Source organism: Callithrix jacchus, chromosome 14 (assembly GCF_049354715.1).
Source record: "Callithrix jacchus isolate 240 chromosome 14, calJac240_pri, whole genome shotgun sequence".
In the NCBI taxonomy this organism is placed as follows: Eukaryota; Metazoa; Chordata; class Mammalia; order Primates; family Cebidae; genus Callithrix; species Callithrix jacchus.
The window spans coordinates 688,570-760,658 of record NC_133515.1 but is presented as its reverse complement, the minus strand read 5'-3'; the positions used below and the strand labels follow the sequence as shown (position 1 = coordinate 760,658).

At 44.0% G+C, this 72,089-nt stretch overlaps 1 pseudogene; it reads right to left on the bottom strand.

Annotated features, from left to right (window-relative positions):
• Positions 1-48,219: 48,219 nt before the first annotated feature.
• Positions 48,220-48,317, bottom strand: LOC118151255 (small nucleolar RNA U13; annotated as a pseudogene).
• Between the last annotated feature and the right edge of the window lie 23,772 nt (positions 48,318-72,089).

Here is a 72,089-nt window from a genome sequence, read left to right as displayed (position 1 = left end):
AAGCAGAGCTGAAGCCATAACTCTGGTCTTCTTTCTCTTAGGCCAATGCCCCTATCCACTTGTGACATTTTTTGCTTCCCTCCTGATTGGCAAGATTGTAATAATGAAAGGTGACAGCGTTGCTTATGCGCCTTGTATTCTTGTCTATTATAACTATAAACCCAAATATGTTTCCCAGAATAGTTCATCATCTAGTAGAAGGTAGTGTGATTTCTCTCCTGTAAATCATAAAAAAAAACCTCTGGTACCTTCTATTATGTTTGCCATATTATTTTTTAGGCTATAAGGAAGTGGTCTTGTGTAGTTGTGTATAAATACTGCCTGTTGGTCTCTGCTTATTAGTAGATGCTGACTAACATTACAAGGTAATAATTGGTTATATTGTACTAGGAGAATAACAGTTTATAACAATATTACCTGCAATAAACTACATAGTTTATTTTCTATTCAGTGAAGCAATTGTTTGGCTTTTTGGCTGCACAGTTTTTTTCATAGCTAAGTTTGTTTTGTCATAAGGCAATCAGGCGGCACAAAAGTATTAACAACTACAGGAAACCAGCATCTAGCAAAGAAATTTGAAGATCATGTTCACCCTGAATAAACAAGTGGCTTTAAAACATTCTTCCAACTTTTAACTTCAAACAGAAAAGTTGAAAAAGAAGTACGGTAAAGACACATGTGCCCTTTATTTAGATTCACAAATTAACATTTTCTGGGATTGGCTTTGTGTGTCTCTATGTCTCTTTTCCTCTTCACATACACACTCATTTTCTCTCTCTTACACACACGTACATATACATGCACACGCTCACATTTTGTGTAGCTCTGAACTGCCTGAAAGAAATTTTCAGACATCAAGATTGTACAAGAATACTTAAGGCAGTTTTCCCAAAATTAGCACATTCTTTTATATTACTACAATAACAAGACATTTGCTACAGATAATTAATATTATGTAGTATGCAGTCTAAATTTAAATGTCTCCACTTGCTCTCAAATATACTTTATATTAGTCAGGGATCTTATATTGGAATTTTTATCATGTATCTTCTTTTCTTTTTTTTTTTTCATACAGGAAAAAAAATCATTTAATTTGTGTTAAGTAAAAAATGATTTTTTTTTAATTTTTTATTGGATTATAGGTTTTGGGGTACATGAGCAGAGCATGCAAGACAGTTGCATAGGTACACACATGGCAGTGTGCTTTGCTTTTCTTCTCCCCTTCACCCACATTTGGCATTTCTCCCCAGGCTATCCCTCCCCACCTCCCCCTCCCACTGGCCCTCCCCTTTTCCCCCCAATAGACCCCAGTGTTTAGTACTCCCCTTTCTGTGTCCATGTGTTCTCATTTTTCATCACCCACCTATGAGTGAGAATATGCGGTGTTTCATTTTCTGTTCTTGTGTCAGTTTGCTGAGGATGATGTTTTCCAGATTCATCCATGTCCCTACAAATGACACGAACTCATCATTTCTGATTACTGCATAATATTCCATGGTGTATATGTGCCACATTTTTCCAATCCAGTCTATTATCAATGGGCATTTGGGTTGATTCCAGGTCTTTGCTATTGTAAACAGTGCTGCAATGAATATTCGTGTACATGTGTCCTTATAGTAGAACGATTTATAGTCTTTTGGATATATACCCAGTAATGGGATTGCTGGGTCAAATGGAATTTCTATTTCTAAGGCCTTGAGGAATCGCCACACTGTCTTCCACAATGGTTGAACTAATTTACACTCCCACCAACAGTGTAAAAGTGTTCCTTTTTCTCCACATCCTCTCCAGCATCTGTTGTCTCCAGATTTTTTAATGATCGCCGTTCTAACTGGCGTGAGATGGGATCTCAATGTGGTTTTGATTTGCATCTCTCTGATGACCAGTGACGATGAGCATTTTTTCATATGATTGTTGGCCTCATATATGTCTTCTTTCGTAAAGTATCTGTTCATATCCTTTGCCCACTTTTGAATGGGCTTGTTTGTTTTTTTCCTGTAAATCTGCTTGAGTTGTTTGTAAATTCTGGATATCAGCCCTTTGTCAGATGGGTAGACTGCGAAAATTTTTTCCCATTCTGTTGGTTGCCGATCCACTCTAGTGACTGTTTCTTTTGCCGTGCAGAAGCTGTGGAGTTTCATTAGGTCCCATTTGTCTATTTTGGCTTTTGTTGCCAATGCTCTTGGTGTTTTGTTCATGAAGTCCTTGCCTACTCCTATGTCCTGGATAGTTTTGCCTAGATTTCCTTCTAGGGTTTTTATGGTGCCAGGTCTTATGTTTAAGTCTTTAATCCATCTGGAGTTAATTTTAGTGTAAGGTGTCAGGAAGGGGTCCAGTTTCTGCTTTCTGCACATGGCTAGCCAGTTTTCCCAACACCATTTGTTAAACATGGAATCCTTGCCCCATTGCTTGTTTTTGTCAGGTTTATCAAAGATTGTATAGTTGTATGTATGTTGTGTTGCCTCCGGTGCCTCTGTTTTGTTCCATTGGTCTATATCTCTGTTTTGGTACCAGTACCATGCTGTTTTGATTACTGTAGCCTTGTAGTATAGTTTGAAATCCGGTAGTGTGATGCCCCCCGCTGTGTTCTTTTTGCTTAGAATTGACTTGGCTATGCGGGCTCTCTTTTGGTTCCATATGAAGTTCATGGTGGTTTTTTCCAGTTCTGTGAAGAAAGTCAATGGTATCTTGATGGGGATAGCATTGATTCTGTAAATTACTTTGGGCAGTATAGCCATTTTCACGATATTAATTCTTCCTAACCGTGAACATGGAATGTTTCTCCATCTGTTTGTGTCCTCTCTGATTTCGTTGAGCAGTGGTTTGCAGTTCTCCTTGAAGAGGTCCCTTACGTTCCTTGTGAGTTGTATTCCAAGGTATTTTATTCTTTTTGTAGCAATTGCGAATGGCAGTTCGCTCTTGATTTGGCTTTCTTTAAGTCTGTTATTGGTGTAGACGAATGCTTGTGATTTTTGCACATTGATTTTATATCCTGAGACTTTGCTGAAGTTGTTTATCAGTTTCAGGAGTTTTTGGGCTGAGGCGATGGGGTCTTCTAGGTATACTATCATGTCGTCTGCAAATAGAGACAATTTGGCTTCCACCTTTCCTATTTGAATACCCTTTATTTCTTTTTCTTGCCTGATTGCTCTGGCTAGAACTTCCAGTACTATATTGAATAGGAGTGGTGAGAGAGGGCATCCTTGTCTAGTACCAGATTTCAAAGGGAATGCTTCCAGTTTTTGCGCATTCAGTATGATATTGGCTGTTGGTTTGTCATAAATAGCTTTTATTACTTTGAGATACGTTCCATCGATACCGAGTTTATTGAGGGTTTTTAGCATAAAGGGCTGTTGAATTTTGTCAAATGCCTTCTCTGCGTCAATTGAGATAATCATGTGGTTTTTGTTTTTGGTTCTGTTTATGTGGTGAATTACGTTGATAGACTTGCGTATGTTGAACCAGCCTTGCATCCCCGAAATGAATCCTACTTGATCATGATGAATAAGTTTTTTGATTTGCTGTTGCAATCGGCTTGCCAATATTTTATTGAAGATTTTTGCATCTATGTTCATCATGGATACTGGCCTGAAGTTTTCTTTTCTCGTTGGGTCTCTGCCGGGTTTTGGTATCAGGATGATGTTGGTCTCATAAAATGATTTGGGAAGGATTCCCTTTTTTTGGATTGTTTGAAATAGTTTTAGAAGGAATGGTACCAGCTCCTCCTTGTGTGTCTGGTAGAATTCGGCTGTGAACCCATCTGGACCTGGGCTTTTTTTGTGAGGTAGGCTCTTAATTGCTGCCTCAACTTCAGACCTTGTTACTGGTCTATTCATAGTTTCAGCTTCCTCCTGGTTTAGGCTTGGGAGGACACAGGAGTCCAGGAATTTATCCATTTCTTCCAGGTTTACTAGTTTATGCGCATAGAGTTGTTTGTAATATTCTCTGATGATGGTTTGAATTTCTGTGGAATCTGTGGTGATTTCCCCTTTATCATTTTTTATTGCATCTATTTGGTTGTTCTCTCTTTTATTTTTAATCAATCTGGCTAGTGGTCTGTCTATTTTGTTGATCTTTTCAAAAAACCAGCTCTTGGATTTATTGATTTTTTGAAGGGTTTTTCGTGTCTCAATCTCCTTCAGCTCAGCTCTGATCTTAGTAATTTCTTGTCTTCTGCTGGGTTTTGAGTTTTTTTGATCTTGCTCCTCTAGCTCTTTCAATTTTGACGATAGGGTGTCAATTTTGGATCTCTCCATTCTCCTCATATGGGCACTTATTGCTATATACTTTCCTCGAGAGACTGCTTTAAATGTGTCCCAGAGGTTCTGGCACGTTGTGTCTTCATTCTCATTGGTTTCGAAGAACTTCTTTATTTCTGCCTTCATTTCGTTGTTTACCCAGTCAACATTCAAGAGCCAGTTGTTCAGTTTCCATGAAGCTGTGCGGTTCTGGGTCGGTTTCTGAATTCTGAGTTCTAACTTGATTGCACTATGGTCTGAGAGGCTGTTTGTTATGATTTCAGTTGTTTTGCATTTGTTGAGCAGTGCTTTACTTCCAATTATGTGGTCAATTTTAGAGTAGGTGTGATGTGGTGCTGAGAAGAATGTGTATTCTGTGGATTTGGGGTGGAGAGTTCTGTAAATGTTCACCAGGTTTGCTTGCTCCAGGTCTGAGTTCAAGCCCTGGGTATCCTTGTTGATTTTCTGTCTGGTTGATCTGTCTAGTATTGACAGTGGAGTGTTAAAGTCTCCCACTATTATTGTGTGGGAGTCTAAGTCCTTCTGTAAGTCATTAAGAACTTGCCTTATGTATCTGGGTGCTCCTGTGTTGGGTCCATATATGTTTAGGATCGTTAGCTCTTCTTGTTGTATCGATCCTTTTACCATTATGTAATGGCCTTCTTTGTCTCTTTTGATCTTTGTTGATTTAAGGCCTATTTTATCAGAGATGAGAATTGCAACTCCTGCTTTTTTTTGCTTTCCATTAGCTTGGTAAATATTCCTCCATCCCTTTATTTTGAGCCTTTGTGTATCCTTGAATGTGAGATAGGTTTCCTAGATACAGCACACTGATGGATTTTGGATTTTTATCCAATTTGCCAGTCTGTGTCTTTTGATTGGTGCACTTAGTCCATTTACATTTAGGGTTAATATTGTTATGTGTGAATTTGATACTGCCATTTTGATGCTAAGTGGCTGTTTTGCCTGTTAGTTGTTGTAGATTCTTCATTATGTTGAAGCTCTTTAGCATTCAGTGTGATTTTGGAATGGCTGGTACTGGTTGATCCTTTCTATGTGTAGTGCCTCTTTTAGGAGCTCTTGTAAAGCAGGCCTGGTGGTGACAAAATCTCTGAGTACTTGCTTGTTCGCAAAGTATTTTATTCTTCCTTCACTTCTGAAGCTCAGTTTGGCTGGATATGAAATTCTGGGTTGAAAGTTCTTTTCTTTAAGAATGTTGAATATTGGCCCCCACTCTCTTCTGGCTTGTAGTGTTTCTGCCGAGAGATCTGCTGTGAGTCTGATGGGCTTCCCTTTGTGGGTGACCCGACCTTTCTCTCTGGCTGCCCTTAGTATTCTCTCCTTTATTTCAACCCTGTTGAATCTGACGATTATGTGCCTTGGGGTTGCTCTTCTTGCGGAATATCTTTGTGGTGTTCTCTGTATTTCCTGCAATTGAGTGTTGGCTTGTCTTGCTAGGTGGGGGAAATTTTCCTGGATGATGTCCTGAAGAGTATTTTCCATCTGGGATTCATTCTCTTCGTCCCCTTCTGGTACACCTATCAAACGTAGGTTAAGTCTTTTCACATAGTCCCACATTTCTTGGAGACTTTGTTCATTTCTTTTTGCGCTTGTTTCTCTGATCTTGGTTTCTCGTTTTATTTCATTGAGTTGGTCTTCGACTTCAGATATTCTTTCTTCTGCTTGGTCAATTCGGCTATTGAAACTTGCGTTTGCTTCGCGAAGTTCTCGTATTGGGTTTTTCAGCTCCTTTAATTCATTCATATTCCTCTCTAAGGTATCCATTCTTGTTATCATTTCCTCGAATCTTTTTCCAAATCTTTTTTTCAAGGTTCTTAGTTTCTTTGCATTGATTTAATACATGATCTTTTAGCTCACAAAAGTTTCTCATTATCCATCTTCTGAAGTCTAATTCCGTCATTTCGTCACAGTCATTCTCCGTCCAGCTTTGTTCCCTTGCTGGTGAGGAGTCTTGGTCCTTTCTAGGAGGCGATGTGTTCTGGTTTCGGGTGTTTTCCTCCTTTTTGCGCTGGTTTCTTCCCATCTTTGTGGATTTGTCCGCTGGTCGTCTGCGTAGTTGCTGACTTTTCGTTTGGGTCTCTGAGTGGACACCCAGAATGTTGATGATGAAGTATTTCTGTTGCTTGGTTTTCCTTCTACCAGTCTAGCCCCTTCGCTGTACGACTGTTGAGGTCCGCTCCAGACCCTGCTTGTGTGGGGTGCACCTCTAGTAGCCGTGGCACAGCGAGGGATGCTACCAGTTTCTTTTTCTGCTCTCTTTGTCCCAGGATGATGCCTGCCTAATGACAGTCTTTTGGATATAGAGGGGTCAGGGAGCTGCTTGAGGAGACAGTTTGTACTTTATAGGGGTTTAATTGCTGAGCTGTGCACTCTGTTTTTCATTCAGCGCTGTTAGGCTGCTATGTTTGATTCTGCTGCAACACAGCTCATTAAACAACCCTTTTTTTTTTCTCAAATGCTCTGTGTTGAGGGGTTTGGGCTTTATTTTTGGATGTCCGATCAGGTGTCCTGCCCAGCTCAAAGGCAGACTAGCCACTGTTTGGCTGCCGAGGCTCCGCCCTGCTGTTGTGTGATTCGCGCTGTTCCTGCCGGCTCTGCTGTGGTCTCCGCCACGCCCTGTGGCGGAGTCTCTTCGCTGTAGCATGTTGCCTCAGCAACGGCAGGCTGCATCAGCCGTGGGCGTGTATCTCAGTAGGGACGGGTTGCCTCGGCAATGGCTGGCTGCGTCAGCAGTGGGCGTGTATCTCAGTTGTGGCGGGTTGCCTCGGCAACGGCTGGCTGCCTCAGCAGTGGGCGTGTATATCAGTTGGGGCAGGTTGCCTCCATAGTGGTGGACGCCCCTCCCCCACAGAGCGTCTCAGACCGTCTGCCCGGGATAGTTTGAAATCGCGGTTTTGTTCGTCCCACTGGGTATCCCAAACGATCTGTCCCTGCAATCCCCTGGGCTGGGCTACTGTGCAAGTCTCGTTCAGTCTCAAGTCCAGTTCTCTCAAGTCTCAGGTTGCCGGTTCAACAAGGCACCCGGACAAGCGCGCCCTGTGGGGATTGCTGGGTAGGGTCGGCCGCCGCCGCCCCGGCTGCCGGCTTCGCCAGGCAGACCTACTGCCTGGCGTCCCGTGTCTTTTTATACTTGGGAGTTTCCCTGTTCTGTGGGCAACAAAGATCAGTCTGGAAATGCAGTACTGACTCACCGTTTGCGAATTCAACGAGGGCTCCAATCCTGGGTTGTTCTCCTCTTATTTTCATCAGTCTTGAATATTGCTTCCCCTCCACCATTTCCCTCATCTTTTGCAACCTTGACATTTTTGAAGAGTACAGACTAATTGTCTAATAGACTATTTCTCAAACTGGATTCATCTAACTGTTCTTCTGGATTAGACAAAATGTTTAGGCAAATATTATGTTTCCCGTTGCATTCCATCGAGGAGTTTATAATGTCATTTTATCTCAATATTTGTGAAGCTAAGATTCATCTCTTCATTTTAAATTTCTTACTTAATAAACATTAGATGGATAATAGAGATATATGAATGTCCTTTTCCTAACAATATGTTAGTGTATAGTGTTAGGAGTAATTTCATGCCAGAATCTCATATTACCTTGGTGGTATTTGCAAAACAGTGATTTTAAAATTCAGGCATTTTTCTAGCTCTGGGGCCAGTAAATTTTTCCAGTAAAGAGCCACATTCTAAGTATTTTAGGCTTTGTGGGCCACATATGGTCTCTGTTACTTATTCTAGTTCTTCTTAAGCTATGTGAAAATTATTACCTCATGGAGTGCAGGAAAATGGTCTGCAGCAGCATTTGGCCCCTGAGTAGTAGTTTGTCAAAATCCTGTTCTGTGTTATAAAGAATAGCTTTCCTTTTCCTCATAACACGTGTGTGTGTGTGTGTGTTTATGTGTTTGTGTGTGTGTGTTAGAGGGAGAGAATGAGATCCTTAATAACTTTTTTTCTTTATAGAGTTGATCTCTAAGTTTTTTTTTTTTTAATAAATACACTTTGGATTTAACTCTGGTAAATAATAATGTCTTAAGAAAATTTCATCTTCTATGCTTTCTGATACAATAGCCACTAGCTTCATGAGACCATTCAAATTTAAACTAAGTATAATGAAATTATAATTCAAAATTAAATAAATTAATAATTCGAAAAAAATTAGTTTCTCTGTCACATGAGTCACATTTAAGTCACATTCACTCAACACTCACAGCTAGTGGCTACATATTGAACAGTGCAGATGTAGGACATTTTTATGATGTAGAAGTTGTATTGGATAGTAATATATGCAGATTTCAAATGTATTTGCACAGAGTTATGCAAAATAGTCCCTCATAATTAGAGTTAACTTACACTTTTTTTCTTGTCTTTTATTTGCTTTTATGGTTATTTCCCTTCGTAGTAATTTGTCTATTCCTTTTCTTTTAAGGTACCAAAGTATTTATTATATCTATTGGTTTTTTTGTTTTTATCTCACATTTTTCTTTCCTTATGCTTTCTTTTGATTTAGTTTATCAGTTTTTTTTTTAAACTTTTATTTTAGGTTCAGAGGTACGTATGCAGGTTTACTATATAGGTGTCACTGGGGATTTGTGTACAGATTATTTAGTCACTTACGTGGTAGGCCATGTACCTGATAGGTAGTTTTTAAGTCCTGACCATCATCCTTCCCTCCATCCTCAAATAAGTCCCAGTGTCTGTTGTGTCCATTTGTACTCAATGTTGAGCTTTTACTTGTGAGAACATTTAGTATGTGGTTTTCTGTTCCTCTGTTAGTTTATATAAGATAATGGTTTTACCTTCATCCATGTTGCTGCAAAGGACATGACCTCATTTATAAATAAAACATAAAACAGGACATGACCTGTTTTATGGCTCCATTATATTCCGTGGCATATATGTACCACATTTTTTCATTAGTCTAGAATTGATGGGCATTTAAGTTGGTTTCATGTCTTTGTTATTGGGATTTATGCTGCAATGAGCATATGCGTGCATGTATCTTATTCTTTCCTCTATGATCTTCCTTCCCTCCTTCCCTTTCTCTCTTCTTGGCCTCCTCTTTCCTTCCTTCCTCTTTTCTCTCTCTCTTTCTTTCTTTCTTTCTCTTTCTCTCTTATCTTCCTTCCTTCCTTTCTTTCTTTCTTTCTTTCTCTTTCTGTTTCTTTTTCTTTTTTCTTTCTTCCTTCCTCTTTCCCCACCTTCTTCCTTCCTCTCCTCCTTCCTTCCCTCCCTCCCTCCCTCCTTCTCTCTGCTTCTCTCACCCTGGCTGGAGTGCAGTGTCACCATCTTGCCTCATTGCAAGCTCCACATTCCAGGTTCAAATGATTCTCCTTCATTAGTCTCCCAAGTAGCTGGGACCACAAGCGCCTGCCATGAGATCTAGCTGATTTTTGTATTTTTTATTAGAGGCTGGGTTTCTCTGTGTTGCTCAGGTTATCAGGCTGGCCTAGAACTCCTGACATAAGGTCATCTGCCCACCTAGACCTCCCAAAGTGCTGGGATTACAGGTGTTAGCCACCACACCTGGCCTCCATTGCTCCCTTTTGTATCCCCCAACTCACACCTTGCCCATGCCACTCATGCATACCCCCTGCCTTTCCCCACAGTCACTTTTGAGTCCTGCACTAAATAGCCTTCAGTGCAGAAACCAGACATCAGACAGCAATCTGGACCTCTTCCTTGATCAAAGATGAGACCTCCACAAGAGGGAAATGCCTGCTATGGAGCCTGCAGGCTGAACACAGTCACTCTTCAGGCAAACAGCTAGAACAGAACTGAGTAAAATATCCAGCCAAAAAAACCTTCTCATTCAACTCATCCCTAACCCCATTTTACAGATTGAAACACTAAGGTTCAGAGGGGAGGAGACAGAGTAGGCACTGGACAGTAGTCTTTTGGCTCCAAAACCAAGTTCTGTCCACCCAGCCAGGCTCCATCCTTCCTTCTATAAATGCTTATAACAGTATGTGCTGGGCACTCTTCTTAGGCTCTTTTACAAATATCACTCAGTCTGCTTTTCCCATTCTTTTGACAAGTATTTATTGAGCTTCTACTGTGTGCATAAACTGGACTCGATACTATGGATATCTTGGTAAAAATCTCAGGCAAAGTCTACCCCCCTGGGGTTCTAACAAGACAAAGAGAGGGTTGGTGCTGTGGACAAGGCTGTGAAGGTAATGAATGAAATGGTGGGGTCACACAGGAAGGGTGTTCAGGGATTCTCTCTGCATGGAAGGGGCATCTTCTTGGTTTTGAGATGCAAATGCTAAAATACCTGTGAGCAGCAGGCCATGCCCACTCAGTAACAGAGCTGAGCCGCAACCCTCCATAGATGCCAAACCAAACACCAGATCAGGCCACAAAACCACCTAAGGGCTGGCTGGTTGTGCATTTGGAAGAGGGGGTGCTGTTCTTCCTCCAGGTTGACAACATGATAGATTGAAAAATACATGGGATGCTGGGTGCAGTGGCTCAGGCCTGTAATTTTGGCCCTTTGGGAGGCTGAGGCTGGTGGATAACCTAAGGTAGGATTTCAAAACCAGCCTGGCCAACATGGTGAAACCCATCTCTTAAACATACAAAAATTAGCTGGGTGTGGTGGCATTTGTGGGATTACATTGCCTGTAATCCCAACTACTCAGGAGGCTGGGGTGGAAGAATCACTTGAATCCAGGAAGTAGAGGTTGCAGTAAGCTGAGATCTCACCACTGCACTGCAGCCTGGGTGGCAGAGCGAGACTTTGTCTCAAAAAAAAAAAGGAAAGAAAAGTGCATGAGCTCTGGAGGTGGAGAGATGAAATTGAATCCAAGCTTTTACTTCTCAGCTGTGTGCCCTTGGACAAGTTGGCTTCTCAGAGCTTCAGTTTTCTCATCTGTGAAATGGGAACAACATCTGGCTTGCCGGCGGTCTTAGGATGACTGGGGAGTGTCTGGTACGTAGTAGGTGCTCAACGTGTGTGCTTTCCCATGGCCATCTAAGAGTCCTCAGGGCTGCCCTCCTGCCCTTCCCCCACAACTCCTGTGACTGCCTCTTAAATGGGTACTCAAGGTGATAAGGAGGCACAGGTGAGGGAGCCACGCTGGATCCACACCCACCCACGCCCATTGTTAGGAAAACAAGCTTTTAGTGCCTGGCCCTGCTGCTGCTGGCGGCTGAGAGTATAAAACGGGACCCAGAGGCAGCCTCTCCCTTCCTGTAAGGCACACCAAGGCAATGGTGTTTAAAATGAAAAGAGGCAGTGGCATTCCTACAGCAAAAAGGGAGGCAGTGGGGCCCCCTGCTGAGGGTTATCTGGCAAGTGTTTCATTCTACCTTCCTCATGGGACCCACAGCCTCTTCATCAGTGATGTCTTCAGGTTCACTGTCCCCAAGCTGCTTAGGTGAGTCCAGACTTCAGGATCTCGCTAAGGTTTGTGGTCTCTTAATGGCATCCATTCAGCTATCATGCCTCTGCCTATAGATCTGGTGCTCGGGACACTGGAGGGTGGGTGGGAAGGATACTGAAAAAGAAAAATGATTAATGAGAAAGTGACTGTCCCCCACAGGGGCATATAAGTAAGCTCTTACCTGACTGTATAAATTAGCTTTTGTTGTAAAATGCCCCCAAATAAGTGGCTTAAAGTTATAAGCATTCATTTATTTAGTTTATAGTAATGTGGGTCAGTAACGTGGACTGGGCTCAGCTGGGTGGGCCTTCTTTTCTTGGCTGGGTTTTCTCATGTGCGTGTAGTTGTGCCTGAAGCTAGCTCAGACATGTTCATGTGGCTAGTAGGGAAGGTTCTAAGCAATAGGCCAAAAGCTACATTTTCTCTTGAGGCTCACAGCTGGCATAGCTTTACCTCCACTCTACTCTTGGTCAAAGGTGGTTTTGTGGCCAGCCCAGGTCCAAGTTGTGTCTGCTCAGCTGCCATAACAGAGTATCACAGACTGAGTAGCTTCAACAACAGAAATGTATTTTCCTCTTGTTTCTGGTGGCTGTGAGTTCCAGATCAGGTATCTGCAAGTTGGTTCCATCTGAGGCTTCTGCCTCTGGTGTGCAGTTGGCCACTTTCTCCCTGTGTCCTCATATGGTCTTTCCTCTGTAACCACCCAGGTGTTTCCCTGTGTGTCTACATTTTCTCCTCTTATCAGGAGTCCAGAATGGGTGAAGGCCCAGCCTAATGACCTCATTTTAACTTTATTGCCTTTTTAAAGGCCCTATTTCCAAACACAGTCACATTCAGAGGTACCGGGGGTTGGGGCTTCAACATACAAATTTTGTGAGGACACAATTTACCTCATAACAAGGGGAGAGAAAAACACCATCTCTTGATCTTGAGGAGCTGCAGTAAGATTGAAAAGAAGCATGGACAGTGGGGGAAATAACCGAGATCACGATTGCGAAAAAGTCAACCACGCCGACTGATCCTCCACACCTGGCCTGGTTTGGGCAAAGGCAACACACATGGGCACCTACTCTCACCAGCTGTATCTTCTCCCTCCTTCCCCTGCAAGCCTTTTTCTGGAGTTTATTGGTGATCCCAAGTCTCCGGCCTGGAAGGGCTACCTCCTCGCAATGCTGATGTTCCTCTCTACCTCCCTGCAGATGCTGTTTGAGCAGCAGAACACGTACCAGATTAAGGTGCTGCAGATAAGGCTGCAGTCTGCCATCACTGGCCGGTGTAAAGAAAGGTGAGTCCCGGGGGACAAGTGCAGGTCTTCCCAGCCTGGAAAAGGAACAAAACTGAACTGGTTGGAAGTAATGCTATCAGCAGCTGAGAACGCTTTCAGTCCTCACTTATTAGAGTCACTCACGATATATTCTCACTTCCTTTGTTATTTCTCTTTATTTGGATGTATTTATTTTGTTGAGACAGAGTCTCCACCCACCGTGGCTTCCTAGAGTGCTGGGATTATAGGTTTGAGCCACCTCACCCGGCCTCCCTTTCTTCTTAAGTCTGAGTCATATTCTGCTTAGCAGATGGATCACCCTGTGTTTATCTTTTCATCTGATGGTGTACCCGTTGGTTGATTTTGTCTTTTGGCTTTTGTGAATTGTGCTGCTGTGAGCACAGGTATGGAAATCCCTCTCGAAGTTTCTGCTTTCTATTCTTTTGGGATGGATGGCAATAGCTTTGTTAGAGCCAATGGTAATGCTGTGTGTAAGTGTTTTGAGGGACCACCATTCATAAAGTGTTTTGTTGTTGTTGTTGTTGTTGTTGTTGTTGTTGTTGTTGAGATGGAGTCTCACTGTGTCACCCAGGCTGGAGTGCAGTGGCATGATCTGGACTCACTGCAACCTCCTCACAGGTTCAAGCCATTCTCATGTCTCAGCCTCCTGAGTAGCTGAGATTACAGGCATCTGCCACCACACCTGGCTCATTTTTGTATTTTTAGTAGAGACAGGGTTTCACAATATTGGCCAGACTGGTCTCGAACTCCTTGCCTCAGGTGACCCGCCCACCTCGGCCTCCCAGAGTGCTGGGATTGCAGGTGTGAGCTACCTCCCCTGGCTGTTGTGAAGTGTTTTAATCATCCTGTTTTACTGTTCTTCACCTGGGGTTATGATCTCAACCTTGCTTCTCTCTGTTCCTGCTAAGGGACTCCCCGTAGGCAGCCCAGTCCTTGCCTCTGTCCAGGAGACAGCATACCTGGAAGTGAAGTTGGGTCAGTCCTGCCTCAGTGCTGCTTCTGTTTTAGGTAAATATCCTGTGGGTTCAGGAGAGGAAATACCAAGTGCACATATGGAACACCATGGGCATCCCCCAACTCAAGACTGTGGGAGAGATGGGGTGTTGGAGGAGAGGTAAACCTGGAAGCCACTTAGCCCCACTCTGTCCCCTGCCCCAACTTTTTTTTTTGAGATGGTGTCTTGCTCTGTCACCCAGTCTGGAATGCAGTGATGCAATCTTGGCTCACTGCAACCTCCACCTCTCAGGTTCAAGATATTCTCCTGCCTCATCGGCCTGAGTAGCTGGGACTACAGGTGAGTGCTACCACACCTGGCTAATTTTTGAATTTTTAGTAGAGCTGGGGTTTTGCCCTGTTGGCCAGGCTGGTATCCAACTTCTGACCCTAGGCGATCCACCCACCTCGGCCTCCCAAAGTGCTGTGATTCCAGGCGTGAGCCACTGCGCTCAGCCAAGCCCTGCTCCGTTCTAACTCTACTGTCTGTGAAAGGCCTCTGGGAGCTTACAGAAACAATGGCCCCAGTATGATTTCTCCCACTCCCTTGCTCCTGGAGTTCTGGGGACCCACAGTGAGAAGTGATTGTTTTCCTCACTCATCTGGATGTGATGAGCCTGGTCAAAGAAGTTTACTGTTGCTGACTTGCAGCTGATCAGGTCCCCGCCCTGTTGAAATTGCCCCTACTAATTCCTTATGCCTCAGTTTACCCAGCTAACTCAGATCTATAGTTCTGCCCCAGGCTGGGTTAGGCTCCTCGCTGTCACTCCATGTGGGAATCTCCCGTGTGATGCTTTATTTATTTATTTATTTATTTATTGAGACAGGATCTTTATCACCCAGGCTGGAGTGCAGTGGTACAATCTCAGCTCACTGCAACCTCTGCCTCCAGGGTCCAAGTGATTCTCCTTCCTCAGCCTACTGAGTAGGAGGCCACCACGGTCTGCTGATTTTTGTATTTTTAGTAGAGACGGGTTTCTCCATGTTGGTCAGGTGGGTCTCAAACTCTTTTTTTTTTTTTAAATCTTTTATTGGATTATAGGTTTTGGGGTACATGAGCAGAGCATGCAAGACAGTTGCGTAGGTACACACATGGCAGTGTGCTTTGCTTTTCTTCTCCCCTTCACCCACATTTGGTATTTCTCCCCAGGCTATCCCTCCCCACCTCCCCCTCCCACTGGCCCTCCCCTTTTCCCCCCAATAGACCCCAGTGTTTAGTACTCCCCTTTCTGTGTCCATGTGTTCTCATTTTTCATCACCCACCTATGAGTGAGAATATGCGGTGTTTCATTTTCTGTTCTTGTGTCAGTTTGCTGAGAATGATGTTCTCCAGATTCATCCATGTCCCTACAAACGACACGAACTCATCATTTCTGATTGCTGCATAATATTCCATGGTGTATATGTGCCACATTTTTCCAATCCAGTCTATTATCAATGGGCATTTGGGTTGATTCCAGGTCTTTGCTATTGTAAACAGTGCTTCAATGAACATTCGTGTACATGTGTCCTTATAGTAGAACGATTTATAGTCTTTTGGATATATACCCAGTAATGGGATTGCTGGGTCAAATGGAATTTCTATTTCTAAGGCCTTGAGGAATCGCCACACTGTCTTCCACAATGGTTGAACTAATTTACACTCCCACCAACAGTGTAAAAGTGTTCCTTTTTCTCCACATCCTCTCCAGCATCTGTTGTCTCCAGATTTTTTAATGATCGCCATTCTAACTGGCGTGAGATGGTATCTCAATGTGGTTTTGATTTGCATCTCTCTGATGACCAGTGACGATGAGCATTTTTTCATATGACTGTTGGCCTCATATATGTCTTCTTTCGTAAAGTATCTGTTCATATCCTTTGCCCACTTTTGAATGGGCTTGTTTGTTTTTTTCCTGTAAATCTGTTAGAGTTCATTGTAAATTCTGGATATCAGCCCTTTGTCAGATGGGTAGACTGCGAAAATTTTTTCCCATTCTGTTGGTTGCCGATCCACTCTAGTGACTGTTTCTTTTGCCGTGCAGAAGCTGTGGAGTTTCATTAGGTCCCATTTGTCTATTTTGGCTTTTGTTGCCAATGCTCTTGGTGTTTTGTTCATGAAGTCCTTGCCTACTCCTCTGTCCTGGATAGTTTTGCCTAGATTTCCTTCTAGGGTTTTTATGGTGCCAGGTCTTACGTTTAAGTCTTTAATCCATCTGGAGTTAATTTTGGTGTAAGGTGTCAGGAAGGGATCCAGTTTCTGCTTTCTGCACATGGCTAGCCAGTTTTCCCAACACCATTTGTTAAACATGGAATCCTTGCCCCATTGCTTGTTTTTGTCAGGTTTATCAAAGATTGTATAGTTGTATGTATGTTGTGTTGCCTCCGGTGCCTCTGTTTTGTTCCATTGGTCTATATCTCTGTTTTGGTACCAGTACCATGCTGTTTTGATTACTGTAGCCTTGTAGTATAGTTTGAAATCCGGTAGTGTGATGCCCCCCGCTGTGTTCTTTTTGCTTAGAATTGACTTGGCTATGCGGGCTCTCTTTTGGTTCCATATGAAGTTCATGGTGGTTTTTTCCAGTTCTGTGAAGAAAGTCAATGGTATCTTGATGGGGATAGCGTTGATTCTGTAAATTACTTTGGGCAGTATAGCCATTTTCACGATATTAATTCTTCCTAACCGTGAACATGGAATGTTTCTCCATCTGTTTGTGTCCTCTCTGATTTCGTTGAGCAGTGGTTTGTAGTTCTCCTTGAAGAGGTCCCTTACGTTCCTTGTGAGTTTTATTCCAAGGTATTTTATTCTTTTTGTAGCAATTGCGAATGGCAGTTCGCTCTTGATTTGGCTTTCTTTAAGTCTGTTATTGGTGTAGACGAATGCTTGTGATTTTTGCACATTGATTTTATATCCTGAGACTTTGCTGAAGTTGTTTATCAGTTTCAGAAGTTTTTGGGCAGAGGCAATGCGGTCTTCTAGGTATACTATCATGTCGTCTGCAAATAGAGACAATTTGGCTTCCACCTTTCCTATTTGAATACCCTTTATTTCTTTTTCTTGCCTGATTGCTCTGGCTAGAACTTCCAGTACTATATTGAATAGGAGTGGTGAGAGAGGGCATCCTTGTCTAGTGCCAGATTTCAAAGGGAATGCTTCCAGTTTTTGCCCATTCAGTATGATATTGGCTGTTGGTTTGCCATAAATAGCTTTTATTACTTTGAGATACGTTCCATCGATACCGAGTTTATTGAGGGTTTTTAGCATAAAGGGCTGTTGAATTTTGTCAAATGCCTTCTCTGCGTCAATTGAGATAATCATGTGGTTTTTGTTTTTGGTTCTGTTTATGTGGTGAATTACGTTGATAGACTTGCGTATGTTGAACCAGCCTTGCATCCCCGGGATGAATCCTACTTGATCATGATGAATAAGTTTTTTGATTTGCTGTTGCAATCGGCTTGCCAATATTTTATTGAAGATTTTTGCATCTATGTTCATCATGGATATTGGCCTGAAGTTTTCTTTTCTCGTTGGGTCTCTGCCGGGTTTTGGTATCAGGATGATGTTGGTCTCATAAAATGATTTGGGAAGGATTCCCTCTTTTTGGATTGTTTGAAATAGTTTTAGAAGGAATGGTACCAGCTCCTCCTTGTGTGTCTGGTAGAATTCGGCTATGAACCCGTCTGGACCTGGGCTTTTTTTGTGTGGTAGGCTCTTAATTGCTGCCTCGACTTCCGACCTTATTATTGGTCTATTCGTAGTTTCAGCTTCCTCCTGGTTTAGGCTTGGGAGGACACAGGAGTCCAGGAATTTATCCATTTCTTCCAGGTTTACTAGTTTATGCGCATAGAGTTGTTTGTAATATTCTCTGATGATGGTTTGAATTTCTGTGGAATCTGTGGTGATTTCCCCTTTATCATTTTTTATTGCATCTATTTGGTTGTTCTCTGTTTTATTTTTAATCAACCTGGCTAGTGGTCTGTCTATTTTGTTGATCTTTTCAAAAAACCAGCTCTTGGATTTATTGATTTTTTGAAGGGTTTTTCGTGTCTCAATCTCCTTCAGCTCAGCTCTGATCTTAGTAATTTCTTGTCTTCTGCTGGGTTTTGAGTTTTTTTGATCTTGCTCCTCTAGCTCTTTCAATTTTGACGATAGGGTGTCAATTTTGGATCTCTCCATTCTCCTCATATGGGCACTTATTGCTATATACTTTCCTCGAGAGACTGCTTTAAATGTGTCCCAGAGGTTCTGGCACGTTGTGTCTTCGTTCTCATTGGTTTCGAAGAACTTCTTTATTTCGGCTTTCATTTCGTTGTTTACCCAGTCAACATTCAAGAGCCAGTTGTTCAGTTTCCATGAAGCTGTGTGTTTCTGGGTCGGTTTCTGAATTCTGAGTTCTAACTTGATTGCACTGTGGTCTGAGAGGCTGTCTGTTATGATTTCTGTTGTTTTGCATTTGTTGAGCAGTGCTTTACTTCCAATTATGTGGTCAATTTTAGAGTAGGTGTGATGTGGTGCTGAGAAGAATGTGTATTCTGTGGATTTGGGGTGGAGAGTTCTGTAAATGTCTATGAGGTTTGCTTGCTCCAGGTCTGAGTTCAAGCCCTGGGTATCCTTGTTGATTTTCTGTCTGGTTGATCTGTCTAGTATTGACAGTGGAGTGTTAAAGTCTCCCACTATTATTGTGTGGGAGTCTAAGTCCTTTTGTAAGTCATTAAGAACTTGCCTTATGTATCTGGGTGCTCCTGTGTTGGGTCCATATATGTTTAGGATCGTTAGCTCTTCTTGTTTTATCGATCCTTTTACCATTATGTAATGGCCTTCTTTGTCTCTTCGATCTTTGTTACTTTAAAGTCTATTTTATCAGAGATGAGAATTGCAACTCCTGCTTTTTTTTGCTTTCCATTAGCTTGGTAAATCTTCCTCCATCCCTTTATTTTGAGCCTTTGTGTATCCTTGCATGTGAGATGGGTTACCTGTATACAGCACACTGATGGGTTTTGGATTTTTATCCAATTTGCCAGTCTGTGTCTTTTGATTGGTGCACTTAGTCCATTTACATTTAGGGTTAATATTGTTATGTGTGAATTTGATACTGCCATTTTGATGCTAAGTGGCTGTTTTGCCTGTTAGTTGTTGTAGATTCTTCATTATGTTGAAGCTCTTTAGCATTCAGTGTGATTTTGGAATGGCTGGTACTGGTTGATCCTTTCTATGTGTAGTGCCTCTTTTAGGAGCTCTTGTAAAGCAGGCCTGGTGGTGACAAAATCTCTGAGTACTTGCTTGTTCGCAAAGGATTTTATTCTTCCTTCACTTCTGAAGCTCAGTTTGGCTGGATATGAAATTCTGGGTTGAAAGTTCTTTTCTTTAAGAATGTTGAATATTGGCCCCCACTCTCTTCTGGCTTGTAGTGTTTCTGCCGAGAGATCTGCTGTGAGTCTGATGGGCTTCCCTTTGTGGGTGACCTGACCTTTCTCTCTGGCTGCCCTTAGTATTCTCTCCTTTATTTCAACCCTGTTGAATCTGACGATTATGTGCCTTGGGGTTGCTCTTCTTGCGGAATATCTTTGTGGTGTTCTCTGTATTTCCTGCAATTGAGTGTTGGCTTGTCTTGCTAGGTGGGGGAAATTTTCCTGGATGATGTCCTGAAGAGTATTTTCCAGCTTGGATTCATTCTCTTCGTCCCCTTCTGGTACACCTATCAAACGTAGGTTAGGTCTTTTCACATAGTCCCACATTTCTTGGAGACTTTGTTCATTCCTTTTTGCGCTTTTTTCTCTGATCTTGGTTTCTCGTTTTATTTCATTGAGTTGGTCTTCGACTTCAGATATTCTTTCTTCTGCTTGGTCAATTCGGCTATTGAAACTTGTGTTTGCTTCGCGAAGTTCTCGTATTGTGTTTTTCAGCTCCTTTAATTCATTCATATTCCTCTCTAAGGTATCCATTCTTGTTATCATTTCCTCGAATCTTTTTTCAAATCTTTTTTCAAGGTTCTTAGTTTCTTTGCATTGATTTAATACATGATCTTTTAGCTCACAAAAGTTTCTCATTATCCATCTTCTGAAGTCTAATTCCGTCATTTCGTCACAGTCATTCTCCGTCCAGCTTTGTTCCCTTGCTGGTGAGGAGTTTTGGTCCTTTCTAGGAGGCGAGGTGTTCTGGTTTCGGGTGTTTTCCTCCTTTTTGCGCTGGTTTCTTCCCATCTTTGTGGATTTGTCCACTGGTCGTCTGCGTAGTTGCTGACTTTTCGTTTCGGTCTCTGAGTGGACACCCAGAATGTTGATGATGAAGTATTTCTGTTGCTTGGTTTTCCTTCTACCAGTCTAGCCCCTTCGCTGTACGACTGCTGAGGTCCGCTCCAGACCCTGCTTGTCTGGGGTACACCTCTAGTAGCCGTGGCACAGCGAGGGATGCTACCAGTTTCTTTTTCTGCTCTCTTTGTCCCAGGATGATGCCTGCCTAATGTCAGTCTTTTGGATATAGAGGGGTCAGGGAGCTGCTTGAGGAGACAGTTTGTACTTTATAGGGGTTTAATTGCTGAGCTGTGCACTCTGTTGTTCATTCAGGGCTGTTAGGCTGCTATGTTTGATTCTGCTGCAACAGAGCTCATTAAAAAACCCCCTTTTTTTTTTCTCAAGTGCTCTGTATTGGGGGGTTTGGGCTTTATTTTTGGATGTCCGATCAGGTGTCCTGCCCAGCTAGAAGGCAGACTAGCCACTGTTTGGCTGCCGAGGCTCCGCCCTGCTGTTGTGTGATTCGCCCTGTTCCTGCCGGCTCTGCTGTGGTTTCCGCCACGCCCTCCGGCGGAGTCTCTTTGTTGTAGCGTGTTGCCTCAGCAACGGCAGGCTGCGTCAGCAGTGGGCGTGTATCTCAGTAGGGACGGGTTGCCTCGGCAATGGCTGGCTGCGTCAGCAATGGGCGTGTATCTCCGTTGGGGCGGGTTGCCTCGGCAACGGCTGGCTGCCTCAGCAGTGGGCGTGTATATCAGTTGGGGCAGGTTGCCTCGGTAGTGGTGGACGCCCCTCCCCCACAGAGCGTCTCGGACCGTCTGCTCGGGATAGTATGAAATCGCGTTTTTTTCGTCCCACTGGGTATCCCAATTCCTGCAATCCCCTGGGCTGGGCTACTGTCCAAGTCTCATTCAGTCTCAAGTCCAGCCCTCTCAAGTCTCAGGTTGCCGGTTCAACAGGGCACCCGGACAAGAGCGCCCTGTGGGGATTGCTGGGTAGGGCCGGCCACCACTGCCCCGGCTGCCGGCTTCGCCAGGCAGACCTACTGCCTGGCGTCCCGTGTCTTTTTTATACTTGGGAGTTTCCCCGTTCTGTGGGCAACAAAGATCAGTCTGGAAATACCGCTCTGACTCACCGTTTGCAGATTCAACGAGAAGAGCTCCAATCCTGGGTTGTTCTCACAGCACCATCTTGAGTCCTCCCCCGGGTCTCAAACTCTTGACCTTGTGATCCACCCGCCTCATCCTCCCAATGTGCTGGGATTACCAGCTCACACCGTGCTGTTCCCGTGTGACACTTCAGTGAAGTCTGGTGTGTAGGTGATGGCTGCCTGAATATCTTCTCACCACAGGGCAGGGCTGGGGGCTGTGTTGTCTATAAATTCCTCAGCTTTTTATGCTGGTAAGGAAAAAAGGAAGAGGGGGCCCTCAGGGGACATGCAGCAAGGTTTGGTGTGGACATAGCTCACCAGATTGTACTTGGTTTTCCCATGTAACTTGTAACCGCTCTCATAGAAAGTGGCCTAGAACCCCAGCGAGTGGGGGTTGCTCTCTATCAGCTAGGGGTTGGGGGAAGAGAAGCTGAGGCTGTACAGAGCCAGGAGACAGGACAGGGCAACCAGGGCCAGGTGCGGTGGCTAACGCCTGTAATTCCAGCAGTTTGGGAGGCTAAGGCCGGTGGACCATTTGAGTCAGGAGTTTGAGACCAGCTGGCCAACATGGTGAAACCCCATCTCTACTAAAAATACAAAATTAGCCAGGCATGCTAGTGCATGCCTGTAATCCTGGATACTCAGGAGGGTGATGCAGGAGAATCTCTTGAATATGGGACGCTGAGGTTGCAGTGAGCCGAGATCATGCCATTGCACTCCACCCTGGCAAACAAGAGCAAAACTCTGTTTCAAAAAGAAAAAAGAAAAGGAATTTGCTCTGCAAATATGGCTGCAGGTGCAACCCCTGATGTGTCCTCTCTTCCCTGCTCCTGCTCATGCTCCAACATCACCCCCAACCCCCAGCCATGGATTCAAAGTTCTGCAGTGCAGACAGCATGGATTTGCAGAGCTGTGAGCCTGGGGTCTGTCCTGCAGCAGGAGACACAAAGGAGGGAGCCCTGGGTTTGAGCCAGAGTCAGCCTGTGGTGTCCCCCTGGAGGCCCTAGTCCCGTTGTGTTTTGTGACACTCCCTTATATTCTCACACAAGCCACCCTCATTTTCAGCATAAATACAGATGCTCCTTAACTCATGATGGTGTCATGTCCCCATAAATCTGTCATAAATTTGTAATAGCAGCCAAGTCCAGTAGCTCACATCTGCAATCGCAGCACTTTGGGAGGTCAATGTGGGAAGATTGCTTGATCCCAGGAGTTCAAGACTAGCCTGGGCAACATAGAGAGATTCTATCTCTATGTGGGGGAAAAAAAGTAAAAATATACTAAGTTGAAAATGCATTTATTTATTTTTTGAGACAGTCTCACACTGTCATCCAGGCTTGAGTGCAGTGATGCAATCTTGGCTCACTGCAACCTCTGCCTATCAGGTTCCAATGCTGGGATTACAGGCATGAACCACCATACCTGGCCTATTTATTTTTATTTTTGAAGGTGGAGTCTGGCTCTCTTTCCCGGGCTGCAGTACAGTGATCCCATCTTGGCTCATTGCCTGCAACCTCTGCCTCCCGGGATCAAGTGATTCTCCTGCCTCAGCCTACTAGGTAGCTGGGACTACAAGCACGCTACCACACCCAGCTACTTTTTGTATTTTCAGTAGAGACAGGATTTCACCATGTTGCCCAGCCTGCTCTTGAACTCCTGAGCTTAGGCAATCTGCCCACCGCAGCCTCCCAAAGTGCAGGGATTACATGTGTGAGCCACCATACCAGGCCCGCAAATGCATGTAATACACCTACCCTACCAAGTATTGGAGGTTAGCCCATCCGACTTTGGGTAGAGAACAAGCAAGCAGTAGTAAAAGGAGAACAAAACCCTCTCACCCTTCCCCACCTTGGATCATGACTTTGACGTTTCAGGGGTCCAACCTTCATGAATGTTTGTAGAAATAGGTAATAAACTTGGATTAATGTACCCACGCTTAAGTGTACAATTCAATGGCATTTGGTAGATTCACAATATTGTGGAACCAGTGCCACCATCTGTTTCTAAACTTTCTCAACATCCCAAATAGAATGCTGTCCTCATGAAGCAATAGTTTACCTACTTTTTAATTTTTATGTATGTATGTATGTATGTATTTCTTTATTTTGAGACCGAGTCTTGCTCTGTCTCCCAGGATAGAGTACAATAGCGCAATCTCGGCTCACTGCTACTTCTGCCTCCCAGGTACTAAGCAATTTTCCTGCCTCAGCCTCCGGAGTTGGGATTATAGGCGCATGCCACCATACCCAGCTAATTTTTGTATTTTTAGTAGAGACGGGGTTTCACCGTGTTTCTCATGCTGGTCTTGAATTCCTGACCTCATCGTGATTCACCCACCTCAGCCTCCCAAAGTGTTGGGATTACAGGCGTAAGCCACCATGCCCAGCCTACATTTTTTGTTTTGTCAGAGACGAGGTTCTGCTCTGTTACCCAGGCTGAAGTGGCTTGATTATAGCTCACTGCAGCCTCAATCTCTTGGGCTCAAGTGACCCCTCCTGCCTCAGCCTCCCAAATAGATGGGACTACAAGTGTAAACAATTGCACGTGGCTAATTTTTATCTTTTTTATAAAGAGGGGATGTCACTATGTTCCCAGGCTGGCCTCAAACTCCTGGGTTTTAGCCATCCTCCCACCTCAGCCTCCCTGGGGGGAGGGCAGCCGTATAGTCATTCTAGATTGGTAGATAGTTGTTCGATGGTAGAAACTTTTCGCTTTGAGGAGAATGCCTCTCAAATTATGAAAATTATAAGAATAACTGCTGTTGGTGAGATGAAAGATCCCACAGATGAGACAATGTTTCATGTGGTATATGCATCTGGATAGTCTGAGTATCGTCGAGGTATTCCGGATAGGCCAAGGAAGTGCTGCGGAAAAAAGGTTAGATTTACTCCTACAAACATAATAGTAAAATGAACTTTAGCATAGGCTTGGTCAAGTGTGTAGCCTGAAAACAGTGGAAATCAGTGAATAAAGCCTCCCATAATAGCAAATACTGCTCCCATAGATAATACATAATGAAAGTGTGCTACTACATAGTATGTGTCGTGTAATACAATGTCTAATGATGAGTTGGCTAATACAATTCCTGTCAATCCGCCCACGGTGAAAAGAAAAATAAAGCCCAAGGCCCATAGTATTGCAGGGGATCATTTAATATTACCGCCGTGTAGTGTAGCTAGTCAGCTAAATACTTTTACTCCGGTGGGGATTGCGATGATTATAGTAGCTGATGTGAAATATGTGCGAGTGTCTACATCTATTCCTACTGTGAACATATGGTGGGCCCATACAATAAATCCCAGGAAGCCAATGGATATTATAGCTCAGACCATACCGATGTAGCCAAATGGTTCTTTTTTATTGGAATAATATGTTACAATGTGTGAAATTATTCCAAAACCTGGTAGAATGAGAATATACACTTCAGGGTGACAAAAAACTCAGAATAGATGTTGATATAGAATGGGATCTCCGCCACCAGCAGGGTCGAAGAAAGTAGTATTGAGATTATGATCAGTTAGTAATATAGTAATTCTGGCAGCTAGGACTGGAAGGGAAAGTAGAAGAAGGACCGCTGTAATTAGGACAAATCATACGAATAGTGGGGTTTGATATTGGGTCATGGCTGGGGGTTTTATGTTGATAATTGTTGTAATAAAGTTAATAGCCCCTAGAATGGAGGAGACACCTGCTAAATGCAACGAAAAAATAGTTAGGTCTACAGAAGCTCCTGGGTGTGATATGTTACCTGCTAAGGGTGGGTAAACTGTTCAGCCAGTTCCAGCACCAGCTTCTAGGGTAGAGGATGCGAGTAGGAGAAGGAGTGAAGGGGGTAGAAGTCAGAAGCTCATGTTGTTTATTCGGGGAAATGCTATGTTGGGAGCACCAATTATTAAAGGGACAAGTCAGTTCCCAAAGCCTCCAATTATGATTGGTATTACTATGAAGAAAATTATAATAAATGCGTGAGACGTTACAATAACATTGTAGACGTGATCATCTTCTATTAGGCTTCCTGGTTGGCCTAATTCTGCTTGGATTAGGAGGCTTAGGGCTGTTCCTACTGCTCCTGCTCATGCACCAAATAATAAGTATAGAGTTCCGATGTCTTTGTGATTGGTTGAAAATAATCAGCGATTTATGAACATAGTTAGGGGTAAAATGGCTGAGTAAGCATTAGACTGTAAATCTAAAGACAGAGGAGTAACCCCTCTTTTTACCAGCCCCGAGGTGATATATCATATTGAATTGCAAATTCAAAGAAACAGCTTCAACTCTGCCGGGGCTTCTCCCGCCTTTTTTTCCCTGACGGTGGGAGAAGTAGATTGAAGCCAGTTGATTAGGTTATTTAGCTGTTAACTACATTTTTGTGGGTTAGAGTCCCATCAATCTAGGAAGGGCTTAGCTTAATTAAAGTAATTGATTTGCGTTCAGTTGATGCAAAATAAAGTTCTGCAGTCCTTATAATAGTGCAGAAATTAAGTAAAGTTTACTTACTAAGGGCTTTGAAGGCTCTTGGTCTTATTAACCTAAATTTCTAGTTTATAAGTATTAGTGGGCTTAAAGGTAGTAGTAATGTGGAAAAAGTTATGAGTGGGGGTAGGAGTGGCATTGGTTTTATGTGTTTTAGTTGTCAGTTAATTTTTGTGTTGTTGGATGTGGGGAATATTGTTATTGAGATGGAGTATGTTAGGCGTATATAAAAGTAGAGGTTTATTAGTGTTAATATGGCAATTGTGAGTGGGATAATTAGGTTATTGTTTTTTGTAAGTTCTTGTAAAATAGCTCATTTAGGGGAGAAGCCTGTTAGTGGGGGTAAGCCTCCTAAGGATATTATTATTAGTGGAATTATGGGTATTATTCCTGTTAGTTTATTTCAAGTGTGCGATAGTGATAGGGTTGTTACGTTTGAGTTTAGGTAAAAAATTATGAATGTGGAGATTGTTAGGAAGATATAAATAATAAGGGTTAGAATGGTGATGCTTGGGTTGTAGTATAGCACTGCTATTATTCATCCCATGTGGGTGATTGAGGAGTAGGCTAGAATTCTTCGTAGTTGTGTTTGGTTAAGTCCCCCTCAGCTGCCAACCATAATTGATAGGATTGAGATCATTAGGATAATGTTCATATTTATTGATGGGAAGATTTGAAATATGATTGACAAGGGGGCAAGTTTTTGTCATGTGAGAACAATTATGGCTGGAATTAGGGGGATTCCTTGGGTTACTTCTGGAAGTCAGAAGTGGAGGGGGGCTATTCCTATTTTTATTATTAGGGCAATTAGTATTATTGTGGATAAAATTTGGTTATGGGGTGGGTTGATTGTTCATTGTCCGGAGGTTAAGTTATTAAGAAAAATGGCTACTAGGAGAATTATTGATGCTGTTGCTTGGATTAGGAAGAATTTAGTAGAAGCTTCTGTGGATCGGGGGTTTGTGTTTTTGGCTAAAATTGGTACGATGGCTAATATATTCAGTTCTAGGCCTATTCAGGCTATAAATCAGTGTGAGCTTAGGATTGTAATTGTGGTTCCTGTTAGGATGGTTAAGGAAATAATGAGGTGGGCTGGGGGTTGATATTAGTTCGGGAACGATTTAACCAACATTTTCGGGGTATGGGCCCGATAGCTTATTTAGCTGACCTTACTGTTTAGGATATGGTGTAATAGGTAGCACGGAGAGTTTTGAGTTCTCAGGTATGGGTTCAATTCCTAAAATCCTAGAAATAAGAGGGTTTGAACCTCTATAATTTACTCTACCAAAGTAACTCTTGTCAGACATATTTCTTATGTTTGTGGTGGGATGCCAGATATTAAGATGGACATTGAAATATATCATATGCATAGTGCTAGTGTAAGAGGTAAGAAATTTTTTCATAGGAGGTATATTAGTTGATCATAGTGGAATCGAGGATATGCTGTTCGAATTCATAGGAATAGGGTGGTTAGTAGGAGGGTTTTAGTTATAAAGTTGATTGTGTATGTTTCTGATATGGTTATGTTGAATGATGTTGCTAGGAAGATGGTGGTGGTTAGGGCATTTATTATGATAATATTTATGTATTCTGCTATAAAGAATAGGGCGAATGAGCCTGCGGCATATTCAATATTAAAGCCTGAAACTAGCTCTGATTCACCTTCTGTTAGGTCAAAGGGGGCTCGGTTGGTTTCTGGGATTAAGGGCATGAGCCACTGCACTTGGCCCTCATGCAGTTTATTGAATACTATACTAACAGTAAAAACCAGAAAGGTTGTATCAGTACTGGAAGGACAGTTTCTACTTAATGTGATTGTTTTTTTTTTTTGCCACTGTAAAATCAAAAAATTGTGTGATCATCTGCACTTGCAACTACTGGTAGGCTTAGACACTTGGATTTTAGATCCAGAAACATTCAAACACTTCCTGCTGGGTGGGAGAAGGCTTTAAGGGTCAGAGCTCTTAGCTGATAGCAAGAGAAGCCCATTCAGGCTGAGTTTAAAAACTGAGGCCAGGCACTGTGGCTTATGCCTGTAATCCCAGCACTTAGGGAAGTCGAGGTGGGTGGATCATCTGAGGTCAGGAGTTTGAGACCAGCCTGACCAACATGAGGAAACCCTATCTTACTAAAAATACAAAAATTAGCCATGAATGGTTGCACATGTCTGTAGTCAGAGCTACTTGGGAGGCGGAGGCAAAAAAATTGCTCAAACATGGAAGGCAGGGGTTGCAATGAGCTGAGATTATGCCACTTCACTCCAGCCTGGTGGCAGAGCAAAACTCCATCTCAAGAAAAAAACAAAAGAAAGAAAAGAAAATGAATTCATGGGCAGGTGAGACGTATCGAGGAGACACGAAACTAAAGATGACAGGCAGCCAGCTGGACAGCCACAGCCTCATCAAACCCAAACATGCAGAGGCTGGCCTAGGGGGGTGACACAGAAATTGACAGACATGATGGCTCATGCCTGTAATTTCAGCACTTTAGGAGGCCTAGGTGAGCGGATCACTTGAGACCAGGAATTCAAGACCAGCCTGATCAATATGGTGAAACCCCAACTACGTTCAAAACACAAAATTAGCCAGGCATGGTTGCAGGTGCCTGTAACTCCAGTTACTTGGGAGGCTGAGGCAGGAGAACTGCTTGAGCCTGGGAGACGGAGGTTGCAGTGAGCTGAGATCACACCACTGGACTGAAGTCTGATCAACAGAGTGACTCAGTCTCAAAAAAAAAAAAAAAAGGACACATCAAGACGATTTCTATGCAGAATTGTGAGTGAGTGTCCCTCCTTTTGGGGGTAATGTCAGGAAATTTCCAGAATCTGGGAGTGGGCACCAAGCATGTGGCTGAGAATTCTGGACAGTAGCAACATCCAGATGTACTTAGCAGAGGAATCAGGGATGTGCCTGACTGGGGTATCAACAAAGATGTCAATTCCAGCTGGCTGTTCATGTTGATGCTATATATCCGGTATATAAATTCTCCTGTCAGAAACTCTAGTTAGAAAGGCAAAGAAGAAAAAAAATCGTGCTCCCGTTCCCCGAAGGAAAGGGCAAGAAGGCAGAAAAGTGGAAGGGAACTTCCTGGTGCTGCAGCCTGAATCTCCACTCGTGTTGCTATCTTCCCCACTAGACTCTGTACTTCCAGAAAGGGCTTGAGATGGACACAATGCCAGCCCCTCCCTTCTCTCCAGAAGTATTCCCCAATGCTGACATTCACAGTAATTGCTGATTTCTGTTCCTCTCTCTCTTTTTTTTTTTTTTTGAGGCTGGTTCTTGCTCAGTTACCCAGGCTGGAGTGCAGTGGTATAAACATGGATCACTGCAGCCTTGACCTCTTGGGCTCAAGTGATCATCTCCCCTCAGCCTCCTGAGTAGCCAGGACTATAGGCGTGCATCACCATTCCCGGCTAATAAAAAAAAACTTTTTTTTTTCTGTAGAGACAGGGTCTTACTATGTTGCCAGGCTGATCCCAAACTCCTGGGCACAAGCGAGCCTCCCTTCTCGGCCTCCCAAAGTGTTTGGTGTTACAGGTGTGAGACACCACACCTGGCCTCTTTCTGTTTCTTTAGAGTAGAGCAGCCCTAGTATGCATCTCCAACTCATAACTGTTTCCCAGCATTGTTATGTCTTTTAAGCCTCTTTCAATTTCCAAGTTTGTTAGCTGGGTGAGTGCTCACACCTGTAATCCTGATGTGATAGGATCATTTAAATTCAGAGGTTTGAGACCGACCTGGACAACACAGGGGGACTCCTGTCTCTACAAAACCTAATTTTTTTTTTTAACTCCAGCCAGGCTGCAGTGCAGTGGTGTGATCTCAGCTCATGGCAACCTTCACCTCCTGGGTTCAAGTCATTCTTCTGCCTTATCCTCTCGAGTAGCTGAGATTACAGGCACATGGGACCATGCCCAGCTAATTTTTATACTTTTCATAGAGCCAGGGTTTCACCGTGTTAGCTTGGCTGTCCTCAAACTCCTGACCTCAGGTGATCTGCCCACTTCAGTCTCTCAAAGTGCAATGATTGTGATCACAGGTGTGAACAGTGCCCAGCAAAAACTAAAATTAAAAAAAATATGCAATCTACAAGTTTTTTCTCTATCCCTTTTCCCTTTTTTTCTTTTTTTTTTTTTATTTGAAAGAGAGTCTTGCTCTGTCACCCAGGCCAGAGTGCAATGGCACAATCTCAGCCCACTGCAACCTCCGACTCCCGGGTTCAAGTGATTCTCTTGCTTCATTCAGCCTCCTGAATAGCTGGAATCACAGGTATTTGCTACCACGCCTGGCTAATTTTTGTATTTTTGGTAGAGATGGGGTTTCTCCATGTTGGTCAGGCTGGTCTCAAACTCCTGACCTTGTGATGTGCCCACCTTGGCCTCCCAATGTGCTGGGATTACAGGCCTGAGCCACCTTGCCTGGCCTATCCCTTTTCCTTTCTATGAATTTTGGAAGACTCCACATTGTTGGGTCTTTCTCAAAGTCTGGATTTCCTTGGTGAAAGTGAACCCATTCTCTGTCTTTTGTATTTGTGGCATATTTGCAGCTGGATTCATGGTCACCCCATTAGATTAGAGTTTGATTATGTTGGCAAAATTCAGTGGGTGATATGATTGATCTCTTAGTGATGAATACTATCCTATTGTCTCTCTTATTTTGTTCATTTTTTAAATTATTTTAAAATTTTTAAATAGGGGTCTCATTTAGTCACCCAGGCTGGAGTGCAGTGACTCCACCATAGCTCACTGAAGCCTCAAATTCCTGGGCTCAAGCAATCCACACACCTCAGCCTCCTGAGTAGCTGAGACCACACACCACCACACCCAACTTTTTTTTCTTTTTTGAGATGAAGTCCCGCTCTGTCGCCCAGGCTGGAGTACGGTGGTGGGATCTCAGCTCATTGCAGGCTGCGCTTCCCAGGTTAATGCAATTCTCCTGCCTCAGCATTCTGAGTAGGTGGAATTGTAGGCACCTGTCACCACACCCAGCTAATTTTCATATTTTTAGTAGGGATGGGCTTTCACCATGTAGGTCAGGCTGGTCTGGAACTCCTGACCTCAAGCGATCTGCCTGCCACAGCCTCTCCAAGTGCTGGGATTACAGATGTGTTCCACCGCACCGCACCTGGCCAATGCCCAGCATTTTCTTTTCTTAGACTGAGTGTTGTTTTGTTACCCAGACTGGAGTTTAGTGGCGCAATCTCAGCTCACTGCAATCTCCACCTCCTGGGTTCAAGCGATTCTGCTGCCTCAGCCTCCTGAGTAGCTGGAATTACAGACACCCACCACCACGGCCAGCTAATTTTTTTATTTATAGTAAAGATGGTGTTTCATCATACTGGCCAGGCTGTTCTTGAACTGACCTAGTAATCCACCCACCTCAGCCTCCCAAAGTCCTGGGATTCCAGGTGTGAGCCACCATGCCTGGTACCTAATTCTTATTCACTGGTCATGGATGGGAGCTATGGAACGTTTTTACAGAATACATGCTGGCCCCATCAGAACATCAGGGTTCAGTCTCCTAAGAGATGTTCCTCTGTTTGTGCTACACACCCAAATAATCCATAACAGTCCACTGTTAGAATATTTCCAGAAATTACAGTGGCTACAGTCTAGATGAAAAAACACTGAAGTAGGAGTCAGCAGACCCCGGGACTCTTTTGACTCAGCCACTAACAACTTCATGTGGACTTGGGGGAAAAAAAGCTGGAGCGACCACACCTGTAATCCCAGCATTTTGGGAGGTTGATGTGGGAGGATTGCTTGAGCCCAGGAGTTTGAGAGCAGCCTGGGCAACATAGCAAGACCCCATCTCTACAAAAAAACTTGAAAAAATTTTCCAGGTGTGGCTGTGTCCCCCTGTAGTCCCAGCTACTCAGGGGGCTAAAGCGGGAGGATCACTGGAGTCCCGGAGGTCAAGACTGTAGTGAGCCAAGATCATGCCATTGCACTCAAGCTTGGGTTTCAAAGTGAAACAAAGCTGGAGCTTTTGTTTTCGCATTTGTAAAAGGTAAATGATACTATCTCCTTCATGGAGTTACTATGAGGATAGAAATACAATTATTTCTTTTCCCTCTTTTTTTAGAAATACAATGAGATAGGCATAGTGGCCAGGTGAGGTGGCTCATGCCTGTGAGCCCAGCACTTTGGGAGGCCGAGGGGGGTGAATCACCTGAGGTCAGAAGTTCAAGACCAGCCTGGCCAACATGGTGAAACCCTGACTCCACTAAAACTACAAAAATCAGCCCAGCGTGGTGGCACGTGCCTACAATCTCAGCTATTCAGGAAGCTGAGGCAGGAGAATTGCTTGAACCCAGGAGGTGGAGGTTGTAGTGTGCCGAGATCGTCCCACTGCACTCCAGCCTGGAAGACAGAGCAAGACTCCATCTCAAAACCAAAACAAAACAAAACAAAACCCGGTGTGGTGGCTCATGCCTGTAATCTCAGCACTTTGGGAGGCCGAGGTGAATGGATCACCTGAGGTCAGGAGTTCAAGACCAGCCTGACCAACATGCAGAAACCCTATCTCTACTAAAAATACAAAATTAGCCAAACATGGTGGCGCGTGCCTGTAATCCCAGCTACTTGGGAGGCTGAGGCAGGGGAACTGCTTCAACCTGGGAAGCAGAGGTTGCAGTGAGCCGAGATTGCACGCCAGCATAAACAACAAGAAGGAAACTCCATCTCAAAAGTAAAAATAATAGATAGGCACAGTGCACAAGACAATGTCAGGTGACACCTGTGCCACAACTTAATACCACTTTGAGTCTGGACAGACAACATAGGTCTCTGTGCCTCAGTTTTTCCACCTGTCAGATAGGAATCATATGAGGATACTCTCCTAAGATGATGCTCAAGGCTAAATAATGTTACCCACGAACGAGCCTAGACAAGGACCTCCTGCATTTTAAACACTCTTCCCTTTTGGCTGTTGTCCTTACTGTTATTATTTTACTAACTAAAGTGCTTTCTAGCCTGCAAAAAAAGGATCTGAAGTTTGTGAGCAAGACCGTTACTCTTTACCAACTGATTAATAACCCCAATTTTTCTTTTTCTTTTCTTTCTTGGTTTTTTTTTTTTCTTTTTTTTTTTGGTCTGGGAGAAAGAGGTGGAAAGGCAACTTTCCATATACATTTATATATATATGTACATATATATGTTTGTATGTGCATATATATATACATATAATTTCATTTTAGGTTTTGGGGTACATGTGAAGAACATGCAATATTGTTGCATAGGTACATATGTGGCAATGTGGTTTGCTGCCTTCCTCCCCATCACCTATATCTGGCATTTCTCCCCATGTTATCCCTCCCCAACTCCCCACCCCATGCTGTCCCTCCCCTAGTTTCCCACCACAGACCCCAGGGTATCATGTTTCCCTCCCTGTGCCCATGTGTTCTCATTGTTCAACACCCACCTATAAGTAAGAACATGCAGTGTTTGATTTCCTGTTCTTGTGTCAGTTTGGTAAGAATGATGGTTTCCAGGTTCATCCATGTCCCTACAAAGGACACAAACTCATCGTTTTTTATGGCTGCATAGTATTCCATGTTGTCACAATTTCCCTGTCGAGTCTACCATAGATGGGCATTTGGGTTGTTTCCAAGACTTCATTATTGTAAAGAGTGCAAAAATTAACATTCGTGTGCATGTGTCCTTATAGTAGAACGACTTATAATCCTTTGGATATATACCCAGTAATGGAATTGCTGGGTCAAATGGAATTTCTATTTCTACGTCCTTGAGGTATCGCCAGTCTTCCACAATGGTTGAACTAATTTACACTCCCACCAACAGTGTAAAAGTGTTTCTATTTCTCCACATTTTCTCCGGCATCTGTTGTCTCCAGGTTTTTTAATGATTGCCATTCTAATTGACATGAGATGGTGTCTCAATGTAGTTTTGATTTGCATTTCTCTAATGACCAATGATGATGAAGATTTTTCATATGTTTGTTGGCCTCATGTATGTCTTCTTTTGTAAAGTGTCTGTTCATATCTTTCACTCACTTTTGAATGGGCTTGTTTGTTTCTTGTAAATCTGTTTTAGTTCTTTGTAGATTCTGGTTATTAGCCCTTTATCAGATGGGTAGATTACAAAAATTTTTTCCCATTCTGTTGGTTTTCAGTTCACCCTAATGATGGTTTCTTTTGCTGTGCAGAAGCTGTGGAGTTTGATTAGGTCCCATTTGTCTATTTTGTCTTTTGTTGCCAAAGCTTTTGGTGTTTTAGTCATGAAGTCCTTGCCTATGCCTATATCCTGAATGGTTTTGCGTAGGGTTTCTTCTAGGATTTTTATGGTGTTAGGTCTTATGTTTAAGTCTTTAATCCATCTGGTGTTAATTTCAGTGTAAGGTGTCAGGAAGAGGTCTACTTTCTGCTTTCTGCATGGGACTAGCCAGTTTTCTCAACACCATTCATTAAACAGGGAATCCTTTTCCCATTGCTTATTTTTGTGAGGTTTGTCAAAGATCAGATGGTTGTAGATGTGTGGCCTTGCCTCTGAGGCCTCTGTTCTGTTCCATTGGTCTATATCTCTGTTATGGTACCAGTACCATGCTCTTTTGATTACTGTAGGCTTGTAGTATAGTTTGAAGTCAGGTGGTGTGATGCCTCCAGCTTTGTTCTTTTTGCCTAGATTTGACTTGGCTATGTGGGATCTCTTTTGGTTTTATATGAAGTTTAAGGTGGTTTTTTTCCTGTTCTGCGAAGAAGGCCATTGGTGGCTTGATAGGGATAGTGTTGAATCTATAGATTACTTTGGGCAGTATGGCCATTTTCATGATACTGAATCTTCCTAATGAATACCATGGAATGTTTCTCCATCTGTTTGTGTCCTCTCTTATTTTGTTGAGCAGTGGTTTGTAGGTCTCCTTGAAGAGGTCTTTAAATTTGTTGTTACTTTTATTCCTAGGCATTTTATTCTCTTGGTAGCAATTGTGAATGGCAGTTCATTCTTGATTTGGCTCTCTTTAAGTCTGTTATTGGCGTATAGGAATGCTTGTGATTTTTGTGCATTAATTTTTTATCCTGAGACTTTGCTGAAGTTGCTTATCAGTTTCAGGAGACTGTGGGCTGAGACGATGGGGTCTTCTAGATATACAATCATGTCGTCTGCAAAGAGAGAAAATTTGACTTCCTCCTTTCCTATTTGAATACGGTTAATTTTTTTTTCCTTGCCTAATTGCTCTGGGTAGAACTTCCAGTACTATGTTGAATAGGAGTGATGAGAGAGGACATCCTTGTCTAGTGCCAGATTTCAAAGGGAATGCTTCCAGTTTTTGCCTATTCATTGTGATACTGGCTGTGAGTTTGTCATAAATAGCTTTTATTATTTTGAGATAAGTTCTGTCAATACCTAGTTTATTGAGAGTTTTGCCTTCTCTGCATCTATGAGATAATCCTGTGGTTTTTGTGTTTGGTTCTGTTTATGTGGAGAATTATGTTTATAGACTTGTGTATGGTGAACCAGCCTTACATTCCAGGATGAATTTTCTTTTCTTTTCTTTTTCTTTTTTTTTTTTTTTTTTTTTTTTTTTTTTTGAGACAGAGTCTCACTCCCCCTCCAAGTCTCAAGTTATTCTCCTGCTCGGTCTCATGAGTAACTGAGATTACAGGCACCTACCACTAGGCCTGACTAATTTTTGTATTTTTTTTTTTTCATAGATACGGGGTTTCACCATGTTAGCCAGGCTGGTTTCAAACTCCTGATCTCAGGTAATCCACCCATGTCAGTCCCCCAAAGTGCTGGGATTATGGGCATGTGCCACCACCCCATCGCATAACCCCAGTTTTTTTTTTACCAACTTTGATTACAGAAATTGGCATGACTCCCAGATTCCCATAATGCAAATTTTCCTTCCAATTATAACTGCTAGTTTGTTTTCATTTAAGAAAAACAAAACAAGACAAACAAAAATTGAAATGCTGGTCATTTCTGTGGACAAAAAGATAAGAATGGCCGGATGCGGTGGCTGATGCCTGCAATTCCAGCAATTTGAGAGGCTGAGGTGGGCAGATCACTTGAAGCCAGCAGTTCGAGACCAGCCTGACCAACACGGTGAAGTCCCCTCTCTACTAAAAATATAAAAATGAGCAAGGCAGGGTGGCATGTGCCTGTAGTTCCATCTACTCAGGAGGCTGAGGCAGGAGAATCGCCCAACCCAGGAGGCGGAGGTTGCAATGAACAAAGATCATGCCACTGCACTCCAGCCTGGGAAACAAGATCAGAGCGCCATCTCAAAAAACAAAAACATGTAATGTGACTGCTATTTTCTTGTTATAATCAGAGTTCATGTGGAAAAGCTAAGCAATATGAAAAAATACAGAGTTAAAATTATAAAAAATTACCCCACATTGGATCAGCAAACTTTTTTTTTCTCTTGAGACAGACTAGGTCTTGCTATCACCCAGCCGGGGGGCAGTGGCACAATCACAGATGCCTGCATCCTCGACCTCCTGGGCTCACTCTGTTCTCCTGCCTCCCAAGGAGCTGGGACTACAGGTACATACCCCTACACCAAGCTATTTTTTTTTATTTTTTTGTAGAGGTGAAGTCTCACTGTATTGCCCGGGCTGGTCTTGAACCCTTGACCTCGAGCGATCCTCCCACCTCAGCCTTCCAAAGTGCTTGGATTACAGGCATGACCTTATCTGGAGACTGGGTCTTTACAGAGGTTATCAAGTTAAAATGGGTCATGATGGTGGGGCCCTGATCCCATATAACTGGTGTCCTTACTAAAAGGGAAATTTGTTGCCAGTAAAAGAAAAAGAAAGAGTAAAATATTTTTTTTTGAGACAGTCTTGTTCTGTTACCCAGGCTTGAGTGTAGTGATGTGATCATAGCTCAATGCAGCATCAATCTCCTGGGTTCAAATGATCCTCTCACCTCAGCTTCCTGAGTAGCTGGGACTACAGGTGTGTTCCACCATGCCCAGCTAATTTTCTATATTTTATGTATAGATGGTATCTCACTATGTTTCCCAGGCTAAACTTGAACTTCTAGGCTCAAGCAATCCTGTCTCGGCCTCCCAAAGTGCTGGGATTATAGGTGTGAGCCACTGTGCCTGCCCAAAAATAAATTTTCACACAGAGACAGACATGCTTAGAAGGACAATGACCACTATAAGTCAAGGGATGCCTGCTGTCCCAGAGCCTCCAGAGAGAGCCTGGCCTGCAGACACCAGCTACACTTCCGGCCTCCCAATTGGGAGACAACAAATTTTTATTATATGTATTGATTTATTGAAACAGGGTCTCGCTCTGTCGCCCAGGCTGGAGTGCAGTGGCATGACCTCAGCTCACTGCAGCCTCATTCTCCCTGGTTCAAGAAATCCTCCCACCTCAGCCTCCGGAGTAGCTTGAGATCACAGGAACATGCAACCATGCCTGGCTAATTTTTTTTTCTGAGATAGATTCTTGCTCTGTCCCTCAGTCTGTAATAAATTGGTGTGATCTCAGCTTACTGCAACCTCCACCTTCTGGGATCAAGCATTTCTCCTGCCTCAGCCTCCTGAGTACCTAGGATTACAGATGCGCACCACCACACCCAGCTAATTTTTGTATTTTTCATAGAGAGGGTTTCACCATGTTGGCCACGCTGGTCTCGAACTCCTGACATCATGATTTGCCTACCTCAGCCTCCCAAAGTCATAGAATTACAGGTGTTGGCCACCACTCCCGGCCTTGTATTCTTTCAGTAGAGATGGGGTTTCATGCTATTGGCCTGGCCAGTCTCGAACTCCTTACTTCAAGATATCCTCTCATCCTCCCCAAAGTAAAGGGATTACAGACATGAGCCATCATGCCCTTGGTCATTCATGAATGTGTAATTAGGTTTTGTCCAAAATCAGAGGCTCATGCCTGTAATTCCAGCACTTTGGAAGGCTGAGAAGGGAGGGTCCCTTGATGCCCAAAGTTTGAGGACAGCCTGGCCAACATGGTGAGGTCCCATCTCCACACACACACAAATATTAGTTGAGCATGGTGGCATGCACCTGTAATCCCAACTACTCAGGAGGCTTAGGTGATAGGATTGCTTGAGCATGGGAATAAGAGGCTGCAGTGAGCTATGATTGTACCACTGCACTGTAACCTGGACAACACAGGAAGTCCCTCTCTGTCTCTAAAAAAAAAAGGTGTTGTTTGATTTTGTGTTTCTGTTGTTGTTACTGTTGTTTTTTGAGATGGAGTCTCAAAAACTTGTTTAGTTGAGATGGGGTTTCACCATGTTGGCCAGGCTGGTCTGAAACTCCTGACCTCAGGACATCCACCCACCTTGGCCTCCCCAAGTGCTAGAATTACAGATGTGGGTCACTGAGCCCAGTCGATTTCATGTTTTGGCTGGGTCGGGTCTGGTAGGTGTATGGTTAATAAACCAGGTCTTAATTTTTCTAGGCTACCGGGGGCTTGGGCACGCACTGACAACAATGTCGTGGGTGGTGACATTGGCTTCAAACGTGGATGAAAACAAGATCTGGTCTCCTTTTTTTACCCAGACGGTGTTGGCCAGCTGACCTAGGAGATAAAAGAACTGGTATATGAGGCCATGTGTACATCCTGGGAAAGGTGATGCCAACTGCTGGGACCCCAGCCCCCTGCCACCAACCAGCCCATCCTGCCAGTGGCTCTTCCATGTTTGTTACAGCTTTTGAGAGGTTCACTATTCAAAGTAGGATGAACTGAGGGAAGTCCAGGACTGGGGCACAATTCTGTTAAACATGATAAGGAATCATGTGGGTTTTCAAGAAAACCCACAGCCAGACATGGTGGTTCACACCTGTAATCCCAGCACTTTAGGAAACCTAGGTGAAAGGATCACTGGAGGTCAGGAGTTCGAGGCCATCATGACCAACATAGTGAAATCCCATCTCTACTAAAAATACATAAATTAGCCAGGTGTGGTGGCATATGCTTGTAGTCCAGCTACTCGAGAGACTGAGGGCTGAGAATCCTGGGAAGTGGAGGTTGCAGTGAGTAGAGACCACACCATCGTACTCCATCCTGGGTGACAGAGTGAGACTCCATCTAAAAAATAAATAAATAAATAAAGTGAGAAAACCAGGCATGGGGGTGCATGTCTGTAATCCCAGCACTTTGGGAGGCTGAGCTGGACAGATCACTTGAGGTCAGGATTTCAAGATCAGCCTGGCTAACACGGCGAAATATTGTCTCTGCTAAAAATACAAAAATGAACCGGGCATGGTTGCGTGTGCCTGTGATCCAAGCTACTAAGGAGGCTGAGGCAGGAGAATTGCTTGAACCCGGAGGTGCAAATTGCAGTTAGACGAGATTTCACCACTGCACTCCAGCCTGAGGGACAGAGCAAGACTCCTCTTTAAAAAAAAAAATCAGAGAAGACCGAGATATCCGCAGATAATGCACCGTGTCACTTTCCCTGTGCACTTTTCCTGCCTCTTGGTAGACAGTTCCTAACATCACCATGAGATCCTGGTGAAGGAAGGGTAGATACTGAGGTTGCTACAGTTTGATGAACCTTTTTTCCCCAGAGAGAGGTGGTCATCTTCTGTCAGATTCCTTTGAGTGTTTTGCCAACCCCTGCTGTGGGAGGTTTACCCTCAGGGCACTCCTCCATGAAGCCACCAGGTGACGCCATTGCCGTATAAATGAAACAAACTGACCCGACATTAGAAAATGGTGTTCTACTTTCTTTGAGCTGAGTGGGGTGGGTCAAACCTGTAATCCCAGCACTTAGGGAGGCTGAGGTGAATAGATCACTTGAGTCCAGGAGTTCGAGTCCAGCCTGAAAACATGGTGAAACCCTGTCTGTTTTAAAAATACAAAAATTAGCCAGGCATAGTGATACACACCTGTCATCCTAGCTACTCAGGAGGCTGAGACAGCAGAATCGGTTGGGAAGCAGAGGTTGCAGGGAGCCAAGTTCGTGACTCTGCACTCCAGCCTGGGTAACAGAGTGAGACTCCATCTCCAAAAAAAAAAGTGTTCCTAAGGACTGAGAGGGGAAATTGAGGCATGCAGACTGGAGTTGGGGTGGGGCTTGGTGAGAGAATGGGTTCAAGTAACCTGTGAAGGACTCTCAGAAAGTCAGAGCAACATAAAAATCATTTATTCTACCTCCCACTTTCACATTTTCCAGATATAGAAACCAAAGCTGAGAGGCAGGAGGATATGTATCCCAAAAGCACCACGTTGGTAGGGAGCAGGGTTGCCAGAGAAAACACAGGACATCCAGTCAAGTGAGAGTTTCAAACTCTCAGTGTATGTCTCAAATAATGCACAAGACTTAAACTAAAACTTTATTTACTTTTTGTCTTCAAAGGTAACTGGGCATCTGTATGATGATTTGCTAAGTCTTACAACCCTCGTGAGGGTAAAATGAAGATTAGAAAGATACTTAAACGTAATAAGCAAACATGCAAAATGAGGGCAACTCTTTCCCATTTTGCAGACAAGGGAACTGCACATTAGGGAGGGGACTTGCCCCAAAGCCACCCTCACAATCCTCAGAGTCAGGATTTGAACCCAGTCCTTATTCCAGAGGTCTCAACTTCACTGTTGTGGCCAGGAACAGCTCCCAGTCCCACTCGTGTGTGTGCATGTTCTTTCTTGAATATGACTCTCTCCCCATCGTGTAAGTGGGTGGTTCCCCTCCCTGACATTGATGGACTCCGTCTTCAGCAGGCGCCTCCTGACCCAGCAGACCCCCATGAGCCCAGATCCCTGGGACCCGGTGGCTGTCCTTATCACATTCCTTGACTCCACATCTGAGGATCCAAGTCTGACCCTCTTCAGGATCTGCAGCTGTGTTACAGAAAAGGGGACCCGATCCAGACCACAAGGGAGGGTCCTCGGATCTCCTGTAAGAAGCCATTCAGCATGAGTCTGTAAAGTGAAAGCACAATTGTTTGTTTGTTTGCTTTTTTTGTTGTTTTGTTTTGGTTTTGAGATGGAGTCTTTGTTGCCCAGGCTAGATAGAGAGTAGCGGTGTGATCTTGGCTCAGTACGACCTACGCCTCCCGGGTTCGAGAGATTTTCCTGCTTCAGCCTCCTGAGTAACTGGGATCACAGGTGCATGTCACCACACCTGGCTAATTTTTATATTTCTAGTAGAGATAGCATTTCACCATGTTGGCCAGGCTGATCTAGAACTCTTGACCCCAGGTGATCCACCTGCCTCAGCCTCCCAAAGTGCTGAGATTACAAATGTGAGCCACAGTGTAAGTTTATTCTTTCCTTAAAAAGCAAGTTTTTTAAGAAGATGAAGATGAAATAGCTACTCCATAGAGCAGCCCAGAGGGCGCTGGTGCCCATCTTTAGGGTCATTTCTTCCTGTCATGCTAAATGAGGGCTAGACTATTCATGACTCCCCTTTTATAGATCTTATAGGGAAACTTTCTGATGTTGCCATGGCATTTTTAAACTGTCATGGCGCTGGTGGCAAATGTAGGAGTGAGGATGAGCAGAGGTCACTCTGGTCATCATCTTGGTTTCGGTGGGTCTTGGACTGGCTTCTTTACTGCAGCCTGTTTTACTGACAAGGTCTCTGTGACCTGTATCCTGTGCTGCCTTCCTGTCTCATCCTGTGACTCAGAATGCCTTCACTGCCTGGAAATGAAACCCAGTAGGTCTCAGCCTCCTTTTACGCATCTCCTATTCAAGATGGAGCCGCTGTGGTTCACACCCCTCTGGCAGCTGGGCTCCCTGGGATCTCCTGAGGTTCTGTCCCCTCTGTGCCTAGCTCCTGGGTCCCTCCACCATCGCTGTCTTCCTGAGCCACCTGCCTCTGAGTTTCTTCATCAGCAAGAAGAGGAATCACTTTCAGGTTCAGCTTTTGGGGGAAAAGATGGACCAGGAAGGAAGTAGGGAGGAAGACACAGGCCCTGGTGTGGGCGATGGGGAGGGCAGAGCTGAGTGGGATCTGGCGGGTCTGGCTTTGTTCTTGTCTCTGCGAGTTGCCCATTGTGCAGACCTGCCCCTCTCCTTCCCCATCACATTAGACGGCGGCTCTTCCCTCCAGTGTTCAGATCCCAGGCCCTGGGTCAGATTAATGCCTTTTTCTCCTGCACCCCATCAGTCAGCAGATTTGCTTGGAGTCATCTTGAAAATGCATCCAGCAGCAAGGCCCTGGCTCACTCCTTACTTCTGCCCCAGCCTTTCTCTACTTCCAGCCACAGGAGACCTGTGTGAGCTGAATCCATTGTACCCTCCTCTGCTCAGACCCACAATGCCCCTATTTTCCTCAGTCTGAGCCAAAAGCCCCACTGTGGCCCACCTGGCCCGCCCTGAACTGCCTCATTGCCTCCAGCCTCACCTTCCACCCATCTCCCTCCCTTTCCCACCTACCCCCTTCCCCATCCTCACACCTGCCTGATGTTCACACATCTATCCAGGCATCTGCTTTAGCTGTTCCCTCCACCTGGACCACCCTCATTCCAGAAGACCTTGACCCCTCCAGCACCCCCTGCAGTCAGGGCCACCTCCCTCACCATCGTCCAGCAAGGACATGGCCCACCCATCTCTCTCCTCCAAGCAGCTCCCTTCCTTGGCCTATTCTGGGTTTGTTTTTGCTTTTCCCCAGCACTTCCCACTTCCTAAAGGGCCCTGCAGAAAGCTCCTCGCAGGGGCCAATGGCATTGCTCTCCTTAGACTGCAAGCTCCACAGCAGCACGGGCCACTCCCTGTGGCAGACTCAGTATCTAGTTAGTGCTCGGCATGCAGAAGGTGCTGGACCAGTGTTCAAGAACTACCGAAGAAGGGAGGGAGGAGGGAAGAAGGGAGGGATGGGAAGAAAGGAGGGAGGGGAGGGGTGAAAGGAAGGGAAGGAAAGATAGGAAAGGGGAGGACAGATGGAGGGAAGGAAAGAGTTGAAAGAGGAAGAGAAGGAATGAGGAAGGGAAGGAAGAAGGAAGGAGAGGGGAAAAAAGAGAGGGCAGAAAGAAAGGCAGGAAAGCAGAAGAAAGAAGTAGGGAAGAAAAGCAAGAAAGGTGGGGGAGAGGGAGGGAAGGGGGATGGAGGAAAGGAACTTATTTCCTCTCTAGGCCCAGCTGTCCCAATGTCCATCTGTCACTTGGACTGTTTCTCCAGCCTCCGACATGGCCGCCTCCGGGCACGGTGGCTCACGCCTGTAATCCCAGCACTTTGGGAGATCGAGGCAGGCAGATCTCCTGAGGTAAGATGTTCAAAACCAGCCTGGCCAAAATGGCAAAATGATCTCTCTATTAAAAACACAAAGATTAGCTGAGCATGGTGGCAGGCAACTATAATCCCAGCTACTCTAGAATCTCAGGCAGGAGAATCATTTGAACACGGGAGGCAGAAGTTACAGTGAGTTGAGATCGCACCACTGCACTCCAGCCTGGTAACAGAGCAAGACTCCCTCAAAAAACAAAAAAAAACCTTCTCCAGGCAGCTGCCTTCTGATAATGCCCCCCTTACCTGGTGAAGCACGGGAGATGCCGGACTCCTGCCTGACCCTAAAGTGCCGAGTGACCCTGCCCACGTACTCCTCTGGCCACACTGAGTGTCCTGAGTCATGCTGCTCCCTGTGCCTGGGTTTTCTCTGCCCCCTCTCTCAAACCCTTCCCTCCCTCTTCCTGGCCCCATCTCCTCATCCTCTGCCTGCCCAGCACCTACCTCCTGGTCATTTAAGGTGTAGCCCAGTCTGTAATCCCAGCACATTATGAGGCCAGGGCCAGAGGATCACTTCAGCCCAAGAGCTTAAGGCCAACATGGGAAACATAGTGAGACCCCCTGACTTTACCAACAATTTGAAAGAAAGAAAGAAAGATGTAGCTCAGGCATTACACCACCTCCAGGTAGACTTCCTGATGGCACCATACCCAGGTGGGCTCAGGGGCAGCCTCTGTTCTCTGGGCATCAGAAGCTGCCTCCCCAGGGCAGTGGTCCCAGGTCAGTTCCTGCAGGAGTTCAGGCACGGGATGATGGTAGATGGATCAGGACTGAGGGTCAGAGATGCAGAGAGGAAGACAGCTTTGGTATGCAGTTGTGGGATCAGTGGGATTCACTGCAGGGTTACTGTCAGGGTGCAGGGGAAAATTCTGGACCAGCCGTGTGTTCATCTCTCTTTTCCCTCCAACCCCAGGAGAGCAAATGAGGCAGAAGGACTTGTGGGCCCAGCTCACCAGCTCCATCCTCAGGAACTCGAGGATCATCAAGTTTCATGGCTGTGAGGGAGCCTTTCTGGACAGAGTCCTGGTCATCCGAGGCCAGGAGCTGGGTGCCTTGTGGACCTCTGGCCTCTTCTCCGTGTTGCTGGTGTCCTTCCAAGCGTCTACCTTTCTGGTAATGTCACTAATCTCTATGCCGAGCATGGGGAAGGAGTGTGGGGCTCAGGAGGTGAGGCAGGTGGAGCCTCCCAGATCCTACCACCCTGTCCATCAAAACCCACACATTCTGAATCCTGTTTTCTCAGGGTTCCTGCTGTCTTCTGTGTGAATGAATGAATCACATCATTCTGGTGAAAGTGGCAGCGGCCGGTGAGGTCTGCTTTTCTTAGAGTTCCAGGCTTCCACTGATGTGGGGAGGAGGGTTCAGGTGCAGACAGGCTGCAGAGGTAGAATCCGAGGTCTGAGTGGCTTTCCTGCTGCTGGCCAGCAAATCTCCACAGCCACCCTGTCACTGACGTGATCCTTGCCCTGCCATTCTGTCATTTATTTCCTATGTCTTTCAGAACACTCTTTCTAAAGCACAGTTTTCAGAAGAATTTAAACATTTTGATGCATAGGTCGGGCACAGTGACTCACGCCTGCCATCCCATCTCTTTGGGAGACTGAGGTGGCTTGAACCCGGTTGGTGGAGATTGCAGTGAGCTGAGATTGTGCCACTTCACTTCAGCCTGGGCGATGGAGCAAGACTTTGTGTCAAAAACAAATCAAATCTAAACAAAAGGGAACCAATACCTAGGGCCCTCCCATGCTGCTCTCCCCAGGAGTCCCCAGGCTCAGCCCTCACGTCTATCACCTTCACCACCACAAGAGCACCCTTGCTCATGAGAATGCACTCTAACCTGCACCTGATTTCTCTTTACTTTTTTATTTTTGATGACAGAGTCTTGCTCTGTTCCCCAGGCTGGAGTGCAGTGATGAAATGTTGGCTCACTGCAACCTCCATTTCCCAAGTTCAAGCAATCCTCCCACCTCACCCTCCTGAGTTGCTAAGATTACAGGCAGGTGCCACCACACCTGGGTCTTTTTTTTTTTGTACTTTTAGTAGAGATGGCATTTCACCATGTTGGCCAGGCTGGTCTTGAATTCCTAACTTCAAGGGATCCATCCACCTCAGCCTCCCAAAGTGCTGAGATTACAGGTGTGAGCCACTGCACCTGGCCGTACCCACTTTAGTATTTATTCTTCACAACGCTCTCACCTGATGTGCTGTTTGTGTTTATGGTTTCTTCATGGATTGCCTGTCTCTTTCCTCCTCATTAGAACGATGGATCCATTAAGACAGCAGCAACTTTGTTTTGCTCATTGCTGTTTCCCCAGAGCCCGGAACTCTGCCAGGTATATAATAACCAGGCAGTAGTTATTCATAGAATGAATGAATGGAAGAATGAATAAGTGGCCGGGTACTGTGTCTCATGCCTGTAATCCCAGCACTTTGGGAGGCTGAGGTGGGTGGATTGCCTAAGGTCAGGAGTTTGAGACCTGCCTGGACAACATGGTGAAACCCCATCACTACGGAAAAAAAAAAAAGGTAGCTAGGAATGGTGATGCACGCCTGTACTCCCAGCTACTCAGGAGGCTGAGGCAGGAAAATTGCCTGCACCCAGGAGGTGGAGGTTGCAGTGAGTCAAGATTATGTCATTGCACTGTAGCCTGGCAGAAAGAGAGAGACTGTCTCAGAAATAAATGAAAATAATTTTAAAAAACAGAATGAAAGACCAGAAGGCCTAGATAGAAGAAATAAGTTACAGTAATCCATAGCGCACAAGGGAAACTATAGTGAATGAGAATTTATTTGAATATTTCAAGATAGCCAGAAGAGAAGGATTTGATAAATATTTGAGGTGATGACTGTCTGTTACCCTGATTTGATCATTACATACTGTCTACAGCTGGGGTCCCCAACCCTCCTGGCCATGGATCAGTACCAGTCTGTAGCCTTTTTTTTTTTTCTTTTTTTTGAGACAGAGTCTCACTCTGTGCAGCAGTGTGATCTCAGGTAAATGTCACCTCCACCTCCGAGGTTCAAGCAATTCTCTTGCCTCAGCCTCCTGAGTAGCTGGGATTACAGGCATGTACCACCACACCTGGCTAATTTTTGTATTTTTAGTAGAGACAGGGTTTCACCATGTTGGCCAGGCTGGTCCCAAACTCCTTACTTCAGGTGATTCGCCCTCCTCATTCTCCCAAAGTGCTGGGATTACAAGTGTGAGCCATTGCACCTGGGCTTCTTTTGGTTGTTGTTGTTGTTTTGACACGAAGGTTTGCTTTTGTTGCCCAGGCTGGAATGCGATGGCGTGATCTTGTCTCTCTGCAACCTCTGTCTCCCAGATTCAAGTGACTTTCCTGCCTCAGACTCTCAAGTAGCTGGGATTACAGGTATGAGCCACCATGCCTGGCTCCTTTCTCTCTACTAGAAATACAAAAATTTGTATTTCTAGTAGAGACAGGGTGTCTCTACATTGGTCAGGTTGGTCTCGAACTCTCGACCTCAGGTAATCCACCTGCCTCAGTCTCCCAAAGTGCTGGGATTACAGGTGTGAGCCACCGCGCCTGGCTTCCTTGTTAGAAGCTGGGCAGACAGCACAGCAGGTGAGCAGCGGGTGGGCGAGGGAGGTTTCATCTGTGTTCACAGCCACTCCTTATTGCTGGCATCACCACCTGAGCTCCACTTCCTGTCAGATCGGTGGCATTGTTAGAGTCTCATAGGAGCGCAAACCCTACTGTAAGTAGTACATTCGAGAGAGCTGGACAGTGAGATTCTTATGAGAATCCCATGCCTGTTGATCTGTCACTTGTCTCCCATCACCCCCAGAAGGGACCATCTAGTTTCAGGAAAACAAGCTCAGGGCTCCCACTAATTCTACGTTATGGTGAGTTGTGTAAGTATTTTATTATATATTACAATGTAATAATAATAGGAGTAGGCCAGGCACAGTGGCTCATGCCAGCTATCCTAGCACTTTGGAAGTCTGAGGCAGGTGAATCACCTGAGGTCGAGAGTTCAAGACCAGCCTGGCCAACATGGTGAAACACCATCTCTGCTAAAGGTACAAAAACTGGCAATGGTGGCAGGAACCAGTAATCCCAGCTACTTGGGAGGCTGAGGCAGGAGAATTGCTTGAACCCAGGAGCAGAGGTTGCACTGAACCACAATGGTAGCATTTTGAGAGGCTGAAGTGGGCGGATCACCTGAAGTCAGCAGTTCGGGACCAGCCTGGCCCACTGGTGAAACCCGCATGTAATAAAAATACAAAAATTAGCCGAGTGTGGTGGTAGAAGCCTATAAGCTGAGTTACTCGTGAGGCTGAGGCAAAAGCATTGCTTGAACTCAGGAGATGGAGGTTGCAGTGAGCTGAGACCTTGTCCCTGCACTCCAGCCTGGGCAATAGAGCAAGGTTCTGTCTTTAAAAAAAAAAAAAAAAAAAAAAAAAAGGCAAGCCAGTTACAATGGCTTATAAAACTTTGAGAGACCAAGGTGGGAAGATCACTTGAGGCTAGGAGTCCCAGGTAAACTGGGCAACATAGCAGGACCTCATCTCTACAAAACATTTTTAAAAAATTAGGCACAGTGACATGTGCCTGTAGTCTCAGCTATTCAGGAGGCTGAGGCAAGAAAATTGCTGGAGCCCAGAAGGTGGAGGCTGCAGTGAGCCGTGCTTGTGCCAGTGCACTCCAGCCTGGGTGACAGAGTGAGACCCTGTCTCTCAAAAATAAAAAAGAATTCAGAGTAAAGTATAAATTGTAAGTTCAAGCATGCCATGTCCCAAATTTTATTCAGAAGTGTTGATGTGTGCCCCAAGAACTCTGCATTCATTTCCCAGTGCTGCCTTAACAAAGTACCCTAAACTGTGTGGCTTCAACCACAGAGATTTATTCTCACAGTTCTGGAGGCCAGGTGTCTAAAATCAAGGGATTATTGATTGATTGTTTTTTTCTGTGAAGGCTGTGAGGGAGGGTCTGTCCCAGGTCTCGCTCATGGATTCTCAGAGCATCCGGAGTTCCTCGGCTTGTAGGTGGTCTTCTGTCTCTGTCTTGACATTGTCTTCCCTTTGTAGGTTTATTTGTCCACACATCCCCTTTTTATAAGAACACAGGCACACGGGATTAGGATTCACCTTCGTTACCTCAGGTTAGCTCAATCACATGTGAAGAGACTGTTTCCAAATGAGGTCACATCCACAGATCCTGCGGCATAGGGCTTCAGTGTCTTTCAGGGAGACACAGGACAACACCTAACGCTATAGATTTGCAAATATTTTTAGTTTGAGTCTCTGGGTTTTATTTTTTCTTTTTTGCATCAGATGGGTGAGGTGATGATATCGTAACAAGTTTTGAGGAAGGCACATATCATAAAACAACCTGAAAACTTAATCGTCATGTTTAGGTTTTGGTTTTTTAATTTTAGTTTTTCTTGAGGCAGGGTCTTGCCACATTACTCAGGCTGGAGGGCAGTGGTGCAATCATGGCTCACTGCAGCCTCGACCTCCTGGGCTCCAGTGATCTTCTCACCTCAGCCTCCCAAAGTGCTAGGATTATAGGAATGAGCCACCACTCCCAGCTGTTCCCTATTTTTTTGTTTGTACGTTGTTCATTTTACTCAAAAACACACCTTTGCAGCTGGGCATCCTGGCTCATGCCTGTAATCTTCAGCACGTTAAGAGGCCCCGAGGCAGGTGGACCACTTGAGGTCAGGAGTTCAAGACCAGCCTGGCCAACATGGTATAACGCTTTCTCTACTGAAAATACAAAAATGAGCTGGAGGTGGTGGTGTGTACCTGTAACCCCGTTGACTAGGGAAGCTTAGGCAGGAGAACCACTTGAACCCTAAAGGCGGAGGTTGCAGTGAGGCAACTTCATACTACTGCACTCCGGACTGAGTGGCAGAGCGAGACTCTCACTCAAGATAAAAACAAAAAACAAAATATACATACATATATACACACACACAGACACTTAATACACACACACACTCACACACACACACACCTTGGCAATCTTTTTATATATCCACATTCGCTGGTTCAATTTAAATTCTATGGTAGATTTCATTTAAATTAATACAATCTAAATACTATTCTATTATGTTCTATAACTAAAAAGAATAGGCCATGCATTTAAATGATTCAAAGTTCAAAAACTATGAAAGACTATAGATCTGAGTTTCCCATATGGCAGCCAGTGGCTTATGTGTTTATTGAAATCTAAGTGAGGCCAGATATGGTGGCTCATGCCTGTAATCCCAGTGCTTTGGGAGGCCGAGTCTGGTGGCTCACCTGAGGTCAGGAGTTGGAGAGCAGCCTGACCAACATAGTGAAACCCCATCTCTACTAAAAACACAAAAAGTAGCCGGATGTGGTGGTGAGCCCCTGTAATCCCATTTACTTGGGAAGCTGAGACAGGAGAACTGCTTGAACCTGGGGGACAGAGGTTGCGGTTAGCCAAGATCACGCAACTTTACTCCAGCCTGGGCAACGGAGCGAGACTCCATCTCAAAAAAGAAAAAAAATCTAAATAAATTAACATTAAAGAAAACGAAGGATTTGGTTCTTTGTTTGCGTGGGCCACATTTCAGGTGCTTCACAGCTGCAGATGGCCCAGAAATATGGTCCTTATTGCAAAAAAGTTCTATTGGTTGGTGTTGGTGCAGCCTTAAAGCCACTCTCTCACGCCTCCTCAAAGCCAATCGCTGTTAGGGTTTTTTGGTGATTCCTTTCCAAGATAATCTATGCACACAATCAGCACGTGGAGTTAATATATCCACCTAAAAAAATCAGAGTCTCCCGTGTAGTGCAAATGATCGTGTAACAGTCCATGGAATGAAATGTATTCATGTAGTTTCTTAATGAAGTACTCTTGAGTTTTTCCCAGGTTTTCTGCTATAATTATTCTGTGGTGAACACAATTCTCTCTCCAGAGTAAATTCATAACAGTGGAATTCCCTGGCCACAAAGTTTATATGTTTTTCTCATTTCTTTTCTCTTTTCTTCCTTTCTTTTTTCTTTTCTTTTCTCTTCTTTCCTTTCCCTCCTCTCTCTATTCCTCTCTTTTTCTCTTCGTACCTCTTTCCCTCCCTTTCCCCCATGTCTTTTCCCCCTCTCTTCCCCTCCTTTTCTCTCTCCCCCACTTTTCTCTTTCTTTTACAAGGTCTTCTATGCAATGGCATGATCCTAAATCACTGCAGCCTTGAACCCCTGGGCCCAAGTGATCCTCTTGCCTCAGCCTCCCACGTAGCTGGGACTAAGACCTGTGCCTCCATGCCTTTCTATTATTTATTTTCTTTTTTGTGAAGATGGGTCTTACTATGTTGTCCAGGCTCATTTTTATCTTAGTAGGTGCTTTTCAAGGGATTGTACCCAAGGGTACCTGGATGGAACTTAGAAAGTCACTTGAAGCCCTTGTCATTGTGTTGAAGTTTCGTGTCTGTCTCCTTTATCCTGGGGAGAAGATTTAAAACTTCTACCCCCTTTTCATGCAGATTGGTGACTTCAAAAGGTAAACAAATGTTGGGAGGCTGAGGCAGGAGGATCACATGAAGTCAGGAATTTGGGATTAGGCTGACCAAAAAGGAGAAACCCTGTCTCTACCAAAAATACAAAACGTAACTGGGCATGGTGCACGACTGTAGGCCAAGCTTCTCAGGAGGCTGAGGCAGGTTAATTGCTTGAATCTGGAAAGTGGAGGTTGCAGTGAGTCGAGATCGTGCCACTGCACTCCAGCCAGGTACAAATAGCAGCTTTAGACTTGATCCCACCAGGCATGACCACTGGGCACGTTCAGCAGTGGATCACCCAATTCTGCCTCAGTTTCCAGTGTCTTCTCAGAGGCCTGGAGTGGAGAGTCTGAAGCCAGGCTGGATGTCTTGCTGCATAAATACTCTCTCCACTTCCACCTGTGCCATCAGCCTGGGTGAAGACTCATGTCAGGGGAGAGCCGTCTTCTTGCTAAAGCCCCACCTGTCTGATGGCTGAGACTTCTGCCTCATTTCCAGAACCCCCAGGGGCCCTTGAATGTCTTGTTATTTGCTAAATGTGCAAGCACAGATTGCCTGTACCTTCCCTTGGACCTTCCTTCCACTCCCTATAGAGCTGTCTGAAGTCTGGAAATGTTTATTTGCATTTGGAGAAATTCTACTTCCATCTGCCCCAGACTCATCAAAATTACAGTAACAGCTGGCACTCTAACTTTCTGGGGCATGTTCCAGCAGGCAGGAGGTCCCTTCTTCAAGTCCTCTTTGTAACCCCATATAAGATAAGGAAACTGAGGCAGATGAGTTCTTGAATACAAAGTGCCAGAGCTTGGGTTCAACCTCGAATTTCTGGGCCCAGGGGTTCGAGGCTTGAATTCAACCTTAAAGTTTGTGGGATTTAAGGTTGGTCTGGGAAGTGTTCTGTTTGGCACCCTGTCCCCGTGTGGGTCAAGGTTGGGTCCTGGTTTGCCTGCAGAGCCCCAGTTTATGCCTGCTGACCTGACGCATTTGTGACTAGTGTTCTCTTTAATCTGCAAAATGTAGTGGTTTGGGAGAGAAATTCTGTGCTCTTGTTCACGTGCACCCTGAGGAAGCTCTGACACCACCACGCAGTCTCTGATACACACTGGAGAAAGCCAGCACTAGGATATGCCTGTCAGCAGGAAAATCTGTGAGCATCTACATCCACATGTAGACATATTTGTACACATACATTCATATACACACATCCGTATATATACACATCTTTATACATCCACACACATGTCTGTATACCCACACATTCATACACATATCTACATATAGACACTACCATGTACACATCACTGTACATACACATTCATATCCACACATTCATACACACATATTTGTGTATTTTGGTATTTCTGTATACATACACATCTACACACATTCATGTACAGATACATCTGTACACAGATGCACACACATTCATACACACATCTGCACACATGTCGGTGGGGATCAGGGAAACACAGCGTTAAGTAGTGAGGGTCTGGTAATAGTATTGTTTTGACATACTTTTGGTGAACTGACTAGCTAGTGGCTATGAGAGGGATGGGTGGGGTTTGTTCACCGTCTGGTGGGGCCATCAAAGATGATATTTGTAGTTGCTCATGGCTTTTCTAGAGGATCTCCCATGTGGGGCCTTGGAGTGTAGTGACCTGTCCCCATGGCCCCCCTGCCAGTGTCTGCACCAATGACCAACAAAGTTCTGGCTTCACTGGCCTCAGGACTTTGGGTTGTACTGTAAGAAATGCTAGTGTGCCATGGTTGGACGTGTCTGGTCACCACGTGGAGATCCGTTGCCAGTGGCAGGATGGGAGCCGAGAGAGCCAGGAGGATGTTGCAGTGAGATAGTTGGAATGACCAGGGCTGGAGCTGGTGTGCAGCAGAGGTGAGAGATGGGGTTGGTTCTAGTCACATAGCGACGGTCAACTGAGTTTTTGATAGATCCAATGAGGGGGGTTGTCAAGGAGAAAAGAGGAGTCCTTTGTATATATGTCTGAGTTTGTAACACAGGTTTCTAATTTTGAGAAATCTGCAGTTAAAAAATTGACGAAGGACAAGGCACAGTGGCTCACACCTGTAATTCCAGCACTTTGGGGGCCAAGGCGGGAAAATCACTTGGGCTCAGGAGTTTGAGACCAGACTGGCCAACATGGCAAAACCCTGTCTTTACTAAAAATAGAAAAATTAGCTGGGCACTGTGGTGTGTGCCTGTCATTTCAGCTACTTGGGAGGCTGAGGCAGGAGAATCACCTGAACCCGGGAGACAAAGGTTGCATTGAACCAGGATCCCACCACTGCACTCCAGCCTGGGTAACAGAATGAGACTCCATCTTAAGAAAAATAAAAAACTGGGAAGGATTGGCATACAAAGCCATTAGCTTGGCTGTCTCCTGCCATCTCTCTGGTCCCAGCTTGTATGATCATGGCTGGTCTTGCTGGCCAAGCCTGCCATTCCAGGTGACACCAAGGCCTTTTCAGGGCTATAGTGACCTGCAGCCACCCATTGTTGGCAAGGCCAAGCAGTTCCAGGTGCAGTTGGAGATGAAACTGGTGATGGGGCCAGCCCTGTCATTTTTACAGGGAACCTCATGCAGCAGGTGCGCAGCAAGCTGGCCTCTCTGCATCGCTGAGCCATCTGCTGAATGACCAAGCCCACCTGACAGGTAGGCGATGAGACCCCTTGTGCCCTGTCTCCTACATGGCCAGGCTAGGGTGCGGGCCAAATGCCTCCTGATGGTTCTCATCACTCCTGCCTCTTAATATCAACATCCCATCTAAGGACAGATGCAGGCTCAGTGTGAGCCCCCAGAACCTCCCCCAACCTCCAACCTCCCCCACAAACCTTAAAATAGCAGCTTTAGGACAGTTTTTATTCTCACTCATGATAAGAAACACATGTAACATTTTGACCTAAAATACATGGGGCATTTAAAACACACACACAGGCTGAGCAGATGTTGGCACTGTGCCAGAGCCAAGGTGGTGGCTCCTGGGTGTGCCACTTATGTGTTCTGAAAGATTCCAAGGTAAGGACAGGAGCTGGGGCTGGGGGAACTTGGAGCGGTGGCTGTTGACCACCTCATGTGGGTGTTTGGAAGTCATAACAGCTGGCCCATTTCCACCTGTGAGTTCTGGATGACCTTCAGTGTTGCCGAAGAAGAAGCTTCAGAAGGTGAAATTTACCCAGCGACCCATGATGTGTGGTTAATTCTTTTGTCATCTGTCCTATTTGATTTTGTTTCATTGTACATTTTTTTTTTTTTTTGGAGACAGAGTCTCACAGTGTTGTTGGGACTCAATGCAATGGTGCAATCTTGACTCACCGCAGCCTCTGCCTCCTGGGTTCAAGCGATTCTCCTGCCTCTGCCTCCTGAGTAACTGGGGTTACAGATGCCTGCCGCCATACATGGTTAACTTTTCTTTTTCGCATTTCTAGTAGAGACGCTGTTTCACTATGTTGGCCAGGCTGATCTCGAACTGCTGACCTTAGGAAGTCTGCCTGCCTTGGCCTCCCAATGTGCTGGGATTACAGGCATGAGCCACTGCGCCTGGCCTAATTCTACTTTATCCTTGGACCAAGCATGGTATCCCATGCCTATAATCCCAGCATTTTGGGAAGACAAGGCAGGAGGATTGCCTGAGCCCAGAGTTCAAGACCAGCCTGGGAAACATAGTGAGACTCCTGTTTCTACAAAAAATATGTGTATATGTATGTATGTATGTATGTATGTATGTGTGTGTGTGTGTGTGTGTACATACACACATATATATATATATACACACACACACACACACAAATTAGCCAATGTGGTGGCACATGTCTGTAGTTTTAGATACTTGGGAGGCTGAGGTGGAAGATCAATTGAGCCTGGGAGGTCAAGGCTGCAGTGAGCCATGATTAGACCTGTCTGTGGGCTGTTGTGCAGGGCACAGGTGTTGACTCTTCAAGGAGCCCCCAACCCCAAGGCCCCTGGAGTATTCCTGAGTTCCCTCTTTGCCTGGGGCTGGGAATTTTGGTCCCTGGGGCTAATGCTTTCACCTGCCTGCTCTCTGTCCCTGCAGCACTGCTGGAAAGGAAGGAGGATGAATGCTGGGTGGCCACCCTGCGTGCCAAACTCTTCGTGCCAGGGCTGGTGGGGCTGTGTGCCCTTGGCTTGCTGCAGCAGTGGGGCCAGCTGTGGACCAACTCCCTGAGGATCCAGTACAGCCTCCTGGGTAAAGCACTGTGTGCCTGGCTGTGGGGCAGGTTGAGGTGGCAGGGCCTGCCCTGGTTCCTGTGGCTGTGGCTCTGTGAGCTAAGATACGCTGTCACCACAGGATTTTTCATTAGCCATTCTGTGGGCTCTGAGTAGGACTTAGTACCTGCTCATTAAAAAAAAATGTCTGTTGAGGGGAATTCATCCATCTCTTAAGACCTCCCTATGAACAGGTTCTAATGGAGTGACAGGTGAAGCAGACCACAGGGTGGGGGAAACATGACTGAGGCCAGGCTGGGCTGGGCCCTCCTCCTCTTGGAGCCCTGTTAAAGGGGCTGCCTGGCAGAGGAGGGCAGGGGTCCCTTGATTGATCCTCACAGCCCAGGCAAAACAACCAACACACCAGTGCAGCACTGGCCAGAGGCTGCAGACAGAGAACGGCTTAGACGGTGCCTACAGGCTGGAGCTGGGCCACAAGCTCCACTGCACACAGATCTTGGCCTTCAGCTACAAAGTGGGTTCCCAGGCGAGGTGGGATGTCCAGAGAGTGCACCAGAGTCTGGCAAGTGGTGATCTGAATACCCCAAGCTCAACCCCAAAGAGATGAACTTGCTCCCAATAGCAGAGCCATTTAGGAATAAATCCAGGGCTTGCACTTCAGCCTCAGTCTTATTTCTATTCATCCAGGAGGCAGAGGTTGCAATGAGCCAAGAATGTGCCACTGTACTCCAGCCTGGGCAGCAGAGTGAGATCTTATCTCTAAAATAAATAAGTTAAAGAAAAAAAAAAGGCCAGTTGCAGTGGCTCATGCTTGTAATTCCAGCACTTTCAGAGGCTGAGGCAGGTGGATCACGAGGTCAGGAGTTAAAGACCAGCCTGGCCAACATGGTGAAAGCCTATCTCTATTAAAATACAAAAATTAGCCAGGCGTAGTGGCGGCTACTTGTAATCCCTTCTTCTCTGGAGGCTGAGGCAGGAGAATCGCTTGAACTGGAGGTGAGCTATAGGAAGCACTGGGATGAGAGCAGCAACAAGAGGCATCTCCGTGTCAGCCAGATATTCGAGAATGACTCAGGGCCCACCCTGAGCAATCACTTCATGGAGGTAAGCCGGGCCACTGCGGCAGAGCCGTGCCCTGTGAGTCCAGCATAGACGGTGGGAGCTAGGGAATCCCTCACGGCCCTCTGGCCCTGGCTGCAAGGATTCAGGCAGCTGAAACTCAGCCTTGGTGACTTTCACTTTTGGATCTCCAGCCCCACGTCCCCAGGGGTGAGAAATGTTTGTCACAGTGCCAAGGACTGGAAGGGGGGCTTGGGAAACACAGATTTCCAACCGTAAAAATGCATTTTGGAAACAGAAGTTCGCTTTCAGGTTTTCCCAGAGCGGGGGTCCTTTTGCTGAGTTAGGAATCACGGTGTGCTCAGCAGATGAACAGGTGTGGTTCTTCTACAGCACGCATTTAATCTTGTACATTTTTTTTTTCCTTTTCATATCCAGTCCTGCAAATGGTGTTTTATTTATTTATTTATTTATTTTGAGATGGAGCATCGCTGTGTCACCAGGCTGGAGCGCAGTGGCACAATCTTGGCTCACTGCAACCTCTGCCTTCCATATTTGAGCAATTCTCCTGCCTTAGCCTCCCAAGTAGCTGGGACTACAGGCATGCACCACAATGTCTGGCTCATTTTTGTATTTTCAGTAGAGACGGGGTTTCATCATTTTGGCAAGGATGGTCTTGATCTCTTGACCTCGTGATCCACTGGCCTCAGCCTCCCAAAATGCTGGGGTTATAAGTGTGAGCCACCGCGCCTGGCCCAACCTTCTTTTTATTTATTTATTTTAATTATAATTTTAGTTTTTTTATTGTATTTTATGTTTGGGGGTACATGTGAAGAACATGCAAAATTGTTGCATAGGTATACACTTGGAAGTGTGATGTGCTGCCTTCCTCCCCATCACCGATATCTGGCATTTGTCCCCATGCTATCTCTCCCCAACTCCCCACCCACCCGGCCCTCCCCTATTTCCCCCCTACAGACCCCAGTGGGTGATGTTCCCCTCCCTGTGTCCATGTATTCTCGTTGTTCAACACCCACCTGTGAGTGAGAACATGTGGTGTTTGATTTTCTGTTCTTGTGTCAGTTTGCTGTGAATGATGGTTTCTAGGTTCATTTATGTCCCTACAAAGGACATAAACTCATCGTTTTTTATGGCTGCATAGTATTCCATGGTGTATATGTGCCACATTTTCCCTGTACAGTCTATCATCGATGGGCATATGTGTTGGTTCCAGGTCTTTGCTATTGTAAACAGTGCTGCAGTGTACATTCGTGTGCATGTGTCCTTATAGTAAAATGATTTATAATCCTTTGGATATATACCCAGTAATGGGATTGCTGGGTCAAATGGATTTTCTATTTCTAGGTCCTTGAGAAATCACCACATTGTCTTCCACAATGGTTGAACTAATTGACACTCCCAGCAACAGTGTAAAAGTGTTCCTATTTCTCCACATTCTCTCCAGCATCTGTTGTCTCCAGGTTTTTTAATGATCACCATTCTAACTGGCATGAGACAGTATCTCAATGTAGCTTTGATTTGCATTTCTCTAATGACCAGAGATGATGAGCATTTTTTTATATGTTTGTTGGCCTCATGTGTGTCTTCTTTTGTAAAGTGTCTGTTCATATCCTTTGCACACTTTTGAATGGGCTTGTTCGTATTTTTCTTGTAAATCTGTTTTAGTGCTTTGTAGTGTCTGGATATCAGCCCTCTGTCAGATGGGTAGATTGCAAAAATTTTTTCCCATTCTGTTGGTTGCCAATTCACTCTAATGACTGTTTCTTTTGCTGTGCAGAAGCTGTGGAGTTTGATTAGGTCCCATTTGTCTATTTTGGCTTTTGTTGTCAATGCTTTTGGTGTTTTGTTCATGAAGTCCTTGCCTACAAGTATGTCCTGAATGGTTTTGTCTAGGTTTTCTTCAAGGGTTTTTATAATGTTAGGTCTTATGTTTAAGTCTTTAATCCATCTGGAGTTAATTTTAGTGTAAGGTGTCAGGAAGGGATCCAGTTTCTGCTTTCTGCACATGGCTAGCCAGTTTTCTTAACACCATTTACTAAACCAAGACTCCTTTTCCCATTGCTTGTTTTGTCAGGTTTGTCAAAGATTGGATGGTTGTAGATAATGTTGTGTTGCCTCCAAGGCTTCTGTTCTGCTCCATTGATCTATATCTCTGTTTTGGTACCAGTACCATGCTGTTTTGATTGCTGTAGCCTTGTAATATAGTTTGAACTCTGGTAGTGTGATGCCTCCTGCTTTGTTCTTTTTGCTTTGAATTGACTTGGCTATGCGAGCTCTCTTTTTGTTCCATATGAACACCTTTTAATTTATTTATATAAGGTGTTTTTTTCCAGTTCTGTGAAGAAGGTTATTGGTAGCTTGATAGGGATAGCATTAAATCTGTAAATTACTTTGGGCAGTATGGCCATTTTCATGATATTGATTCTTTCTAACCATAAACATGGAATGTTTCTCCATCTGTTTGTGGCCTCTCTTATTTTGTTGAGCAGTGGCTTGTAGTTCTCCTTGAAGAGGTCCTTTACGTTCCTTGTTAGTTGTATTCCTAGGTATTTTATTTTCTTTGTAGCAATTGTGAATGGCAGTTCGTTCTTGATTTGGCTCTTGTTAAGTCTGTTACTGGTGTATAGGAATGCTTGTGATTTTTGTACATTGATTTTATATCCTGAGACTTTGCTGAAGTTGTTTATCAGTTTCAGGAGATTTTGGACTGAGATGATGGGGTCTTTTAGATATACAATTATTTCATCTGCAAATAGAGACAATTTGACTTCGTTTTTTTCTATTTGACTACACTTTATTTTTTTTTTTTTCTTGCCTGGTTGCTCTGGGTAGAACTTCCAGTACTATGTTGAATACGAGTGGTGAGAGAGGGCATCCTTGTCTAGTGCCAGATTTCAAAGGGAATGCTTCCAATTTTTGCCCATTCCGTATCATATTAGCTGTTGGTTTGTCATAAATAGGGTTTATTGTTTTGAGATATGTTTAGTCAATACCTAGTTTATTGAGGGCTTTTTTAGCATAGTCATTGAATTTTGTCAAAGGCCTTCTCTGCATCAATTGAGATAATTATGTGGTTTTTGTCTTTTGTTCTCTTTATGTGGTAAATTACATTTATGGACTTGTGTATGTTGAACCAGCCTTGCATCCCCGGGATGAATCCTACTTGATCATGGTGGATAAGCTTTTTGATGCGCTCTTGCAATCAGCTTGCCAGTATTGTATTGAAGATTTTTGCATCTATGTTCATCATAAATATTGGCCTGAAGTTTTCTTTTCTTGCTGAGTCTCTGCAGTGTTTTGGTATCAGGATGACTTTGGTCTCATAAAATGATTTGGGAAGGATTCCCTCTTTTTGAATTATCTGGAATAGTTTCAGAAGGAATGGTACCAGCTCCTCTTTGTATGTCTGGTAGAATTCGGCTGTGAACCCATCTGGACCTGGGCTTTTTTTGGGTGGTAGGGTCTTAATTGCTGCCTCAACTTCAGACCTTGTTGTTGGTCTTTTCAGGGTTTTGACTTCTTCCTGGTTTAGGCCTGGGAGGATGCAGGAGTCCAGGAATTTATTCATTCTTTCCAGGTTTACTAGTTTATGTGCATAGAGTTGTTTGTAGTAATTTCTGATGATGGCTTGAATTTCTGTGGTGATATCCCCTTTATCATTGTATATTGCATCGATTTTATTATTCACTTTTTTTCTTTTTTATTAACCTGGCCAGTGGTCTGTCTATTTTGTTGATATTTTCTAAACACCAGCTCCTGGATTTATTAATTTTTTTTGAAGGGTTTTTTGTGTCTCTATCTCCTTCGGCTCTGCTCTGATCTTAGTTATTTCTTGTCTTCAGCTAGGTTTTGAGTTTTTTTGATCTTGCTCCCCTAGCTCTTTCAATTATGATGATAGGGTGTCAATTTTGGATCTCTACTTGCTTCTCGTGTGGGCATTTATTGCTATATATTTTTCTCTAGAGACTGCTTTAAATTTGTCCTAGTGATTCTGGTATATTTTGATTTCGTTCTTGTTAGTTTCAAAGAACATCTTTATTTCTGCATTCATTTCATTGTTTATCCAGTCAATATTTAAGAGCCAGTTGTTCAGTTTCTGTGAAGCTGTATGGTTCTTAGTTTCTGAATTCTGAATTCTAATTTGATTGCACTGTGGTCTGAGAGACTGTCTGTTATGATTTCTGTTGTTTTGCATTTGCTGAGGAGTGATTTACTTCCAGTTATGTGATCAATTTTAGAGTAGGTGTGATGTGGTGCTGAGAAGAATGTCTATTCTGTGGATTTGGGGTGCAGAGTTCTGTAAATGTCTATTAGGTTGGCTTGTTCCAGGTCTGAGTTCAAGTCCTGGATATGCTTGTTAATTTTTTGTCTTGTTGATCTGTCTAATATTGACAATGGGATGTTAAACTCTCCCACTATTATTGTGTGGGAGTCTAAGTCTCTTTGTAAGTCATTAAGAACTTACCTTATGTATCTGGGTGTTCCTGTATTGGGTGCATATATATTTAGGATTGTTAGCTCTTCTTGTTGCATTGATCCTTTTACCATTACATATTGTCCTTCTTTGTCTTTTTTGATCTTTGTTGGTTTAAAGTCTATCTTATCAGAGATGAGAATTGCAACTCTTGCTTTTTTTTTTTTTTTTTGCTCTCCATTTGCTTGGTATATCTTCCTCCATCCCTTTATTTTGAGGTTTTTGTATCCTTGCATGTGAGATGGGTTTTGGCTTTTTATTTAATTTGTTAGTCTGTGTCTTTTGATTGGGGCATTTAGCCCATTTACATTTAGGGTTAATATTGTTATGTGTGAATTTGATCCTGCCATTTTGATGCTAGCCAGCTGTTTGCCCACTAGTTAATGCAGTTTCTTCACTGTGTTGATGCTCTTTAGCATTTGGTATGTTTTTGGAGTGGCTGGTACTGGTTATTTCTTTCTATGTTTAGTGCCTCTTTCAGGAGTTCTTGTAAAGCAGGTCTGGTGGTGATGAAATCTCTGAGTACTTGCTTGTTCGCAAATGATTTATTTTTCCTTGACTTATGAAGCTTAGTTTGGCTGGATATGAAATTTGGGGTCGAAAATTCTTTTGTTTAAGGATGTTGAATATTGGCCCCCACTCTCTTTTGGCCTGTAGGGGTTCTGCTGAGAGATCTGCCGTGAGTCTGATGGGCTTCCCTTTGTGGTAACCTGACCTTTCTCTCTGGCTGCCCTTAGCATTTTCTCCTTAATTTCAACCCTGGTGAATCTGACGATTATGGGCCTTGGGGTTGGTCTTCTTGCTGAATATCATTGAGGGGTTCTCTATATTTCCTGGACCTGAATATTAGCCTGGCTTGCTAGGTTGGGGAAGTTTTCCTGGATGATATCCTGAAGAGTATTTTCCAGCTTGGATTAATTCTTTCCATCACATTCAGGTACACCTATCAAACGTAGATTTGGTCTTTTCACATAGTCCCATATTTCTTGGAGACTTTGTTCATTCTTTTTACCCTTTTTTCTCTATTCTAGCCTTCTCGCTTTACTTCATAGAGTTTATCTTCGACCTCTGATAACCTTTCTTCTGCTTAGTCAATTCGGCTGTTGAAACTTGTGTATGATTCACAAAGTTCTCATGTTGTGTTTTCTAGCTCCATCAATTCACTTATATTTCTTTCTAAGTTATTTATTTTCATTAGCATTTCATCAAATCTTTTTTCAACGTTCTTAGTTTCTTTGCATTGGGTCACAACATGTTCTTTTAGCTCACAGAAGTTTCTTATTACCCACCTTCTGAAGCCTGATTCTGTCAATTCATCACACTCATTCTCCATCCAGTCTCGTTCCCTTGCTGGTGAGAAGTTTTGATCGCTTGTAGGAGGAGAGGTGTTTGCTTTTGGGTGTTTTTATCCTTTTTGCACTGGTTTCTTCCCATCTTTGTGGATATACCTACCTATTGTCTTTGTAGTCACTGACTTTCAGATTGGGTCTCTGATTGGACATTCAGTATGTTGGTGTTGAAGTTATTTCTTTCTGTTTCTTAGTTTTCCTTCTACCAGTCCGGCCCATCTGCTGTAGGGATGCTGAGGTCCACTCCAGACCCTGCTTGCCTGGGGATCAACTGCAGCAGCTGCAGAACAGTAAGGGTTGCTGCCAGTTTCTTCTGCTATCTTTGTTCCTGAAGAATACCTGCCTGATGTCAATCTGAGCTATGCTTTATGAGGTTACTCTTTGGATATAAAGGGGTCAGGGAGCTGCTTGAGGAGACAGTGTGTCCTTCATAGAAGCTCAAGTGCTGAGCTGTGAGCTTCATTGTTCATTCAGAGCTGCTGGGCAGGTACATTTAAGTCTGTTGCAGCAGAACTCATAACCCACCCCCCCCCCACTTTTTTTCCCCCAGGTGCTCTGTCCGAGGTGTTAGGGCTTTATTTATGAGTTTCTCTTGTGCTGCTGTGTTTTTTCAGGGCTGCCCAGCCCAGTGAGGAGGCAGCCTAGTCACTGTCTGCCTGCAGAGGTTTGCTAAGCTGTTGTGGGCTCCACCCAGCTGCCATGTGAAATTCCCTGCAGTCCTGTTTATACAGGTATAGTTAGAACTGCCTCAGCAATGGCGGTTCACCTCTATAATTGTGGACTCTCTCTGTAATGGCGGGCTTCCTCAGAAATGGCAGACCACCTCTGTAGTGGTGGAGTGTGTTGGTAATGGCAGACACCTCTCCTGCACAGAGCTGGACTGTCCCAGGTTCAGCTGTGCTTGCTGTGAGACTCTCAATCCAGAACCTTTCAGGTTGCTGTTTTTTGGGGGATTGGGACCAGCCTAGACTGATCACCTGGCTCTCTGCCTCAGAGCCTTTTTTTTTCTTTTTAGTTGAACATTCGACTGTCTCCCAGGTGTTCCAGTAGACTGTTGAAAAGGCACTGGGATCCGTGTGATTTCCTGTGCGGTGACCCACTGCGCTGGCTGAAAGAGCTGCGCTGAGATTCATGGCACTTTTTTGCCCAGGAATCTCCAGGCCTGGCTCCCTGTTTCAGTCCCCCTTTTAATCAGATGAATGGGTGAATCTGTCTCCCTGGAGCTCCAATCATCAGCTTAAATGGTGCCTGGACCTGTGTATTTTGTACGGAGAACCACTGCACTGGGGCACTGGCCAAAACAGCTGTGCTGGTGACCCATGGGGCTCCTCCGCCTGGGAATCTCCTGGTCTGTGGGCAATAATAATCCATCTGGAAATGTGGCATCAACTCACACTTCACACTTTTGCTGGGAGCTGAAATCCTGAGCTACTCCTAATCAGCCATCTTGGATTCGTCTGTGTTTCTTATTCTAATCAGATGTGGAACGGTTTCAGTGCAGCATATACGTTCATATTAGCGATGAACTTGGGTGGAGATGGTGACACAGCTTGTTCTCTCCTCCTAGGTTCTCAGTGAATTCAAGATCTTGAGCTGCCAAGGGCCTGGCCACTCCCACCCTGAGCCCTGCCTTGGCTGAACTGGTCATTGCTGCATGTCCCCGGCTTCTGGCCTGCCTATCCTCTGCAGTGCACAGGTATGTATATGTGCACATATGTAAGTGTACCTCACACATGCAATGCTCACCTCACACCCACCACACACATACACACCATACAGAACACACATACAGCCACCTCACACACCATACACTACATTATACACTATTTCCACCTCACACACCCCATACACTGAATTTGTATGGATACTCCACATGTACCACACACAAACTGTAACCACCTCACACACAGCACACATATATCATACCTATCTGACACACCAGGAACATATCACATCCACCTCACACCACATACACACCATGCACACCACACACAACACACATACAGACACCTCACACACTATATAACACTTATAAACCATGCCCAACTCACACACCCCACACACTTAACCTATATACACCACACATGTCATTCCCACCTCACACACAAACCACATGCTCATATCATACCCACCTCACATACCCCATACATGCCACACACAACACACATGCCCACCTTACATACCACATATATACCATGCTCACCTCACACACACCACACTTAACCCATAGACACCACACACAGAACACATATCATACCCACCTCATACACCACACATGTATCATACCCATTTCATATGCATACTGCATACATGCCACACACCACAAACATACCCACCTCACACATCACATATATACCATGCCTACCTCACACATACCACATGCTTAACCCATAGACACCACACACAGCATGCATAACATGTCCACCTCACACACACCATACACATATCATACCCACCTCACACACTGCACACACTTGACTCATATGCACCACACACATATTATACCCCCTCATACCACACCTATACCATGCCCACCTCACACACACCACACACTTAACCATATTACAACACACACCACACACGTCATATCCACACCACACATATTACATCCAGCTCACACTCACATCCCATACACAGCACATGCATATCATACCTACCTCCTACACACCATACACATAACACAACCACCTCACACCACACACCACACACCACATATACACCATGCCCACCTCACACACCCCACACATTTAATGCATATATATCACACACAGATTATTCCCACCTTACACACATCATTCCCACCTCACACACATATCAATACATGCCACACACAACACAAATACCCACCTCACACACACCACACACGTACCCATATACACTATACATACCACACCCATGTTCTACTCAACTCATACACAGTACACACATGGCGTACCCACCTCTCACACACTGGACTTAACACATATACACTACATACACACCACACACCTATCATATCTCACGCACCCCACACACCCTATAAACACCACACAGACACCACACACATATATTCATTTTACAAATCACACACACCATATATATGCCCTGCCCACCTTACACACCACACACTTAACCCATATACAACACACACTTAACCCATATACAACACATACATCATACTCACCTCACACACACCACACACGTATCATACTCACCTCACACAGGCCATACATGTATCATACTCACCTCCCACACATACCCCCTACACACTACATGCATATTATAACCACCGTGCACACACCTCATATAGACCATGCCCACCTTATACACACCATGCACTTAACTCATATACACCAGTCACCACACACATTATGCCCACTTCACATACATCACACACTTCATACCACATATACACCACACCCACCTCACACACCACACACATTGAACCCATATACACCACCCTCACCACACACATACCCCACACACACCACTTGCATATAACCCTCACACACACAACATATATACCATGCCCACCTCACACACACCACACACTTAACCTATATACACCACACACAGACACCACACACATTAAACTCACATCACAGACACCACACACACCTCCTATACACCACACACATATCATGTCCACTTCACAAACAATGCACACACTACATATCATGCACTCTTCACATGTACCACACACTGCACACATACACCACACACACCTTATATATGCACAACACACACACCACACTCAACACATAATACCATGCATACACCGTATACATTTCACACACACCACACACATTTCATACACAGCAAACAAACATTTCATAAGTACCATGTACACAGCACACCACACTCCACATACATATTACATCACCTGTACCACACACCACATTCCACACATCATACACAACATATCTACCCACCTCACACACCACACACTACGTATATATCATGCCCACTTCACATACCCCACACACTTAACCCATATACAGCACACACACACCACATACAAACCATGCCCACCTCACACACACCACACCCATACCCCATACACACCATACACAGCACACATATATCCACCTCACACACCATACCCTAAATTATACACCATGCCCAACTCTCACACCCCACACACTTAACCCATATGCGGCACACACACCACCCACATACCATGCCCACCTCACACACATCAGGAGAAGAAAACCTCTGCGCAGGCCCTGAGGCCCCAGAAGGAGTGTTACAATCGGTGCCCTTTTAGCTTCGCCACTCATGGACAGTGTAAGTGTTAACAGCTCAGTGGAAGGTCAGTGTGACAGCCTTTGACACCAGCCTGGAAGAGAAATGGCTGTTGGAATATGAGAAGGGTGGATATGAAAGATGTTCCTGTTGACTGTGTTAAGTTTCAGATGCTGGCTAGACTTCGAAGTAGAAATGTGAAGAACATTGAAGATGTGAATCTGGGGTTCAGGGTATAGGGCAGGACTCAAGATTTTCCGTGGAGATTGCACATTTTATCTTGAAAGCATTCCGTTGTGTTTTTCAGGGTAGTAATTTCATTTGATAGAACAAAGAGCCTGTGGTATTTTGAGTAGAATGATGAGAAAAATTTTAATCAAACTTATATTTAAAGCATTGTGAATAAAAATAAGAGTAAAATATAGGCGATTTTCAGTCAGCATCAGTGACCTGTCTGTATCTGACCTGAGTCCCAGCTGATATAGCCAGTAGACAGTAGAAAATTCAGAATTGGATTTGCATGTTTTAAAGCTCTTGAGAAGAATTAGACATTTTAATTTCTCCCCCCACCCCTATAGGTATCCTTGTGGATATATTTTTTAGCCTTACTTTTTTTTTTTTCTTAGCAGGATACCAGTCAGAACTGGGAGGCCTCTGAACAAGCCGTATACTGTGTAGCCTCCGCTTCTGCTTTCTCAAGGCAGAATGCTGGCCCTCAGTGCCTCTTTCTGCTTCCCCTTGTTCAGACCACTGCGGATTGCCCCTGTCCTGTCTGACTCCCCCTGTTTTGATGAGCGATATAGGGAGGCTGAGGGATTGATATTATTTGGCTCCATATTTTAAAAAGATAATTGGTAATTACATAAAGTTACATCTAGTTTGAGCAGTACCACTTACAACTTTAAGTTGCTGTACAGAAATTGATCTTTTATTATTTAGAAAACAGACTTTAAAGTTAATAATACTGAGAAAATTCATCGTTCTTTCCTTTTGCCTTTTCTGTCCTTGAGTTATTTATTTTTAGAGCTTTTGTACTTGCTCATCTTCCCTCCCTTTCCTGGGGAGTTGATTTTAAAAAGTAGATTTTCAGGAGCTTATCCTTTTAGAGGATGATAAAAACCACTTGTACTTCACTTTAAAGAAAACATTTTTTAAGTTCCCTGTGTGCCCTTTTCAGATCACATCCAAGAGAGGAGAGAATTCTGCAATATTGTGTTAACCGTTTCCTTTCTTCAAGTGTTATCCACGAGTGTATATATGTATGTGGTAATAAGCATGAAATTTGCCATCTTAACCATCTTTAAGTGGGTAGTTCAGTAGTGATGAGTGTATTCACAACACTGAGCACTAGATCTCCAGTTTTTCATTTTACAGAACTGAAACTGTATATTAATTAATCGACTCTATTTCCTCCAGGGCCAGCCGCTGGCCTTTTGTTTCTATGAATTTCACTATTCTAGATACTTCATATAAGTGGAAACTTACAGCGTTTGTCTTTTTGTGAGTGGCATATCTGAATTAACACATCTTCAGGGTTCATCCGTGTTGTCACATATATGTTATATGACTCATAGAAGCCAAAATTTCTTTTCTTTGAAAAAGCTGAATAATGTTTCATTTCTAAATTTCTTAATTTTATGTGACTGAATTTATACCATTCATATTTGCAGTGTTTTTATACCTAGTTTAGGAAATTCTTCTGTATCCTGAGATCATAAAGATAGCCTCTTATATTTTTAAGAAACATTTTTTCTTTGTTTTAAAACAAGATTACATTTACAGGAGGGTTATCAGTACAATTCAGGAAAATTTGCTTTTCCCTGAACCATTTGCTAATAAGTTGCTGACTTCTTGGCCCATTGCTTCCAAATATTTTAGTGGCATTTCCTAAGAAAAGGACATTCTTCTGTGTAATATCAAAATGACCATCAAAATTAGAAAATTAATACATTTCTATTATCACATCTTCAACTTCATTCAAGTTTTACTGGTTATCTCATCATATTCTGTTTAACAACAGGATCTAGTTTGGAATTACAGATTGCATTTGGTTCTAATTTCTCTTTAGTCTCCTTACATCTAGACCACTCCCTTCATTGAATTGAGATGTATTCGTTCCTCTTCTATTTTCTGGGAGGAATTATATAAAACCAATGTTAATTCTTTTTAAAGAATTTGATAGAATTCTTTAGTAAAGCCATCTGGGCTGAGTTTTTGTTGTTGTTGTTTGTTTGTTTGTTTGTTTTTGCTTTTGGGGATGGCGTTTTTCTCTTGTTGCCCAGGCTGGTGTGCAATGGCATGACCTTGGCTCATTGCAGCCTCCACCTCCTGGGTTCAGGGATTCTCCTACCTCAGCCTCCTTATTAGCTGGGATTACAGGTACCCATCACCAGGCCCAGCTAATATTTTGTATTTTGAGTAGAGATGGGTTTCACCCTGTTTGCCAGGGTGGTCTTGAACTCCTGACCTCAGGTGATCCACTTGCCTCAGCCTCCCAAAGTGCTGGAATTACAGGTGTGAGCCACCGCACCTCACTGGCCTAGAGATGTGTATGAGATTTGAAATTACAAAGTCAGTTTTCTTAGCAGTTACAGGTCTATTTAAATTCATATTAAATGAGTTGTTGTAGTTTGTGTTTTTTCTGTAATTGGTGCATTTCATCTAAGACATTCCATTTGGCTAATCTATGTGTTTTATTCTTCCTTGCTTTATATAGAAATATTTTCAATGAAAAGACAATCTATTACAAATATTTATTAAAAACATATTTTACATCAGTTTCATGTAATTTTATATCTGTTTCATATGCTTTGGATCGAGCTCTAGATGTAGCCAAGATCTCAGGGGCAGGCTATATTCAGCACTGATGGGAGACTCAGTGACCTGTAAAGTTTGTGTGTCTACACACTTGAGTTTGCTCCGCATGAGTCTCTGACCATGCAAATAGCTATGCCGTGGCTATATTGTGCTGACACCTCATTCTGTTTCAATTTTTTTCCATGACTTATTCAAAATAATGTGATACGGTGCAAATCAGCTTTGCTATGGTCCCTGACCTCAGGTTGCTTAGAGTCTCTGTAGGGGTTTCAGAGTAGTAATTAGGAAATCAGTAATCAGTGTGGTCAGTGTTGTGATGAGGAGTCAACAGCTCCTCATGAGAACACAAAGAAGAGGTATCTCTTTTATTCTCTGCCTCTCTGGTATCCAGTACAGTACCTTGCACATAGTAGGTTCTCACTAAGTCTTTGTTGAATGAATGAATAAACTCAGAACTGGGTGATCACAGGGTCACTTTTGGAGAGGACTTGTGTCTGAGCCAAGTTGGTGATATCTATGGGTAGTAGATAAATGGAGGAAATTCTCTCATGTGGATGCAGTAAATATGCAGTGTTGTAGAAAAACAGAAAGCTTAGCAATCTAAATAGTTATATTACCAAATAATAATTATTACTTTTTATAGTCATTATTTCTACTCACTGTGGCATTTAATGTTTCATCTGTATCTCTCTATCACAATGCCCTCTATAGAAGCAGCAATAGTGAAAACATAATTACACTTTGGGAAAATAAAAAACATAATTTTTAGGTGGATCTTTATCCAAATACAATAAAGAAGCAAAACAGAAAAAAAAAAATCGTTGTCCAAAGCTGTCTATTTGCAAGTGGGGAGTGGTTTCCAAAAGTGATTGCAGACTGAAGGCTAAGAAGAAAAATCTCTGACCAAAGTATGTATTAGACAAGGTTAGCTAAGAACCAAAATTCATTTCTGGCTGCTGTCTTTACCATTACTTGGTTTAGTTTCTAACATCTTAAAAATAATGCTCTCCAAATGAATAAGAAGTATTTTTTGTGAAGCACAGTATAGTTTACTCTGGCTCTTACCTACTAGTCTTATTAATACTATCTTTGCTTTAAAACAATACTTTTCTAAGCTCTAAATATACATGTGATAAATCATGAGTTTACCAATAATAATGGTGGATCATACTGTTGTGTTTTCATATGCCAGGTACTGTATTGAGACCCTGCCATGAGTTATTTTATTTAATGTGGACAGTGGCCTCTCTGTAAAAAAACCAAACCTAGGGCTCCCATTTTACAGAAGTGGCAACTAAGGTTTGGGGGTAAGTTAAATTGTGTGTACCCAAGGTCACTTATGTAAGCCTCAGACTCGCATTTGAATCTAAGTCTGTCTGTCATCATTTAAACACTGAGCTATGTGTGCTCTTTCCGATGTTTCATATGTCTTTTTATGACCCAGGATTTAGTTTTACTTGTGTATATATCCTTGGAAAGTTATCAGTTAAGTAGGGAAAGAGTTTGTAGTGATGTAACATATTAAGACTCTCCTAAAAGCAAATTACAGAGACCCACTTAAAACTAGCCAGCATGGCTGGATGCAGATGCTCCAACAATAATTACCGTGCTCTTCCTCTCTGTGTCTCCTCCTATCTCACCTTCTTCTTTCCCCCTCTTTCTTTATCCCACTGCCCCACTCTCTCTCTCATTCTGCTTTTCTTAGAGTGTTAGCCTAGTCTCTCTTGTCACAGGAGCAGCCCCAGTTGAACACAGCTCCACCTGTGATCCTAGGAAGAGAAAGCATCTTCTCTGGGAGCTCTGGTGGAAATGCCCTGGGGAATACTCTTGGTCATGGGGACTGGGGGCTGTGAGAGGACTTTGTGAGCCACATGGAATGTAGCTGTTAAGGTGACATGTCCATACTTCATAAGACATGTCATTTGATGGTTGAAAGCTATAATTATTTAAAGATAATGCACAATATATTTTAATAGCGTTATCAAGATATAGTTCACATGCCACAGGACTCACCCATTTAAAGTGTACAGTTCAATTGTTTTAATATAGTCACAGTTGTACAGTTATCACCACTGTCTAATCTGTAACATTTCCATCACAAAAATAAATCTTGTACCCATTCAGTCACTCCCTATTTTTCCCAAATTTCTCGGCCTTAAGCAACCACTCATCTACTTTCTGTCTCTATAGATTTGCCTATTCTAGACATTTTATGTAGGTGCAATCAGATGACTTGTGGTCTTGTGTCTGACTTCTTTCATTAGCATGTTTTCAAGGTTTATCTATCTTTGCATATCATCATGCATTTTTCTATTGCTAAATATTATTCCATTATGTGGATATATGCCACATTTTGTCTGTTGGACATTTGGGTTGTTTTCACATTTTTGCAATTAAGAAAAATGCTGCTGTGAACACTTGCTTAGAAGCTTTTGTGTCGATCTGTTTTTAGTTCTTCTGTGTGAATACCTAGGAGTGGAATTGCTGGCTTATATGATAACTATACCTGACATTTTGAGGAACTGTCCTCCAAAGTGACCGCATGATTTCACATTTTCACCAGCAATGTGTGAGGGTTTCAGTTTCTTTACATTCTTGTCAACCGTTACTATTTTTTTGATTATAGGCATGTTGGTGGGTGTGAAGTTGTATAATGCATATTTTATAAAAGTCCGTTTTGTTTGTTAAATAATGGCCTGTTTACTTGTCATCTTACCTTGTATAGGAGCTTTCCCAGTTCTGAACCTGCTCCTCCTCAGTCCAGCCAGCCAGCCAGGTAGGCAGACCATGGTGATCAAAGGATTAGAAGTATATGTTTACTTTTCTTTTTTTAAATAGATTTTATTATTTACAAATCTATACAGGGATTATTCATATTTTCATATTAAGAAACAGGTTATAAATGCCAGTGGTTACTTGGTTGAAGATGGAACAGGGATTCATATTTAGGGTGTATTAGGTGGCAGAGAGCTGATTGCTTCTGATCTGCAGTGTCAGCCTACTTTGACATGACAGGTGGCATTCAGATGACACACATTCCCACTCTTGTTCACTGTGTTATATGTAGTTCCCAGCAAACTAGTTGTATCTCTGCTGCTTTTTTCTTAGAAATGTGAGGGCAAGGGTAATGTTTTAGGAATAACCTTGATTATTCATGAATGATTATTCTTGAACTTGACTATTGGAATTTTCATTAGTATAAATTACTTGCAGCACAAAAAACTGAGCTGCTTTTCTAGGATTCACAATGGTTGCTTCTGATGACTTTCTTATGGCAACGTTCATTAGCAGCCCTGTAGCGCTATTTAACATTCACCTTGGCATCCGTATAAAACTTGATACTCTGGCAGTCTATATTCAGAGATGCACAGACAGACGGTCTTCTATCGGTGGCTTTCTCCCTAGCCCTAGAGCAGTCTGTGTATCCAGACTCCATATTGAGTCTTGCCTCCCCAGCACAAGGTAAGAGAATCTATGTTGATCACACCTAATGCAAAAATCTATGTTGATCTCTTTCCACCCATTTGCC